The sequence below is a fragment of the Hakea prostrata genome, chromosome 8 (assembly GCF_041222555.1).
Source record: "Hakea prostrata isolate BN-2017 chromosome 8, UWA_Hpros_2, whole genome shotgun sequence".
Lineage (NCBI taxonomy): Eukaryota > Viridiplantae > Streptophyta > Magnoliopsida > Proteales > Proteaceae > Hakea > Hakea prostrata.
The window spans coordinates 22,135,773-22,207,861 of record NC_142607.1 but is presented as its reverse complement, the minus strand read 5'-3'; the positions used below and the strand labels follow the sequence as shown (position 1 = coordinate 22,207,861).

General features: G+C 40.0%; 1 protein-coding gene across 1 annotated transcript; it reads left to right on the top strand.

Moving 5' to 3' along the window:
- The first annotated feature begins 31,474 nt into the window (after nucleotides 1-31,474).
- Nucleotides 31,475-41,904, top strand: LOC149007424 (aromatic aminotransferase ISS1-like). Its single transcript, XM_089165261.1, has 11 exons — nucleotides 31,475-31,846; nucleotides 32,065-32,156; nucleotides 32,242-32,496; nucleotides 32,649-32,696; nucleotides 35,660-35,788; nucleotides 36,225-36,284; nucleotides 38,066-38,222; nucleotides 39,316-39,422; nucleotides 39,569-39,627; nucleotides 40,789-40,897; nucleotides 41,367-41,904. Exons 3-11 carry the CDS (start codon nucleotides 32,434-32,436, stop codon nucleotides 41,814-41,816), a joined length of 1,182 nt encoding a protein of 393 aa, XP_089021387.1. The 5' UTR covers nucleotides 31,475-31,846; nucleotides 32,065-32,156; nucleotides 32,242-32,433; the 3' UTR covers nucleotides 41,817-41,904.
- The last annotated feature ends 30,185 nt before the right edge of the window (nucleotides 41,905-72,089 follow it).

Below are 72,089 nucleotides of genomic sequence, written 5' to 3'. Positions count from 1 at the left end.
CTCGGGTATGCCATATAGGGTACCGGCTGGGAGGACGTGACATGTAGACTTGTGGGCTTGTAGCATTGTAGGTATTGGTACTTTGGTAGTTGGTACTAATTTTAAGCTTTTTTAATTATGCAACATATTTTCTAAACCCTAAGTATCAATATAGTCAACATTTAGGGTTGGACACAAACTTATTGGATGCCCTGATACAGGTGATAACGAAGTTGGAGCCAGATGAGATGGTCCAATCATTTTGCCACAATGAGGTGAGACATTGGGAATTTCAAACGATTAGTGAGTTGTATTAATTGTTTAAATAATTTAGATAACCAATCAATACTAATGATTGTATTATTGCAGATCAAATTGTTTAGAGATGCATTTGGGTCTTTTAGTGGAGCTCAGTGTCTGGCTCACGGGCGAGAGAAACCATGAATCCAGGTTAGATACTTATATAGTTAGATCTTTAGGGCTTAGATGCATAAATGTTTTGAGTCTTTTGACTTTTGAGTTTCTAACTTAATGTTTTTGTGATAATGCAGCTGAATGGTGGTATCTCTATGGCAATAGTTCATCAAACTTGCGAAGATTGGCAGTCAGGATCCTATCTCAGACTTGCTCGCGCCTCTCGGATGTGAGAGGAATTGGAGTACATTCAGCATGATCCACTCCCGGAGGAGGAACCGGTTGGGAAGCCAGCGTCTAAATGACCTCGTATTTATTCACTATAATATGAGGTTGAAGCTGCAATATGCCAGGGAGCAGGCTCAGAATGAAAGGCAATACATCAATCTCGATGATATATTTGATGTTGCCGAAGATGACCAAGATCCCTCACTCAGTGGATGTTGGACAGGGGTGAGCCGGTATTGGACCAACCTGGAGGGAGGCCTGACCCAGAACTAGCTCAAGCTGCAGGGGTTAATGTGGGTGAGTATATGGCCACTGAAGAGGGTCGGGCACATGCGAGAGGCAGCTGCCACTGCTGATGAGGATTGGATGATGGCACCAGGCACGGAGGAGCCGCAGGACAACAATCCCGATGACACACTCTCGCCTAGTCAGACTGGTGGAGATGATGGTGGTGGTGGTGGTGGGGGTGGTGGAGGAATTGGAGAGCGTATACATGTTCCACTACCAGAGACACAGGAGCCCCCACCCAGATACACTGGGGAGATTCATTTTGATCATGCCACTCAGGATTATGATCATGGTGGTGATTATCAGCGTGGTCGTCAATATCCTGATACGAGGCCGAGCCACCATCAGAGGGGAGCTGGCCATGACTATGTTAATCCTTGGGATGCGGCGATTGTGTCAATGGGGTCCATGAGCTTGGATGAGTCTGTAGGCTCCACACCAGGTTATTGGCCTACGGGTAATTGTGGTGTCCCTCTCCCTCCTTCAAATGGACAAGATGATATGGGATTAAACCCCTCTAGTTCTCGGACATGGGAGCTAAGGTGCCCCTCTAGTTCTTCGTATCATGGGAGCTATGGTGTCCCTCTCTCCCTCTTTCACAATCGAGTCATTCGTACCAACAAGGGCATCTGATGGCATGCAGTACGTTCCTTGGCCCTATTCTCACTTCCCTCAAATTGGAGTTCTCACGGCAGAGGAAGATGACCGCTATAGAACTGCAGTGAATGATTACTTAGACAATTTTCAATATCGTATGAGATGGGATGAGTATGTGAATTTGTTGGGGGGGCATCAATGGAGACAGTCTGAGTCAGAGGAATTTGATCCACTTAGGCACAGTACTTGGTACTGAGACTGAGAGTTTCAGATTTTATATGGTTGGATGACTTTATGTATTACAGTATTTGTACAATGAATTGTAGACTTTATATGATTTGGTTTTATGAGTTTTTAGGTTTTTAGTTTCGGGGCTTTCGTCCGCGTATAGTAGGACATGGGTCGATTAAGAACATTAGTTTAGGTAATGTTTTAGATCAAAATAACACTACCAATGTGTTTATTAGCCTCAAATTAGGCTACACATCAAATTTCAGGTCAAAATGACCAAAAAAACCCATCGAAACAGGGGTTTGATTTTTCATCGAACCCCTACCAAAAGTCGCCCGACTTTTGGCGAAATTTCGGCCGTGTCGCCGTGTCGCCGTGTCACCAAGGAGCGACACGGCGACACGGTTCGAAATTTCGAACTATGAGTATTGGAACCCTAGACAACATAGGTGCAATATCAGAAGAAAAATCAAGCAAATTGGAGGTCGAACGGATCAAAACAGACAAAGCGTCAAAAATCATATTCTGCTGGTTGACTAACTGGTCGACTGATTCAGTCGACCAAATAAATAATAACAGGGCTGAATAGTGATTTTTGGCCCGAAACCGATCTTCCGGGGCTCGAATCGATCCGAAACTTGGAGGGATTAGTGTAACAGTATAAGAACACTATACAACAAGTATCATCATGATCCAATGGTCCAATTAGGAATACCCAAATTGAAACCCTAGGTTCTATATACAAGAATCATAGCATTCATGAGAAATCAAGTCTAATTGAAAGGGAAGCTAGGGAATTAGTTAGGGAATGGGTTAGGAACAATATTACAATCATTTGCAAGCCATCAATTAGACTAATCATGCTTCGCATTTAAGTTTAGGACAAGTAATCAAGTTCTAAGCAAGGAATCATGGTAATGCATATGCAAGGATCAAAATGAGAGTATGGCATAGCAAGAATGAAGGGAAACTAATGCAAATGGAAGGGGAAACACATGACTAGGTGTTTGCAAGGTTGCAGCACCTTAGCCATGGTCTCAACAACAACAAGAAGAAGAGGAATGAGTAGGATAGAGAGCAAGAGAGAGAATCATACCTTAGAAGATGATAATGGAGACAAGAGGCAATGATTGCAATGATTGCAATGATTAGGGGCAAGAATCCTTCACAAACACCAAGAGAGTGCTTTGGGAAGCTCCACTCTCATTCTCAGTAGCCTAAATGAGTATAATAGGGTTCAAAACACGAGACTAGCATAAATAGAGGAGAGAATATTTCAAAAACATCAAATTCTCGAATCTGGGCTTCCTTTGGTCGACTGGCTTGGTTGACTGGCCCAGTCGACCAAGCTAGTTCAACAACTTCGGACAGGGATTTGGAAGGGTATACGGGGTCAAATTGAGTTGGGTTTTCTCTACAAGTCAATCAACAAGTCTAGTTTCAAGAACTACCTTCGGAACATGTCTAGGAGTGCATTAGGTCCACCAACTAAGCTCATCTTCTTCAGGATGCAGATTCTTAACTAACACTGACAATGCATCCAAGTATGTAGCACCATCAATCATATCCAAGGGTTTCGGGTCAAACACCATGTCTTCTACAGAGAGGGCCCATAGAAGACCTCTTCCTTCACTTCGGGACATGGATCTACCCTAAGGGAAAGGTTTGACATGACTTCCTAAGGTTTTCAAAGGTAATAACATCGACGTCAAGGTCCAACATCAAGGTCTAGCATCAAACAAGTCTTTCTTCACCCAAAACAAATAGGGTGTCCTAGCTAGGTTTGGGCCGGATTTCACAACAACAGTGGGAGGTGAGCATGGATCTGTCCCATCAATAATCCCATATTTATTATATGTACGCAATAGTGGAATAAGTTGAGACTTCCACATGAGGTAGTTACTTTCGTTCAACTTGATGGAGAGAAAGTTATTGAGGGAGGGAAATGTATGGGGTGGGAGACCAACCTGGGCTTCTAATGCCATGTTAAATTGTTATTGTATGTGAGGAAGAAGAAGAAGAAATAGAGAAGAAGACATAAGGTTTTAACGTGGTTTGGTTGCTTGATTCAACCTACATCCACGATTGGAAAGCTGCTATGATTTTATATATTGATATTGAATGGTGTGCACATGACTTATAAAAGAATTCATAAAAAGAGTTTCCAACTAAGTTACAGCTCTTGAATTTTGAATCTTGTTTGAGAGAGTACAACGGCTGAGATTTGAATTCGAATCTTTATTGGATAAAGAGTGAGAATCGTTTGAGAGAGTCCAATTGCTGAGATTTTAATTTTGAATCTTTAAGAGAATCCAACTGCTGAGGTATTTGAGTTGTCTTGTAACTCTAATTTTGAGTTTCAAATTTGAATTTATTTGAAAGGAGATCTCCACCTTTGATTGAAACAACTTGAGGTAATTCACTTGACATTAAACTCTTCAAACTTGGCCTCTGCGATTTGTTGTGGTAGAGTCCTCGTGGAACTCGTGGAGGTTCTCCAACATACTACAGTAATTTCATAGACTACAGGATTCGATTTATAATTGAACTATAGAACAGGGCAACAATAGTTATCCCTTTTCTTCTTGGTAGTGGTGCAAACAGATTCAAATTCGGATTGGATAGTGGTAACATCATATCCACATCTTATTATATTTAGACGGAATTGGATAATATCCTATCAGTTTTCAAACTGATTTAGTCGTATTCAAATGATAGTCGAATAGTTATTTTCTCAAGTAGATTTCTTCTAAAAATGTACGAATACAAATTGAATACAAGCTTTCAACTGCCTATTGACACCTTTACCATTTTATTTGTGAGAGCTAGGTTTGAAATTTAAGAATTTATCTACTTTAGTAGTTATTTTGGTAGAAAATCTACAAATGGTCAAATATCTCTAGTAAAAAATTTACAAAAATAAGAAAAACAAATCCAAACAAGTAATGTAATCGGATAATTTTATTGGACGGATAATAATTGGTAGGAAAGGGGTATACCATATGCGCATCCTATTAGTAATCGGCTAAATTAGGATAGCCCTAAATAGAAGCCGATGCAAATTCGGGAGTGGATTTCGGTTATCCATTTACACCTTTTGTCACACCCCACCCTCCAATCTCGGTTATGCCCGACAACCCGTGGGTGCGATCCGTCACAGGATCCACGGTCTTACCATCAATAATAATAAATGCAAGAAATAGATAATCAAGAGCAAGAGCAAGTTCAAATAATTGATAAAAAAGGATTACATGAGTCCAAATACTCCAAAGAATAAATCAAAGGAAAGAATCAAATCAAATAAATCAAGTTTCAAAACTTATCGAATTTAGCGGAAGCAATAAGATAAACTAAATTAGTTTCTTTCCAGTAGCTTTCTCTAAAGTTAAGATCTTCATTTCTAAATTAGCAAGAAAGGGGGTTCTTCAGTTCTTCTCCAAGGACTTCTCAAAATGCCTAGCAATCTGCCTCATTTTGCCATCAATGGGTGCTATAAGCACACTCCAAGCATCCATAGGAGGCTTCGTGGAAGACATCTCCATCTCTCACTGACGGTACCACATCTTCATAGATGAAGTTTCACTCACGTGGAACTTCTCCTGATTCCGTTGCATCACCATTTGTACGATTACAATATAACATACAAAGAAAGGAATGAGTTCTGATGAACTCAGTAAGGATAACATGTTTCTCATACATGTAACAACATATCCAGCAATGCATATATGAAATGAATGATATGCAAGTATATGAATGTTCTTAGGATCTAACTATGCAAGTCTCTAGATGGTTGACATGCTTTAAGATATAACACCATCCCTCCTTTGGGTACGTAGGTCTAATCACTCGATCCCTCACCAGATTGGTTACCTCTGTTGGGATCCTAGATAAAGGGGTTCAGTCCTCATCAGTCAACCATTGCTGGGGTTTAAGTCAACACTCTCTTACCACGACCATTGGCATGAGTATTGGCGCATGTCGAGGTTTCTAATCCAATGCAAGGTCATACGGTAACATACTACATGAAGTCCAGATACTTCCCTTATGGCACCAACAAACTCAGTTCTATATCCCTTTCCACCTAGGAATGAGAACCTTCATGGACTGGCTACGCTGTTGGACTATATTCCCTAACCTTATGGTCATTCACATATTGTTGGGGCGGATGCTCTCATGACCCTTCACGACTTCTTAGCCACTCCTTGGATGTCCATGAGCCCAAACCTAACATATGTAACCCTACCATTGTATGATCAACAGTGAACTACTGAGTTTCCGCATCGACTTGTTATTGTTGTAGGATGAAACCGAGTCACATCACTATTATCACGGGTCATTCGGCTTCAATTCCCCTACTGAAAGGGTAGTAGCATGTAAGGGTTCCTAGCCATGCAATCTATACTCCCTAGGCATGTCATCCAATAGTCATGATAGTGCTGGAGGCATCAGTGAGCATGTGTCCCATACCACAACCTTCTAATATCCCAAGCAATGGATACCCAAGAATAGAGAAAGAACGATTTAATTACCTCCCCTTTAAACTGATTGTTGTTTTATATAGGGTTTATCTTCCATTCTCGACTGTCGGATTAATCCATGAGTCTTTTCTGTGACCATATGATCTTAGGGTTTAATTTCCCTAATCCATGTTATTCCAAATCCCTTCCCCAGTCGATCGTGTATCCTGATTTGGTGGGATCGTATCACTTGTCGTAGTGGTTGGGTCTTCCATAACGATTAAGTTTCTTCATGCTCAAGTAACCCTTGGGTTTACTATTCGCTTTGGTCCTGACCAGGATGAACCGACTGACCATGGTTTGACCCAATTAGCTCATTATTATTATTTTTACTCATCAAGGACAAAGCATACATGCTTAAGGCTCACATGAGTTTGTAGATTTCAGTAGGGTCTTCATCATATTAGTGAAGGGTATTGGCAAGAAGTCGATCGTCTTGCTGTTTTCTTTTCCATCAGATTGTATTAAGGGCATTGATAAAATTTCATATAATTAAAATGGTAAATATTATAATTAAAAAAGGGAGTAAAATAGTGGTTTAATGGCATTTAGTACAACGAATTGGATTAATGTGTCAAAATGTGTCAAAGTGAATTGGTAAGTGACTTGTCAAGTTCCCTGCTTTAGGGTTTGTTCGCAATTCCTTGCTTTAGGCTGCGTTTGTTTGTTGGAATAAAGGTGGGGTGGGAAAATTCTTGAAATGAGTGCAGATTTCTTACTTTTCCCTCAAAATCCCAAAGTAGTAGATTGTTTGGTTGCTTGGGGTGGGAAAGTGAGAGACAAGCTTCCTTGAATCAAGGAAACTTGTCTGCTGATGTGGCAGTTCAACTTTCCCACCCCATGCCATTTTAAAACCCCACATATTTGGTGGGACTTTGTGGGAAAGTTGGGAAAAGTAAAAAGTGGGACCCACTACTATCACTTTTCCACAAAACCCTTTCCTTTCCTTTTCTTCTCCCTCACCCCACTACACATGGGATCCACATGTTTTTTTTTTCCCACTCCACCTTTGCAAACAAACGCAGCCTTAGGGTTTTTTCATAGTTCCCTACTTAGGGTTTGTTCCTGCTGTTTAGTTTCTTTTTGATTCCTTGCATTTACTACTGCCAGATGCTAATGTTACCTTACATAGTGTACTTAGACATGCATTTCGTCATGAGCTTTGGGCCAGCCTGAGTGTGGCTCCCTGTGAGCCTTCATTTTTCTTCTGGGCCTTGAGTGGGAGGTTGATTTTGTCTTTTTACATCTTGCAAAGACTTATTTTCTCTCCCCTTTCTACGATTCTGATCTATTACTGGAGTGGTCTGACGCATCTCTTCTCTGTTCTGTGATGGTTAACAGGGTTTTGGCCCCTATTTTCTGACCGTTTTGTGATGGTTGCTGAACTGTTAACTTGAGAATGGCTCTCTTTGGTCTAGTTTCTTTTACTAGACGTTATTATCCCTCTGTTTTTCAGGAGCTATCTTTAGACCATTTAGGGTTTTTTTTATCCTTTTTTTTTCTTGGTGCTTTGTTCCCTTCCTTTCACTTCTAGGGTATGTTTGCTCTTCTGTACTTTTCTTTAATTTCTTCCTCCTATTTTTCATTTCTAGGGTATCTTTGGTTTTAGTTAGAATTTGTCTTGGCTTTGCTCTGGCTTTTCCTGGCCTCTTTTAGAATTTTCAGTGGGGTTTATTTTCAACTTCTTCTCTCTATTTTGTTTGAACGATTGGGAGTTGTCACTCCTTTTGTTGAGTAGGAGGGTTTGGAAAGCTCTTTGTCTAACAGGGCGAGGTTGGCTGCCCTTGATCAGCCACTATGTGAACAATGAAGTTCTCTCTGTGGAACTGTCAAGGATGTGGTCAATCTTTGATATTGAATTATCTTCGCCAATTATGTAGACGATTAGGGGTGTCAATGGTGCGGTTCGGAGCGGTTTCAGGCTAGGCTTAACGGTTTTGGCCTGAGAAACACTGAGCCCAAACACAGCCCGTTAGGAAAATAACGGTTTTGATTTGGTGCGGTTTGGGTTCGGGTTGACTAATGATTTGGGCTAACGGTTTGGACTAAATTAAAGACTTTGGAAACAATCAAACTATAAAACAAAAAGGTTTTGGCAAAAACAAGAAAAACTATAAGACAACAAGCTTATATAACAAAGTAAAAAAAAAAAAAATCATATATCTAACTAAGAAGCAGAAAAGGACAACACATGTACGACTGGATAATTCTGTTGGCAAGGTCCTTGGAAGAGTAATAACCACAAACACTTTAAATTGCATTCATAGGGCAATAGTAATCAAACATTTTTTGTCATAATACTTGAACAAGAAGAATGTGCTCAGCAATTTCAGATTCTAGCACCACCTTAAAATTAGCATATATGATTCTTTTTTAAAGGTCTTGGAAATTCACAATACAAGAGAAACATAAACAACATAACACCTAACGAAAACATAAATAAACAGCTCCCAAACAAGGATATCCAAAAAAGTTCTTCATGAAAGATGCACCCAACCAACAATCCCCCCCCCCCTCCTAAAAAAAAAGGCCAAAAAGAAAAAGGAAATTTAGTACATTAGCTTAACCATCATACATGGAGCTCACACATAACAGTAGTAAACTTTGTGGCCAGCTCTTCTTTTTTTCTAATTTGTCATTCATAGGAAGAGCAATAAAACTATAAAATGGGTTCTAACGATTGCGGTTTGGTTTCGAGCTGGTGTGGACTTTGCTCCCCCTCAACCCAAACACAACCCATTAAGGTATGGGCCAGTGAGGTTGGTTTTAATGGTTCGAGCTGCAAATTGACACCCTATAGGCGATCTAGACCAAGTATCTTATTATTACTAGAAATGAAACAACCTATTAACAACAACAACAACAATAAGCCTTGTCCCAACTAAATGGGGTCGGCTACATGGATTCTTGCCCTCCAATCAGTTTTGTTTGAGGCCATGCTAGATACAAGGCCTAAGCTATAGATATCATTTCCCACCACTTCTCCTAAGGTTATCTTAGGTCTACCCCTAGCTCTTCTAGTTCCTTCAATTTGGATTATATCACTTCTCCGTACAGGGGCATTTATAGGTCTCCGTTGAACGTGGCCGTGCCACCTCAAACGACTTTCTCGAAACTTATCACTTATGGGAGCAACTCCCAGACCAACTCTAATATGATCATTTCTTATCTTATCCATCCTAGTTTTGCCACTCATCCATCTTAGCATCCTCATTTCTATTACACTGAGTTTATTTATATGATTCTTTTTAATAGCCCAACACTCTGCACCGTACATCATAGCTGGTCGAACAACGGTCCTATAAAATTTTCCTTTAAGCTTTAATGGAATACGCCGATCACATAAGACCCCGGACGCACCTCTCCACTTCATCCACCCTATTTTAATTCTTTGGGAAACTTCATCCTCTAAATCATCTCTTTTACTTATGATTGAACCTAAGTAAAACAGATCTAAGAAGATCAGAATTTGAATCAAAAGATGAACGAAGACAAGATCATGATTTAGATCATGATTCCTTCAAAAGCTTGCAACAATCATGATTAAGATCATTGCATTAGCCATTAATCCTTAGGAAGATCATGAGGGATGAGTAGAGAGATGTTTGCAACAGAGAATGCAGCATCTTCTCTACTGTCTCATCCCAAAAAGGAAAGAAAAACAGAGATGGAGAAGAAGAAGAGAGTGTAGACATACCTTTGATGCAAGAGGAAGAAGATTACTTGAGTTCTTGCGAGAAATCAACCAAGGATGCAAGGAAATTGATTAGAATGGAGTTCTAACTCGTTCCAGAGGTTTAGGAGGCAGAGGAGACGAAGTAATCCCGAGATTGGACTTAAATAGAGCAAGAAAGACCTAAATCTGCAAAACAGATCTCATTGGTCGATTGGATTGGTCTACTGGCTCCAATCGACCAATAAGTCGTCGAATGGAGACAGCAAGGTACATATTGCACTGTTTTGGTCATAACTTCTTCATTTGAGGTCCGATTGATCCAAAATTCGAAAGGGAACTTCACACAAACATACTAAGACTATATAGCATGAATTTGACATCATCCATGGTCCAAAAATCAATACTTTATATGTTGGGAACATGAGTTTCTAAATTGGAAACAACATGGTTCTCATAGTAAACTCACCATGGATTCAAGGGAAGAATTAGAGAGAACAAGGCTTCGCTCTAATGGAATATCAAGAACATATCATAGGCAAGAATAACTAAATAGAAAATCAAAAGAATACTAATCCTAGAATGAGAGGGATCAAAAATAGAAACTTACTAGAATGCTTATATCAATGGTCAACATAGAAGGCTATAATGGCTAGAAAGAAAGGGGAATTGATTCAAGGAGATGAAATACATTGGAATAGTAGTAAAGGCTAAGATCAAACATGGTAAACATTAATTAGAAAAGAAGCTACAGTAGAATTGTCACATCCACCCAGCCGGTACCCCATTTGGAATACCCGGGATGTGATCCACAGTCCAAGGATCAATGATCTGAGGTCCATGCCTCCCACATACACGGTAACACAATCATGAACAGTAATAATCAATGGTAAAAACAGCTAATACCAAGTATCTTGAATAAGACAAGATTAACTAAATCAAAGTGCGGAACATAGATAATAATAAAGTATGATAAAAATCATAAAGGGTGAGAAGGTGTGGTAGCCACCCTCTCAGAGCAGCGGAAAAGTATTAAATCAAGTTAGTTACATATCCAAGTGTCACCGGAATAATTCAAGACAAGTTAATTACAAAATCCAAGGTTCCACAAATACACCAAGGGAATGGGGCACTATGCTAGGGTTTCTTCTATACTAATGGTAGTCTCCTCAACAGTATGGAGGAAGTAAACCCAGCGCTGCCGCTCCCGCACAACTGTGGGGCTAACCCTGGTGCGGATAATAATCCTCCTCGGCTCCAATATACGAAGCCTCACCGACGCCACTACCCGGAGGGTAGTATGTGGAATCATAGTCCGCCTCATAGGAGGTGCCATTGTAATCTTCAGTACCTGGAATGTAATCTAAAACATTTGCACAAAAGGAATGAGTTCGAAGAACTCAGCAAGGAAGTTATTCCATAATTAGAAATCATACACATTCAGAACATATAATAATGCAATGTGATATGGAACATATGATGCATATATGAGCCTAACTTTATGAATGTTGGTCTCTAAGGTAGACATGCTTTAAGTCATAGCACCGTACTTCTCTGGGTCGTCAGTCACTCTCCCATTTCCATATCTTGGGAATGCCCGGGGAAGATTGGTAAAGTCATCAAAAACCATGGTAAGGGGATCGATCACCGCTCTCTCACATCACCATTTGGTCAAGTACTGGCGCATGTCACAGTAAAGCCTAGCCCAATGCAAGTCATCTACTCAGTCGGTCAAGTCGATTCAGATACGTCCATTCCTCGCCCCGGCGATCCTTTCCGGTATCCTTCACACTAGAGTCAGCGAAATCCCGGATTTCGGACTCATCAACCCTATTGGTCATCCACATATAGTAAACGGGAAGCTCTCACGTCTTCTCACGGATTGGTTACCGGTCTTGAGCGCCCGTGAGCCCAAGTCTATCCATATGCAACTCTACCAATAAATGGCCCCTTTCAGGTATCCGTAGCATGGTTTATGTCCCCTACCGGATTGGCTACCGGCCTAGAGCGCCCATCCAACCATACACTACCACGGGTTGTTTGGTCTCAATGCCCTTCCGATTCGGGTCTGACACGACAAGGATGAACCTAGCCACACAACTAGACAATCCTATGTATGTCATCCAATAACTCGGGAGAGTGTCGATAGGCACCATCGGAGAACATCCCATACTATTCCCTCCGATGCCCAAGGACAGAAGTGTCAGTAGGACACCCTCCAATCCCAAGTCATACGTAAGCAATCACACATCAAATCTCATCATTTTTCATGCATCCAATGCATATTCATAATAGTAATCAAATCATGATATTGAAACGAATCATTATAAACATAAGCAAATCAAAATGATAAAGTAACACAACAAATGTATAAAGATTTAAATGTTACTGTTCTAACACATATGTAACAGTATCATAATGATTGAAAGAAATTTAGGGATTTCATTCTTTGAATAAAGCACAGTTCAATATTTGATGACTTATATGTTTATGGATATAACCATCCTTACCTTAGGTTGAGTTGATGATGAATTGAGAATACCAAGAATTAGTCCAAAAGATCGAATTGTTAAGACCCTAAACAAACATCAATAATAAGTTAGAGAAGAAGTCGGGAAGATCGGATGTCAAACGGATAAAAACGGAGCAAGGTTGCTGTCAGCAACAAGTTTGGTCGATGGTCTTGGTCGATGGTATCGACCAAAAGGATCGACCAAAATTGTCTTCGGGACAGAATAGTGGATTTTGGGGATTTTGGTCCGAAATGGGTCTTTCGGGGTTCGGATCGATCTGGAACTTGGAGGGATGATTAATAACAATGTAAGAACACTACCTAGCAAGTATTATCACAATCCAATGGTCCAAATGAAAACCCCCAAATTGAGGTCCTATGTTCTAAAGACAAGAATCCTAGCATTCATGAGAAATTGATGTAATTGAAAGGGAAGCTAGAGAATTAGTTGGGGAATAGGTTAGGAACATGATTACAATCATTTGCAAGCCAAAGATTAGACTAATCATACTCCACATCTCAGTTTAGTATAAGAAATCAAGTTGCTAAGCAAGGAATCATGGTAATGAATATGTAAGGATCAAGATGCAAGTGAAGCATAGCAAGAATGAAGGAAAAGCAAGTATAAATGGGAAGAGACGTTCATGGCAAGGTGTTTGCAAGGTTGCAGCACCTTGGCCATGGTCTCATCAGTAAAAGAAGAAGGGAAGTGAGTAGAATAGAAAGCAAGAGAGAGAATCATACCTTAGAAGATGGTAGTTGGAGAAGAGAGACAAGGATTCTTGTAGAAGGTCATCACCCAAGCTAAGGAGGAGCCTAAGAGGAGCCTTCTCAGGTTCTCAGGTGTTGAAATGAGTGAAATATCGTTCTAGGTTCGAGGTTTCACTTAAATAGATGAAGGAATATCCAAAAAGCATCTTTTTCTTGATTCTGGGCAACTTTGGTCGATGGTCCTTGGTCGATGGTATCGACCAAAATGATCGACCAAAATATTTTCAGCAGAAAACTCAGGTTTAGAACAGCAACTTCAAGTAGGGATTTGAAAGGCTATACAAGGTCAAATTGAGTGAGGTTTTCTTCCACAATTCAATCAAGAAGTCTAGTTTCGGGGAATACCTTCGGATTGTGCACAGGAGGTCATTTGGTACATCAACCATATTAATCTTCTCCGATGCGCAGACTTTCCTTAAACACTGACAATGCATTTAAGCAAGGGGTATCATTGTCAATGTCCATGGGCTCGGTCTCCGAATCATGATCATCAATCAGAATGGTCCATAAATCTCTTCTTCCACCGCTTCGGGTCCTCGGACCTGAATACCACAGTGGATCCGGGTCAGGGTCAAGGTTAGAATAGGGCAGGATATTACAAGAATGGTCATGCTGTCCAAAATTCAATCAAAATCAGTGAAGAATTGAGGAGATTCACCATGTGGTTTCAAGGAATGCATAGAGTGATTGGGGTTCACTCTAAGACATAAGGAGATTAGAGAATAGTTAGTTATAGTAGTGTAACACCTTCTCCATAATCAAAACATCAAGATAGAACAGTAAGAAGAAGAAAAGAGAAAAGAAGGAGATCGAACATTGAAATCAAGGTCCAACTTCAAGGTGTAACATTAAACTAACCTAGTGTAACATTAAACTAACCTTTCTTTACCCAAAACAGATATGGTGTCCTAGCTAGGTTTGGGCTGGATTTCACAACAACACCATTCGAAGGTAAAGTTTTCATCTTCGGGGGAGACTTTAGACAAGTATTACCTGTTGTACCTCGGGGAACAAGAACCCAAACAGTGGAATCTAGTTTGGTTAGATCATATTTATGGCCAACCATGCAAAAAATACAACTCACAACAAATATGAGGGCCATCAATGATCCAACATTTTGTGCATACTTATTAAAAGTTGGAAATGGAGAAGAACCCACAGAAGATGATGATATGATAAAACTACCAGAGGAAATGTTGATCAGAATTGAAGACGAAAAGAACAATTAATCAAGGAAATATTTTCAGAACAACAACAACATGTCCATTCAGCAGAGGATATTACATATAGAGCAATTTTAGCAACTAAGAATGAAATTGTCACATCCACCCAGCCGGTACCCTACTTGGCATACCCAAGTGTGTGATCCACAGCCCTGAAGATCAAGTATCGAGGTAATCAACCTCCCACATATACAATAACATAATCCTGAACAATAATAATCAATGTGCAAAAGATAAGCAAAAGATAAACAAAAGATCAAAATAAGGAAAGAATAAATCATATATCATCAGAGTACGAAAGACAACAAGAATGTCTAAATCAATAAGTAAAGTGAGGCGGAATCCCACTCTACAACCAGCGGAAAAGTAGTACTAAAAGAAAAGGAAAAGGAATGAAAACTAATCCCACTAGGAGGTACAACAAGTAACTAAATTGTTCTCAATCTTATAGACGACATCTCTATAAGTATAAATCTCAAAAATGGTGCAAGAGCGCTTCCACTCAATGGTCGGACTAAGCATCGTACGCAGCATAACCACCAGTGGAATCTTCAGTGTAATTGTCGTAACCGCAATCACCTTCCTGGAGATATGCCTCTTCTCCTTGCGCTTCTTCATACGAGCAGTCATGATACTCAAAACCTGTAGAGAAATCTAACAATACATTGCACAAAATGAATGAGTTTCAAAGAAACTCAGTAAGGCAGTTAATCCATAACAACACAAATGGCAGGATTTCAAAGCAAAGTAAAATGCTATATGATATGAAACACGTGAAGAAATATGATTCTAACTCTATATATGCTAGTCTCTATTGGCAGACATGCTTTAAGTAATAGCACCGTACTTCTTTAGGAATGTCTCATCACACAACGCCTTTTGGTAGTGGGTCCGGCATCCCTCGGGACATTCCATGGCTGGGGGTTAAGTCGCCACTCTCTCACATCACCATTGGTCTAAGTACTGGTGCATGTCAGGGTCAAAGCCTAGCCAAATGCAAGTCTCCTACTTAGTTACATCAAGTCAGATCTAGATACGTCCATTCCTCGCCCCTAGCGATCATTTCTGGTATCCTTCACACTAGAGTCCTCATAGTCCCTAACTACGGACTCATCAACCCTATAGGTCATCCACATATGGTAAACGGGAAGCTCTCACGTCCCCTCATGTGTGAAATCCAGCCCAAACCTAGCCAGGACACCCTATCTATTTTGGGTGAAGAAAGGTTAGTTTAATGTTACATCTTGAAGTTGGACCTTGATTTCAGTGTTCTGTCTCCTTCTTCTCTCTTTTCTTCTTCTTACTGTTCTATCTTGATGCTTTGATTGTGGAGAAGGTGTTAAACTACTGTAACTACCTATTCTCTAATCTCCTTATGTCTTAGAGTGAACCTCCTTATGTCTTAGAGTGAACCCCCAATCACTTTATGCATTCCTTGAAACCACATGGTGAATCTCCTCAATTCTTCACTGATTTTGATTGAATTTTGGACAGCATGATCATTCTACTGTAGCTTATTTTCTAATTAATGTTTAACATGTTTGGTGTTAGCCTTTACTATTGTTCCAATGTATTTCATCTCCTTGAATCAATTCCCCTTTCTTCCTAGCCATTATAGCCTTCTATGTTGACCATTGATATAAGCATTCTAGTAAGTTTCTATTTTTGATTCCTCTCATTCTAGGATTAGTATTCTTTTGATTTTCTATTTAGTTATTCTTGCCTCTGATATGTTCTTGATATTCCATTTGAGTGAAGCCTTGTTCTCGCTAATTCTTCCCTTGAATCCATGGTGAGTTTGCTATGAAAACCATGTTGTTTCCAATTTAGAAACTCATGTTCCAAATTATAAAGTACTGATTCTTGGACCATGGATGATGCCCAATTCATGCTAGATAGTCTTATTATGTTTGTGTGAAGTTCCCTTTCGAATTTCGGATCAATCGGACTTCAAACGAAGAAGTTATGACCAAAACAGTGCATTATGTACCTTGCTGTCTCCATTGGTCGACTGATTGGTCGACTGGAGCCAGTAGACCAATCCAATCGACCAATGAGATCTGTTTTCCAGATTTAGGTCTTTCTTGCTCTATTTAAGTCCAACCTCGGGATTACTTCGTCTCCTCTGCCTCCTAAGCCTCTGGAACGAGTTAGAACTCCATTCTAATCAATTTCCTTGCATCCTTGGTTGATCTCTCGCAAGAACTCAAGTAATCTTCTTCCTCTTGCATCAAAGGTATGTCTACACTCTCTTCTTCTTCTCCATCTCTGTTTTTCTTTCCTTTTTGGGCTGACATAGTAGAGAAGATGCTGCATTCTCTGTTGCAAACATCTCTCTACTCATCCCTCATGATCTTCCTAAGGATTAATGGCTAATGCGATGATCTTAACCATGATCATTGCAAGCTTTGAAGGAATCATGATCTAAATCATGATCTTGTCTTCGTTCATCTTTTGATTCAAATTCTGATCTTCTTAGATCTGTTTTATTGATCATATTAGTAGTCAATCACTGTGTTTTCTTTACAAGAGTTGTAACCTGTCAATCTCTAGTTCTTTCTTCTTGATCATACCATGCTTTCTTCGAAAACCATGACTGATACATTTATGGTAAGTTTTGTTTCCTTATTTAAATTCATGTTCTTTAGTCTTAGATCTATTTTTCTTGAAGATCTATGCATGCTTTTCATGATTTCTTTATCACAATCAATGATCCATCATCCTATCATTCTTGTCCATGATTTTTACTATGAATTCTTCAAGAACCATGATTGATCTAATTATGGTAACTTTTGTTTCCTAATTTGTAACTAGAAGACTTGATTTGATTAGTGTTTTGAAGTCCTCTATATACTAGGATACTTTCATAGTAGTTTCCCCCTTGTTTAGTACCCTTTTGAACCACCAAATTCGGTTCTTTATTCTTAAAACTCTGATTTTGTAGGCCACTGTCTCTGTTGGTCGACTGAGACAGTAGACCAATCCAATCGACCAATGAGTACAGTAACTCCAGATTTGGTCTGTTTTGGATGTTTTGATATCTTTCCTTCTAGGTTTCTTTCCTAATATGATATATATACTTGTTTAGGACCTTCTTGCCAAGTTTGGGAAGATTCTCCTTGATCCTTGGAGATTCTCTTCAAGTTATATAAGGTAAGGATGGTTACTTCTATAATAGCATAGATTGTGTGATTTTAGTTTCTATATTAGAATCTTTCGGATTTGTTACCATAGTTAGATTCTTTTATGAATATATTATTGTTGTATTTACTTCAATTACAGTAGCATTATTTACTTACTTTCTTTAGTTTATGAAAGTCTTTATTTGTCAACTGTTTATGAGATGAATCTTATTATGGTATATTTTCTATATACTATAAATGTGTATGATATGATTGATTTGTGATTGTGATTGATTAAGTATGGTTTGGAAAGGAGAGGTGTCCTTTTGACACTTCTGTCCTTGGACAACTACGGGAATATTATGGGATGTTTCCGGAGATGCCCTCTGGACACCTTCCTAAACTGTTGGATGTCATATTTAGGAATGTCTAGTAGTGTTTGGCTAGGATGTCCTGTTATGTCAGACCCTAATCGGAGGGGTATTGAGACCGAACGACCCGTGGTAGCAATGGGGATTCATGGGCGCTCAAGACCGGTAACCAACCCGTGAGAGGACAGGAATCACATTGTGGGGGCCATTTATTGGTAGGGTTGCATATGGATAGACTTGGGCTCACGGGCGCTCAAGACCGGTAACCAACCCGTGAGAGGACGTGAGAGCTTCCCGTTTACCATATGTGGATAACCAGTAGGGTTGATGAGTCCGTAGTCAGGGACTATGAGGACTCTAGTGTGAAGGATACCGGAAAGGATCGTCAGGGACGAGGAATGGACGTATCTGGATCTGACTTGATGTAACTAAGTAGAAGACTTGCATTTGGCTAGGCTTAACCCTGACATGCGCCAGTACTTAGACTAATGGTTATGTGAGAGAGTGGTGACCTATACCCCCAGCCATGGAATGTCCCGAGGGATGCCGGACCCATTACCAACTGATGATGAGTGATTGAGACTTTCCTAAAGAAGTACGGTGCTATGACTTAAAGCATGTCTGCCAATAGAGACCAGCATACATAGAGTTAGATTCATACATTCATTGTTTGTCTCATACCATATTGCATTTATGTTTGTTTTGAAATCCTGTTATTTATGTTATTATGGATTTAACTGCCTTACTGGGTTTCTTTCGAAACTCACTCCTTTTGTACCATATCTGTTGTTAGACTTCTCTGCAGGTTTGGAATACGATGACGGTCCATATAAGGAGGAGCAAGGTGAAGAAGATGAAGACTAAAGATGAAGAAGAGCCGACTGAAGATGTGGATTAGATTTCTCTTGTTTCTTCTAGACTTATCTTTTACTTTACTTGTATTAGCTTAGAGCTTTACTTAGATTCGATCTACCTTCCGCATATGTTGTGGAGTATATTTCCGCTATACTCTACAGTTGTCTTTTGATTCGGTATCATGTTTTCGCACTCTGATATTCTTAGTGATCCTTCTGAGATCTTTTCTTGAATTTTATTATTAACTTATTAGAATACAATGATTTGTTCTTGCTTTTGATTATGTTATTGTGCTAAATGGATATGATCGTTCCTAAACTTGATCTTTAGGGCTGTGGATCACACTCTCGGGTATGCCAATTAGGGTACCGGCTGGGAGGATGTGACATCATGGGTTGGTTATTGGTCTTGAGCGCCCATGAGCCCAAGTCTATCCATATGCAACCCTATCGATAAATGGCCCTCACAATGTGATTCCTGTCCTCTCACGGGTTGGTTACCGGTCTTGAGCGCCCATGAATCCCCATTGCTACCACGGGTCGTTCGGTCTCAATACCCCTCCTATTAGGGTCTGACATAACGTGACATCCTAGCCAAACACTACTAGACAGTCCTAAATATGTCATCCAACAGTTTAGGAAGGTGACCAAAGGGCATCTCCGGAAACATCCCATAATATTCCCATAGTTGTCCAAGGACAGAAGTGTCAAAAGGACACCTCCCCTTTCCAAACCATACTTAATCATACACAAGCATAAATCCATAACATCACATATATGGTAAATTCTTATATGGAAAGAAATCAATAATAACATACAACTTGCATATAATTGGTAAGTAAATCATACATGAGTCAAATTAACATAAACGAGTAATGCTACTGTAATCAAGACTATGCAACAGTAGTATATCATTGTAAGAATCTAATTAAGGAAATAAACTAACAAGATTTAAATATAGAAACTAGGATATGCAATATATGTAGTTAAGGAAATAACCATCCTTACCTTATATAACTCGCAAAGGATCTTAGGAAATCAAGTAAGACTATGACTAAACTTGGGAAGAAAGTCCTAAACAAATATATACAACATATTAGGAAAGATACCTAGAAGGAAAGATATCAAAACATCCAAAACAGACCAAATATGAGATTGTTGTACTCATTGGTCGATTGACTTGGTCTACTGCCTCAATCGACCAATGAGTCGACCAACAGAGACAATGGCCTTCAAAAATCAGAGATTTAAGAATATGAAACCGAATTTGGTGGTTCAAAAGGGTACTAAACAAGGGGTAAACTACAATGGCAGTATACTAGTATATAGAGGGCTTCAAAACACTCATCATATCAAGTCTTCAAGTTATAAATTAGGAAACAAAAGTTACCATAATTAGATCAATCATGGTTCTTGAAGAATTCATAGTAAAAATCATGGACAAGAACAATAGGATGATGGATAACTGATTGTGAATAAGAAATCATGAAAAGCATGCATAGATCTTCAAGAAAAATAGATCTAAGACTGAAGAACATGATCTAAATAAGGAAAGTGAATGAATACAAGCTTTCCTTCAAAAGCGAGTGATGATCTTGATGAAGATCATCCACCAAGCTTTAGATCCTTAGGAAAAGAGAGGGAATGAGTATAATGATAGTTGCAACAGAGATACAACATCACTACTACTGTCCTCAATTAGAAAAGGAAAGAAAAGTAACAAAGAATCAAAGATGAAATATAGAAGAGGATGATCACATACCTTTTTGTGTAAAAGCAAGAGTTTTGACGAAGATCCGTCAAGATGTTCACCAAGGATGCAAGGGAGATGACTTGCAGAGGGCTCTGCTACGTTCCAAAGAGTTTGGAGGCAGAAAATACGAAGTAGACTCGAGATTGGACTTAAATAGAGCAAGCAAAGACCTAATTAGCAAAATCAAATCCCATTGGTCGATTGGATTGGTCGACTAGTCCAGTTGACTAATGAGTCAACCAATCAGGACAGCAAGTCCAAAACAGGGAAATGAAGGCTCAGATCAAATCCAAACATAAAGGGGTTTTGCACACACACTAAGTGACTTACCTAGTAGGTAGAAATGCCTTCGAACCATGACAGAGAGTACTCCAAGTCTATCAACTAGTTCCATTTTCATTAGGGTGCAGTTTCCATAAATGGAACACTGACATCAACACTCATGGATTCTAAGCCAGCCACCAAGTCTTCTACTGAAATGGCCTAAAGCTGACTTCTTGCCTTACTTCGGGTTGTTGGACCTACAATCAACAGGGTTTCCGGGTCAAGGTTAGGGCTGGGTTTCACAGAAGTAGTTGACAACAAAATGAGATAATGATTGATCGATTCCCAAGAGAACGTCTCACATACTATAGCTATGATTTAACAACAGATGATGTAGACACACAATACCCTGAGGAATTTCTCAACTCATTGGCATCAAATGTATTACCACCTCATCAATTGATATTAAAAAAAAATTGCCCTGTGATACTCCTAAGAAACTTAAATCCTACACAAGGGGAATGCAATGGAACAAGATTGGTTTGTCGACAATTTCAAAAGAATGTCATTCTAGCTGAGATTGCAGTTGGTCAGTTCAAAGGACATTTGGTTCCAATACCAAGAATACCATTATGCTCAGCAGAGAATGAATGATATCCCTTTCGTCTAAAAAGAGGGTAGTTTCCAATTCGGCTAAGTTTTGCAATGACGATTAACAAGTCACAAGGTCAAACAATACCAAAAGTTGGTATCTACCTTCCAGAACCGGTATTCTCACACGAACAATTATACGTTGAATTATCAAGAGGAATCTCAATGTCAACCACAAAAGTATGGATAAAAAATACCAAGAAACCATCCGAAATTCAGAAGTACACAAAGAACGTGGTTACAAAGAAGTTTTCATTCAAAGGTAATACAAACACTTCAATTTACATATAGTACTACAAATATAGTTAAATATTACTCATGCCATTAATCAAAATATTCAGGATAACAAACCAATCAACATCGGGTGATTGAAAAGAAGAAACATAATACTATAAAGAAGGTAACTACCTTAACTACATCGATTTCACTACCTTCAAATAAACATGTATCTCTCATCGTTTACATACATACTCACTTACATCAAAACTTCATTACAGAAAATGGAGGACACACAACGTGAACCCTGTGAATGAACAAAGAAAATATACAATCTTTTGTAAATATATTTTCCTTTTATTTCTCATCGCTTACATACATACTGACTTACATAAAAACTTCATTGCAGAACATAAAAAACGTGAAACTTCTGAATCAAGAAAGAAAAAAAAAAATTATGTACATAACATTTTTAATATTTTATACAAAAACTACATTATTTCAAACAACATTTCATCATTGTCCCTATTTTTCAAATTTAAACAAATTCACTACAAATCACTTATTCTCAGTATAAATCCAAGCTTAAACAAACAAACAAACAAAATCAGGAGTATGACTTTAAAAAAAATACCTTACTAAATTATTCCTCAAATACATAAATTCATTAGCAAACAAATGAACAATACCGACCTACCAAAAATATAATAAAACCAAAATAAAAAATACCACTACGTTTATGAACGAATGCTAAATCAACGTGAACAAACTACACGTGCATATGCACGTGCGTCCTAATCAGGTTGCTATATATATGATATAATTTATTAATCAGGTTGAATCCACTCACAGAATGAAGGTAACCAAACAGTTTTTTAGACAGATTCACTTTCACAATCACAGTAACCAAATGGTTTTTCAGACAGATCTACTTATCAAAATTAGGGTAACCAAACAGGTTTTTTTTTACGAATGATTCTACAGAACCTAATTCCATAAACTCATGATTCCCTAGAAACATGATTCTGAAGCCAATTCCAGAGAACTGCGGAACCAAATGCTACCTTAACTAACCTTTCCAACACTTTCAGTCCTCCACACCCCTCCCCCATCTTTTTTTCTATTTTCTTTTTTCTTTTGAATTTGTAGTCCATTTCAAACACAGTTTCCCTAGACCATCGATAAGTGCATGCAACATTACAAAGCATATGCCTAAATTACATATACCATCCAATGGAATCGAATCTATGACTTCTTCACAAACATGTATTGATTATTACTAACCAACCAATGCTGTAATAGTACATGGCCAACGTTTCTCACACTACATTTCTAGAATTTTGTCAGGTCATAAAGAAATGGACTATCAATTTCTTTGGATGAATGTCACATGTACATTAGTTACATCATTTTTAGGTCTCGGCTTGTCACATCCTCCCAGCCGGTACCCTATCTGGCATACCCGAGAGTGTGATCCACAGCCCGAAGATCAGGTATCGAGTAATCAACCTCCCACATAAACAATAACATGATCATGAACAATAATAATAAAAGTGCGGAAGATAAACCATAGATCCAAATAAGGAAAGAATGAATCATATATAAATCAGAGTACTAGATATAATCAGAGTGTCTAAATCAGATAAGTAAAGTGAGGCGAAATCCCACTCTACAACCAGCGGAAAAGTAGTTCTAAAAGAGAATAAGCAAGATAGAATCTAATCCCAATAGCAGGTACAATAGGTAACTAAATTGTTCTCAATCTTATAGACAATATCCCTATAAGTATAAATCTCATAAACGGCACAAGGACGCTTCCATTCTATGGTCGGACTAAGCATCGTACGGAGCATAACCACTCGCGGGATCTTCAGTGTAATTGTTGTAACCGCAATCACCTTCCTGGAGATATGCCTCTTCTCCTTGCGCTTCTTCATACGGGCCGTCATGATATTCAGTACCTGTAGAATAGTCTAACAAACATTGTACAATAAAGGAATGAGTTTCAAAGAAACTCAGTAAGGCAGTTAAATCCATAATAACATAAATGGCAGAATTTCAGAGCAATCATAAATGCAATATGGTATGAAACAAACCATGAATGTATGAATCTAACTCTACATATGTTGGTCTCTATTGGCAGATATGCTTTAAGTCATAGCACCGTACTTCTTTAGGAAGGTCTCAATCACTCATCATCAGTTGGTAATGGGTCCGGCATCCCTCGGGACATTCCATGGCTAGGGGTATAGGTCACCACTCTCTCACATCACCATTGGTCTAAGTACCGGCACATGTCAGGGTAAAGCCTAGCCAAATGCAAGTCTTCTACTTAGTTACATCAAGTCAGATCCAGATACGTCCATTCCTCGTCCCTGGCGATCCTTTCCGGTATCCTTCACACTAGAGTCCTCATAGTCCCTGACTACGGACTCATCAACCCTACTGGTCATCCACATATGGTAAACGGGAAGCTCTCATGTCCTCTCACGGGTTGGTTACCGGTCTTGAGCGCCCGTGAGCCCAAGTCTATCCATATGCAACCCTCCAATAAATGGCCCCCACAATGTGATTCCTGTCCTCTCACGGGTTGGTTACCGGTCTTGAGCGCCCATGAATCCCCATTGCTACCACGGGTCTCAATACCCTTCCAAATCGGGTCTCAATACCCTTCCAAATCGGGTCTGATATAACGGGACATCCTAGCCCAACACTACTAGACAGTCCTAGATATGTCATCCAACAGTTTAGGAAGGTGTCCAGAGGGCATCTCCGGAAACATCCCATAATATTCCCGTAGTTGTCCAAGGACAAAAGTGTCAAAAGGACACCTCTCCTTTCCAAACCATACTTAAGCATACACATGCATCAATTCATATCATCACATATATGGTAACTTCATATATGGAAAGAAATCAATAATTACAATCACTTCGTATATAACTGGTAAGTAAATCATACATGAGTCAATTCAATATAAATAAGTAATGCTACTAATATCAAGACAGTACTACAGTAGTATAACATTATAAGAATCTAATTAAAGAAATAACTTAACCAGATTCAAATATAGAAACTAAGATATGCAATTTATGTTGTTAAAGAAGTAACCATCCTTACCTTTTATAACTCGTAAAGGAATCCTAAGAAATCAAGTAAGATCTTGGCAAACTTGAGAAGGAGTTCCTAAACAACTGTATACAACATATTAGGAAAGATCCCTAACAGCAAAGATACCATAACATCCAAAACAGACCAATTCTGGAGTTGCTGTACTCATTGGTCGAGTGGACCAGTCGACCAATCAATCGACCAATGCAGACAGTAGCCTATAAAATCAGAGTTTTGAGATATAAAATCCGAATTTGGTGGTTCAAAAGGGTACTAATCAAGGGGTAAACTACATTAGTAGTATCCTAACATATAGGGGATCTCAAAACACTAATCAAATCAAGTCATCAAGATCCAAATTAGGAAACAAAAAGTTACCATAATTAGATCAATCATGGATCTTGAAGAATTCAAGATAGAAATCAAAGACAAGAACAATAGGAGAATGGATCATTGATTCAGGTAAAGGTATCATGAAAAGCATACTTAGATCTTCAAGAAAATAGACCTAAGAGCATAAATCTAAATAAGGAAACAAAACCTACCATATATGTAACTATCATGATTCATGAAGAAAACATGGTATGGTAGAAGAGAAACAACTAGAGATTGATAGATCATGGATCATGAAAAGAAAACACAACAATTGACTACTAACATGATCAATCTAGTAGATCCAAGGAGATCAGAATTCAAATCAAAAGATAAACAAAGACTAGATCATGGTTTGATCATGATTCCTTCAAAAGCTTGCAATGATCATGGTTAAGATCATTGTTTTAGCCATTAATCCTTAGGAAGATCATGAGAGACAAGTCCAGAGATGTTTGCAATAGATAATGCAGCATCTCCTCTACTGTCTCAACTCAAAAAGGAAAGAAAAACAGAGATGGAGGAGAAGAAGAGAGTGTAGACATACCTTTGATGCAAAAGGAAGAGTTTTGACGAAGATCCGTCAAGAAAATCACCAAGGATGCAAGGGAGATGACTTGCAGAGGTCTTTGGTTCGTTCCAAAGAGTTTGCAGGCAGCAAATACGAAGTAGACTCGAGATTGGACTTAAATAGAGCAAGCAAGACCTAATTGCCAAAGACAGCACTCATTGGTCGAGTGGATTGGTGACTGGTCCAGTCGACCAATCAGTCGACCAATGCAGACAGCAATTCCAAAACAGGGAATTGAAGACCCAGATCAAATCCAATCCTAAAGGGGTTTTGCACACATATCAAGTGACTTACCTAATAGGTAGAAATGCCTTCAAACCATGATAGAGAGCACTCCAAGTCCATCAACTAATCCGATCTTCATCAAGATTCAGTTTCCATAAATAGAACTTCATCATCAACTCTCATGGATTCAAAGCCAGACACCAAGTCCTCCACTGGGATGGCCCAAAGCTGACTTCTTACTTTACTTCAGGTCACTGGACCTACAAATAACAAGGTTTCCGGGTCAAGGTTAGGGCTGGGTTTTACACGGCTTCTCTGCTATGATCTTTCCAGTAGTAGCTATTGCTGTGAAATCCAGCCCTATCCTTACCCTGACCCGAAACCCTTGATGATTGTAGGTCCGAAGACCCGAAGCGGTGGTAGAAGAGACTTGTGGACCCTACTAGTTGATGATCTAGTGTCAGAGTCCGAGCCCATGGACATTGACGATGATGCCCCTTACTTCAGTACATTGTCAATGTTTAGTGAAAATCTGCGCATCGAAGAGGGGTGAACTAGTTGAAGTACCTAATGAACTACCGTGCACAATCCGAAGGTATTCCCCGAAACTAGACTTCTTGATTGACTTGTAGAAGAAAACCCCACTCAATTTGACTCTGTATAGCCCTCCGAATCCCTGTCCGAAGTTGCTGAACTAGTACTAATTTTTCTGCTGAAACTTGTTTGGTTGATCCTTCTTGGTCGATCCCATCGACCAAGGCAGCCCAGATTCGAGAATTTGATGCCTTTTGGAATATTCCCTACCCTATTTATGCTAGCCTCATCTTTTGAGCCCTATTCTAATCATTGCAACAGCTGAGAACGTGGAGAAGGTTCCCCAAAGCTTGTCCTTGATATTGGTGAAGGAGATTCCACTATAATCATTGTCAATCATTGTTCTTTGTCTCCATCATCATCTACAAGGTATGATTCATCACTCTCACTCTCTATTCTATTCTTTTCTATTCCTTTTCTTGCTATTGTAACCTTGGAGTTGATGCTGCAACCTTGCAACCATCACTCCAAGTGTACACTCTTGCTTAACCTATGATCCTCTCCCATTTCCATTGATGTTATGCTCTCATTTCAAGCCTTGCATATGCAATCCTTTGATTCTCTTCTTAACTTCATGCATTCTTGTCCTAAACTAAAGTATATAGTGTGCTATGTCTATGTTTATGACTAGCATATGATTCTAACCCAATTCCTATTAGTTCCCCTAGCTAATTCATGCCTTTCCAATGCAAATGCATTTGATTTCAAGCCATGCTTTGATTCTTAGCTATAGGACTTAGTAGTCCAATTTGGGGCTTTCTATTTAGACCTTTAGATTGTGTTAATTTCTTGATTAGTAGTGTTCTTATACTGTTATTAATCATCCCTCTAAGTTCCAGATCGATCCAAGCCCCAGAAGACCGATTTCGAACCAAAATCCCAAAATCCACTATGCAGCCCGAGACTGTCTTGGTCGATCCCATCGATCAAGAGCATCGACCAAGCATACTGCTGAATTGTGTCCTTCGCCGTTTTGACCAATTCGACCTTTGATTTTCCCGATTTTTTCTCTAATCTTTCATTTATGTTTGTCTAGGGTCTTATTTCCATCATTGGATCCTTCTTGTGTGACCTTTGGATCATCATCATCACAACGTAAGGTAAGGACGGTTATCGCCATAAATACATAGGCTATGAGATTATGTCTTGATGTTCATAACTTAGTGAACATAGTCTCTTTATTACCTTTGAATACCGTAGGACTGCTATACATGCTTAAGGACAGTAGTATTGTGTTCTTATACACTCTTGTCATAATGATTAGTCATTCTTATTACTTATATATATGATGAATCATTGCGATGTTATGATTTAACTTCTATTATGATGATGTATCAATTGTGTATGGTATAATGGACTTGAGCATGTGATTGCTTAGGTATAATCTGGGATTGGGGAGTGTCTAATTGAAGCTTCTGTCCTTGGGTGTCGGAGGGAATAGTATGGGATGTTCTCCGAAGGTGCCCATCGACACTTTCCTGGGTTATTGGATGACATACATAGGATTGTCTAGTTGTGTGGCTAGGATGTCCTTGTCGTGTCAGACCCGAATCGGAAGGGCATTGAGACCGAACGACCCGTGGTAGTGTATGGTTTGATGGGTGCTCAAGACCGGTAACCAACCCGTGAGAGGACATAAACCATGCTATGGATACCCGAAAGGGGCCATTTATTGGTAGGGTTGCAAATAGTTAGACTTGGGCTCACGGGCGCTTGAGACCGGTGAGTCATATCCGTGAGAGGACGTGAGAGCTTCCCATCTACTATTTGTGGATGACCAATAGGGTTGGTTAGTCCAGTGGGTAATATCTGTGACTTTAGTGTGAAGGATATTGGAAAGGATCTTGGGATAGGAGGAACGAAAGTATCCGGATCTGACTTGATACAACTGAGTAGATGACTTGCATTGGGCTAGGCCTTACCTTGACATGCGCCAATACTTATACCAAATGGTGATGTGAGAGAGTGGTGACCGAAACCCCAACCATGGATTGTCCGAGAGGGATGCAGGACCCAATTCCCCTTGGTGCTGAGTGACTGAGACTTACCTAAAGAAGTATGGTGCTATGACTTAAAGCATATCTACCTTAGAGACTAGCATTCATAGAGTTAGATTCATATCCGCATCATGTGTTTCATATCATATTGCATCATGTTATGACTTGTACTCATATGGTTTATGAATTATGGAATAACTGCCTTGCTGAGTTCTTTTGAACTCATTACTTTTGTACAAATGTTTGTTAGATTATCCTATAGGTGTTGAAGACCCCGATGGTGCGACCTACGAGACGGACCATGATTCCACATACTACCCTCCGGGTGGTAGCTACTATGAAGATCAGGGTTATGGTGCCGAGGAGGATTACACTGCGTACCAGGGTTAGCTCCACAATGGTGAGGGAGTGGCCGTGTTGGGCTTTCTTCTTCTACACATACGAGGATGTACTTATTAAGATAGAGGAAACCCTTGTTTAGTTCCCCCCACCCCTTGGATTTTATTAAACACTGGGATATGTAATTAACTTTCACTGATTTACTCTTTAGATGTTGAATTGTAATTTAACTTGATTTCTTACTACTTTTCCGCTGCTACTGAGGGAGTGACTTCCGCTCACTCTCTCTTTCTTTTGATCACACTTATACATTTGGTATCATCTTATTCTGGCACTCGATTATCTGTTCGTATCTTATTCATGATATCTTTTATTTATTGCTTTTACCTTGATTATTATTGTTCATGGTTATGTTATCACGTATGTGGGAGGCATGGTCCCTCGATGCTTGATCCTTGGACTGTGGATCACATACCCGGGTATGCCAGGTAGGGTACCGGCTGGGTGGATGTGACAATTGCATCGTTTGTCCCAATGAAGTCTTTTTGGATCTTTTTCGTTCGTATTCTTTGAAGCATTAATTTCACTTCAGGTGCTTCTTTTTCCCATTGAGGCCGAACCTAAATCTGTGCTCGAGAGATAGTTGTCTATACATTGATAAGGGATGTATAGATTCTTGAGAAGAGAGACAATTTCATTGCCTCATCACTTATGAAGAGTTTGTCTCCTGGGGTCTCACGATCCCGTAAGTCTTGTCCCCCCCCTTCTAATCCAAACATTTGTGTAGCAATGATGAGAACCGGGAAACCTGATACAACTCAAATATTGCCATTAGACCAAAAGAGTGCGTATGGCAAGGCAAGGATTGAACTACCGCACTTCTAAGGGGTGAACCTATTTCCGGATTCCTTCTAGTGCTTAAGGTGCGTTCAGCAATATGAAACCTCTCAATAGCTCTCGTTCCTTTATGGAGCCCTATCGGGATAGGTTAAAGGTTAAGAGTAATTTTTTTATTTTTATTTATTTATTTATTTTTATGTTCTAAATTTTACCTCTATATGTGCAACTCTTAGGGTCGCCTTTGGCGCTATATACCTGATTTGCTTCCCTTATGTGTCCATGAACATTAGAAAGAGTTTACGCCCATCTTTCGTAGTTCAAACGAGGGTTGAAGAGGCGAGTCCAAAACGGGAGGTTTAGTGTGAGTCCCCAAAAGGGAGTCATGCTTCTCAGTACTGATTCATATGGAATTAGCACGACCTGACGATCAAGGGCGGACCCAATATTCAATATGGGGGGCAAAGAATGAAAGTCTAGATTGGGGAAGCACCAATGCATTCTCGCCACACATATTGTGTGGGTTCTTATAAGAACCATTGGGGGTCCCACCTATGAATTATTTTATTATATTAAGGAATATGCCACATATTTAACAAAAAATAGTTAAATTATTGATAATGATATTTTTTCAACAAGATATAAGTAAATTAAGCATTAGTTAAAAAAAATATACATGACTTCAACCCTAAAAAATCAAACTATAATATTTTTTAAGGTAAAAGCTGCAAACCAATGGTAGTTAGTTACCTTATTAACTCTAGACATTTTATTTACAATATAAAATCAAATAAAGAATAATAAAAAAAATAAAAAAAAGATAAACAGTAAATAAATTGAGAAAGAGAAAGAGTACCTATTTGTGGGGAACATTTTTTCCTAAATTTTCCTTAATCCACGCTTATAAAAAGGGAAAAAGAAAAAATAAGAAAAAAAGAAACCAAAGAGAATAAATAGGAAGAAAAGAGAGAGATGAGAGATATGAGAGAATAAAAAGAAATTGAGGAGTTAGTTTCTAATTAGGAATGACATTTTGATATCTATTTCTAATTAGGAATGACATTTTGAATATCTAATAAGATTTTTTTTTCAAAAATTTCCTATAACCCACGTTTACGAAAAAAAAAAAAAGAATAAATAGAAAGAAAACATGTAAAAGAGAAAAAAGGGGAGAATAAATAGGAATTGAAGAATTAGTTTTTAACTAGGGATGACATTTATACTTATTATTTTATCTTTAAAAATTATTTTCAATATTGAGGGGGGCTAAATAGTGACATTTTACCTGTGAGAAGAGAAAAAACTAAAAAAATGAAGAAAATTATTATAAAAAATGAAAAACAAAAAAAATTAATAAAAAAATTCAAAAATCCGGGGGCATGGCCCCGACCCTTTAGTGGGTCCGCCCCTACTAGCGATCAAATTCTTATTGAGAATCATCAACTGTATAATGTTTTAATAACATTTAACATTTGGATCTGACTGATAAACATATATCCATTATCCAAAGAAAAATGAATGGTCTTACCTGACAAAATTCCCTATATTTCTGGTTTTATGTGTTTTACCGTTGCCCGTATAGCCAATTTTAATAATGTGCTGATCCCATGGTGAATTAGTGCATGGAGTAACAGCTTGCTTATTCTTTGGCGAAAAAAATAACTTGCTTATTCATGCAACAAAATCAAGGACTTTCTTTTGCTTTTTTGGTAGTATAAAATCCAGGACTACCGCTTGGAAGGGTTGTCATTCGAGTGGACCAAAACAAACGAAGAATCTCCGAGTGTTTTCAGAATTTACGGAATTCCTGCCACATTCAAACTATGGCAGTTTCCAATCGCAAATTTGCAAAGGCAACCCTTCCCTTCAGATCCATGACGCAGCTGTTCCACCATTACCTTTCAAATTTATTCTCAAACTTCTATTATTGCTTCCATCTTCTTATTTATTCTCAATAAATTCTTCAATCCTATTCTTGCTTACCGTTACTTACTGCAAATGTTGACCTAGGCTGTAGATGCTTTCTCTGCAACAGATCATTTTGAGTCTTTCTCGGAGTTCTTCAATTATTTTCTATGATTTTTCTGGTCCAGCTGACATAGAGATGAGAACTCAAGTGGGACAAGCAAGTCTGAGGTGCTAATAAATTAATTTTTTTTTACCCTTTTTCCTTTTTATAATTTTTAACGATGGGTACACTCTGACTCTTTCTAATTAAGAATGAACAAAGTTCTCTATCTTTTTCTTTTATTAATCTTTATCCCTTTCTGTCTGTTTCTGGTGAAGATTTTATGTGGTTCTTCTTTATTTCTTTATGTTGTTTATTTTTGGATTTGGTTTATCTGTTCCGGCAGATTAGTGAAGGAGATACAGGAGAGGGCTTAGAAAGATACTTCGCTTTATTTCGCTTTTTGGAGTTCTTTGATGACTGGGTGGTGACTCACTGGTGAGAGCTGACTAGCTGGGAACTTTACATATTTTCTATTTTTTCTTATGGTAATCGCCAACTGACGTTTAAGCTGAAAAGCTAGTTTTCTTTTAGGTTGGTGATTTGATCCCTGCCATATCTTTACCTACCGGTTTTGGCAGATGACATTTCGTTTGAGGTTTGGCATCCTTCTATAGATTGGAGCTTGTCGACACAGCTTCCCCCTTCTACAAAAAAAAAAAAAAAAGAGATATAGCTTCCCTTTGTAGGAACAGAGAGAGTAGGTGGAATTGAGATGGGAACGTTTGCCAAGCTTGCGAAAAGGGCTTTGGAGACTGATGAGCCGGTCATGGTTCAGGTATTAAAAATCGATTGTTGTTTGTTGGGACTTCGTCTTGGTTTTTAAATGGTATCTGTTAGTTCAAATTCTATTTTTATTTTTAATTTTTTTTGGGTCCAATGGATAAATGATAACTTCTGATGGTGAATGATGATATATTGAATCTGCAGATACAGAAATTGATTCGAGGTACCAAAGATGTTAAATCCCTGGCGCAGGTCTCTTTCCCTTTGTTTCATTTCTTCTTTTTGTTTATGAAATAGTCTGGTTATCCGGCTTATACCAATGCATTAGTCACAAAGAAAATAGGAAGAAATTTTGGTCTATGCTGGTTCAGAAAATTTGGTCAATGCTGGGATACCATTTGGTGAATTGATGTCTTAATATTAAGGTTTTCACCTAAAAAAGGTCCCAATTTTGAGTAGGAGAATTGGCAACTTGAAGCTCCGGACTCTTTTGGGACTTTTATGTAATTGTTTGTTTATAGTAATTTTGTCTTTTCTAAGGTGGGACGGGAGGGAGGGGAATTTGCTTTTTTTCTTCATCATTGCATGTGCAGCACTGTTAGTTCATTGAATTCATGTTTCTCTTCTCAGGGATTATTTCTTGTAGACACATTTAGTTCTTGGGGTGGTGGGAAGAAAGAAAGATGCATATCCAAATTGTTGTTCTGGGACCCTTATTATAGCTTTCACAAATTTCTTCTTCAGCCAAATCCTTATTTTTGCTGCTTGAAGCTGGATACTTTGGCTTGTTTGTTTTCATGTATTATTAGTCTTTTCTGATTCTAGATTCCAAAGTTTTGTTCTTATAATGGGAAATTCGAGTGGTGGGGAAAAGGGCCTTTATATTGGAAAATAATTTTATTTTCATTAGGATTTTGTAAATTTTATATCATTACTTAAAACTGTATTTGGTTCAAGGAAGTAGTGAAGTAACTATAGAAAGGCTAAGGTTAAATTCTTGGAACTTCCCTTTGTTCTTTTAATTCAGTTTCGTCTTGCTTGTTGCTGAATTTCTGCCTAGTTATGTAGCTTATGGTTTCAAATAACAATATACTTGACTTCTAGATATGATATTTAGCTGCAAGTATGGGTTTTCGGGCTTTGCAGCATCACTGAACAGATTTTAGCTGGAAGGGGATACCAGAAGAGGGAGGTGCCCCAGGTCCCCTGCCCCCTTTGCTTAGTGGAATGATGCAGATTCTCATTGAAGTAGGCTTGTTTTATTAGGAATATTCTAGGTTTGGGCTCTATAAATGTTGTGCTTCTGATTCCGTGAATTTTCTATGTAATAGGTCATTCACCTAAAGTAAGCATATTAAGGTTAGCGTACAGGATTAGTTAGTTTATTTCTTTCTTAAGTGGTTCTTTCTTAAGTGGTTTATTTTAGGTTGTTTATGGGTTAGTTCAGTCCCAGTTCTGTGGTGTTAAAATTCAGGTTACAATTAATTGTTAGTTAGTGTTCCAGTGCAGCTGGATTAGCATTCTATAAGTCTAGTCGTACTTCAGGTTTGTTTCCTTTGTTATATAAGGCTTTTAGGGGTGCAAGTATTTGAACATGAACTTTTATGATATAAGGGCTTTTTGTTGCTTGCTTCTAGATTTGTCTTGTGTCTGATCAAGGCCGGTGGGGTCAATGTTTTATCCATTTGACACATTGTTGGGTGTTTTGTTTGGTTACTGTATTGCATCTTTTACAAATGTTCTTCAAATATGAAGGTTCTTATCAGCTTGCACTGTTAACTTGTAAGTACAAACTTTTCAACCTCCAACTAGGATCATTTCTCTTACAAGATCAAATGCAAGGTGGTTTTTTGGATCCACCAGCCATCTGATTGATATTAGTTTTTTCACCAACCTCAATTAATCCTAATTTAGGAAGTGATCCAAATTTGATCTAATTCCTATGGTCTGATCTTTAACAGCTGGCCTAGCTAAAGGTAATTGGTCTTGCCTGATAGATTACTACAGGCCCTATGACTTTACTAAAGTTTGTCTGGCTTGCTTTCGTTGTTTGTTTACAGTGGCTATGCCAAAAAAGAATTATAGTATTGTAATATTACTTATGAAAGACTCAAGCAGGGAGGTAGGCCTCATGAAATCATTGTATAATTTAGTGTGAGGATTAATAAAATGCGGAAAAAAGAATTATAGTATTGTAATATTACTTATGAAAGACTCAAGCAGGGAGGTAGGCCTCATGAAATCATTGTATAATTTAGTGTGAGGATAAATAAAATGCGGATCCAGGCACCCACTAAATGAAACCTTAATTGACTAGATGTTACTAGGCCTCCTCAAGATCAAATGAAGATCAAATACTAGGTGATTTTTTTCGAGATCTACCAGCCATCTTATTGATCTTAGATTTTTTTACCAACCTCCATTATATCGAATTTGGGAAGTGGTTCAAATTTGACCTAATTCCTATGGCCTGATTTTCCACAGTTAGCCTTGTTAAAGGTATGGTAGATTACTACAGGCCCTATGACTTTATTAGAATCTGGCTGGCTGGCTTTCCTTGTTTGTTTACAATGGGTATGCTAAAAAGAATAATAATATTATAATATTACTCAAGGAATACTCAAGGAGAGAGGTATCAGGGCTCATGAATGTCACCCTATAGCTTAGTGAGGACAAATAAAATGCGGATGTAGGCACCCATCGTTGGTAACCCATTATTAACAAATATATTCTAGGGCCCCCCAAGGTGCTAGGTTGTTTCATGTAAGTACATCCAATCACTTGATTTACTGGCATCATAAAAAATTTTAAAACCTCCATGCACGGTGACATTATATTTAATGGTTTAATGACTTTCTGTTACCGTTAATATTGGTATCATGTAGAACTTTGAAAACTACTCAGTAAAATCTTACACCAAACTGAGAAGATGTAGTTTAAAATACTTCTCTAGGATTTGTCACCTGAATTGTGTTACAGTTTTATTTTTGTCATAATAAATTGTAGACCTTCTTGGACACCTATGCATCTAAATTGTGTTACAGGTTAATTTTTTATTATAATCAGTTATAGAGATTCTCAGACATTTATACTCTTGAAATGTGTTACAGGTTAGTTTTGGTTATTATAGTTTGTAGAGTTTCTTGGGCAAGCATGCACTATGGAAATTATTGGGCTCTAACTTTATTTCATTTTTTCATGGCATTGTGTTGTAGGGGGTAGTTTATTGGCAACCACCAAAGCAGGCTCTGGAAAAGGCCCAACAAATTATTTGGGAGCCTTCAACTAGTCGTTATGGTGCTGATGAGGGCCTTCCAGAGCCTCGGGGAGGCTCGACAAAGAAGGTATTTGTTATAAGAGTCAATATTATTAGTAATGTATATCTCAGTTTCTCAGATGCAAGTGTTACATATGGGAATCTAAAAATGCTTTGGAGTGTGTGACTTAGAAAGCTGCCAAAAGAAGTAGTCATTTGTTTGCTAGGGGAAGTGATTTGGTGGAGAATAATAGTTGTTCAGATTAAACTTCTTTCTGTTGTATTTTTCTCCCATATTAGAATCTCTTGAGCACCAAATTGTTCAACTTAGGTTCTATATTTCATTCTTTTGTAAATGATCTCCTGGCTTTCCTAGTCTAGTCTCCAACCCAACCTTTCCCTTCATTCCATCAAAAAACTTGCATTGTGATATCATCAAAATTTATGACCTTCATTTGACAGTTTATTGCTTATAAAACCTCTAAACTAGTCATTTTCATGTTCTTCTTCCTCCCCTTTTGCAGATACGTGAAGAGAATAAGTTGTATAAATCCTCAGTCATGGTTACTGCTGGAGCAAACCAGGTATGCAACACTTCTTTCTTTCTTTAATTCTTTTTTCACCTCGTCTGGCTTTGGTTCTTCTGCATAATCTATTAACTACTCTTTGCCATTTATCCAACTTCTCTTGGTTCTATTTGTGAAGTTCTGTTCCTGAAACTATAACGAGAATCATAAGTCAAGGTGAGTAGATAAGCAATCTCTTAGGCTGCGTTTGTTTGCTGGAATAAAGGTGGGGTGGGAAAATTCTTGAAAAGAGTGCAGATTTCTTACTTTTCCCTTAAATCCCAAAATGGTAGATTGTTTGGTTGCTTGGGGTGGGAAAGTGAGAGACAAGTTTCCTTGAATCAAGGAAATTTGTCTGCTGATGTGGCAGCTCAACTTTCCCACCCCAAGCTATTTTAAAACCCCACATATTTGGTGGGACTTTGTGGGAAAGTTGGGAAAAGTAAAAAGTGGGACCCACCACTATCACTTTTCCACAAAACCCTTTCCTTTCCTTTTCTTCTCCCTCACCCCACTACACATGGGACCCACATGTTTTTTTTTCCCACCCCACCTTTGCAAACAAACGCAGCCTTAGGAAACTAGGCTTATGGACGTTCAAGAGAGGAAATAGTTTTGACAACAGCCATTAAGAAATAGGGTTGGTGAAGTAAAGTACTTAAAGTAAGGGATTTTAGAAACATGGCATTTTATGAAATCTGAAATGCAATATCTGAGGGGGATGTTCCTAGGTGTATTTAGGAGATGATGTATTCTGATTTTATGTGGTGCAGCTCATATAGCAGTGTAACTCTGTAGAGAAAGCTGGTTTTCTAATCAAGAAGCTATCGGTGGTTGTATAGGGTCTGTTGAACTGTTTGGTACAGAACGGCTAGTTTCATATGACTCAGTAATTTTGAAAGGTTAATGGTGCTTTAGTGAAGAAAGAAAAGATTCTCTAGAATGGTGAATGGTTTGAGTTAGTGTTGGAAAGAGGACGAAGGAACAAAATATTGCTACTGAATGTTGTTCTTGATTGTGAAATTTGCTTCATCTTACTAGCTTATGAGTTTCTTGAAGTTTTAGAAACTTTGCTTAAAATTCCTGTTCTGCTTGCAGGTATTGTTCTAGGACAACCATGCAGATCTGCATCTTCAGGATAATTTCTTTACTTAGTGATAAGCCCTTTGATTGACGAAATGACCGTCTCAGTTCTTATACTATTACTTAAGCTAATTCCACCGACATCCCATCTTATTGTGAATTTGGTTGGAAGATCAATTTTCACTCACTGCATATTATTCTCTGAATCTCTTTGCTTCAGTCCTGGAAAATTTTATGGGTCAATAAATTTTGTTCATCACAAGTTAAAGCTGATATCAGAGAATCGGTCCTAGTTCAGCTGATATCTTGTTTAATATTTTTGAAAATGTATTTTTGGATCTCTGGTCGTTCAACTTTTAACTATACTGTGTGCTTCTTAATTTTACTAGACCCTCCATTAATAATTTAAAGCTGATATCTTGTTATATATTTTTGAAAATGTATTTTTGGATCTCTGGTTGTTCAACTTTTAACAATACTGGGTGCTTCTTAATTTTACTAGACCCTCCATTCACAAGTTAAAGCTGATATCTTGTTATATATTTTTGAAAATGTATTTTTGGATCTCTGGTCGTTCAACTTTTAACAATACTGGGTACTTCTTAATTTTACTAGACCCTCCATTCATAAGAAAGAACAGTCGTTTTTGTTTTCTGTGGCAAAGAAACGTCCTAGTTCAGTTTTCTCAGAATTTGATTGAAGTGTGTTATTCACAGGGATTCGTGGATCTTGTTCTTACACTTTGTGATGCTGGAGATTCCGTAGTAATGTTTGCACCATACTACTTCAACGCTTATATGGCCTTCCAGATGACTGGCATCACCAACATTCTAGTGGGCCCTGGTGATCCGAAGACACTTTATCCAGATGCAGGTGAGATGCTTGATATGCTGTTCCTTCCACAGTGTGGGGGTTATATTAGCAGAATATTTTTTGATGTCCTATGTCTTGCTGTCCATTATTGTCCTTAGTGAAGTTGAATGCTTTTCTCTGGAGTTCTTTATACCACATGCAATTTTCCCCTTTTTCTCTTTTTGTCATAGTATTGGGGATTCTTTAGAGGCTTGTCCTTTTTAAATTTAGTAGTATGTTATTGAAAATTGTGTACGTGGGTTGGGGTTGTAAATTCATAGATGCTACAGAAAAATGTGGATCCATCTCTCATTTACAGTTGGCAGGGCCTGTCACTGAAATGGGTCTTCTTGTGAAATCTCCATCCCAAACACTGCAGGATCTTGTTTATTTTGATCATCTGATTCTGATCTGTAGGTTTTATCTGGGTCCTCTACAAGACTATTTCACCCTCTAGTGGATAAGGTGTTTGTGGATGATTGAGATCTTTCAATTATCTTGTTTTCTTCTCGTGTTGCATAACCTATTGGTTAGGACTTGGGACCAATTAAATGCCAGGTTCTTCTCTCCGCCATGTGGGGAGGGATGATGTGGTCATTATGAATTATCTGATAAGCATTAGCGTGCCTCAGCTTGTGTTTGGCTTTCAGGTCTACGTCCTGTTAGGTTCTTATCAACTGCAGCCGCATTATTGTTTAAAAAAGAACTTTTCTTGGGTTGGGGGGCCACTGAAAGTGGGGTTGGTGGGCTGGAACTTGGTTGTCATGATTGTTTCTGGGTCCTGACACAAAGAAGCCTTCTATAAGATTCCTTACCAGTAGTAATATTCTTTAATTGCACATATTTGCACATTTGAGCACATGTGTGTGTGTGTGTGTGTGTTGTGTTTTGCACCTAACAGGACATATACCTGACCCAAGAAAAGTTCTCTTTTAAACTGACAGGTTTGATAAGTTCTCTTGGGGTGTTTGGGGGGGGGGGGGTTGTGAGGTAAACTGTTACAAAACTGACAGGTTTGATAATTGATGTCCTACTTGATTTCCCTTCACTCTCTTCCTCTTGTCATGTGGTTTTAGTGTCTTTACAGATGTGAAATATGTGTGAGATTTTGCAGACTGGTTGAAGAAGATTCTGTCAGAAACCAAACCAGTGCCAAAGGTCGTCACTGTTGTAAATCCAGGCAATCCATCTGGGACCTATATTCCAGAGCCTCTTCTCAAGGTCAGTTTCTCTCCGTATAAATATATAAAATCTTTAAGGGAAGTTAGATAACGATGTTGGATTAGGTTCTGATGGACCCTGACAGGAAATTTACTCATTCTGTAGTTCTTTTTTTAACTCCCCCCCCCCCCTCTTCTTTTTATTAGAGAATTTCAGATATCTGCGAGAGTGCTGGGTCTTGGCTCATTGTAGACAATACGTACGAGTAAGTAAATACTTGTCTAGCACATTGTCAGATAGAACTTCAATTATTGTTTAATAATAATTAGGGAGAGACAGATACTTCACAACTGTCAGGAGAAAAAAATTCTCTTTCTTTCCTTTGACGTTAACTATTGAGTTGATGTTCTAAGTCTCTATACTCTCTTCCATTCTTAATTCTTGCCTAGACAGAATTTTGATGAGCACAGCACCGGGAGCAGACCTCCATTTCATGGATCTGCTTTAAAAAGCATGATTGGCTACAGTTGAGTTGACACAAGGCTATTGATGTTGTTGTCCTAGAAAGTATCTTCTATTTTAATTATTATAGACAATTGAAAAAATTCTGTAACTGCTCGTGTGGCACAGAACTAAAGCTGCTTTCTCATTCAGTGTGTGATATTCTAGGGAAAAAGTTATACTTGAAAAGTTCATGAACAGAAAATTGTAGTTTTCTAGGCTGCGTTTGTTTGCTGGAATAAAGGTGGGGTGGGAAAATTCTTGAAAAAACAAACTTTTCCTTTAAATCCTAGGAGTGTTGTTTGTTTGGTTGCTCGGGGTGGGAAAGTTAGAGACAAGTTTCCTTAAATTAAGGAAACTTGTCTGATGAGGTGGTAAGCTAATTTTCCCACCCCAAGCCTTTTCAAAACCATATAAAAGTGAGACCCACAATTAACACTTTTCCATCAAATCCTTTCCTTTCCTTTCCTTCTCCCTCACCCCACTACACATGAGGCCACATGTTTTTTATTCCCACCCCACCTTTGCAAACAAATGCAGCCCAAGAGTAATTATTCTGTTCCAAGTACTCAACTTCAATTTTTTTCTTTCATTTTGATGCGACACTTATGGCTGTTAATGGTGATATGTATGTATGTGTGTGTGTGTATATATATATACAATATTTATTTCAGAAAATGAGTTTTTGTGTGGAGCAAAAAGTATTAATTTGTTCAAGGATTAAGGCTATGGGGGAAGAACCAAGAAAGGATATTCCTGGTATTTCTGAAATGTTGGAACTGTGCAACTGATTTGGTTTGCTTGAATAAATTTAGTCAGCCTTTTGAAATTCATCCACATGAATAAAGAAATCTGCATTGTTATCTATTCCCCCCCCCCTTCTAGAAAAGAGAGAAAACATTGTGATTCTAATGACTGTCAGCAGGTACTTTATGTATGATGGGTTGAAGCATTCATGTCTGGAGGGTAATCACATAGTCAATGTTTTCTCCTTTTCAAAAGCCTATGGCATGATGGGATGGCGAGTTGGATACGTAAGTAGAGATTTAGCTTCGTAATTTGATTATTTATATTGAGAAATGTATTAATAATATCTAAGTATAGATTTTTAGGCTTTCAGTTTTTTTTGATGGAAAAGGAATTTAGAGATCTACTCCTAGGCCTTGTATCTTGGTTTTAAGAATTATTGGACTGATCTATTTTGTTCAGTGGATTTGCTGTTCCACTACCAATAGGGTATTTGTTCATTATATTAGTTGATCTTTGGTTTGAACTAGTCAGATACAAACTGATCTGCTTAATTGATGTTAAGGAACCAACCAGATTTCAATACAATCTTATGTTATAGGTATAGGAGTATTGCTGATGGACTCTTCTTATGACTGACGATCTCTTTTACATTGTAATCTGGTCATTGTCACTGAAAATGATAGATTAGGAAGAAGACGATCATTTATATACTAGGATGTTTACTTATTATATCATTTGGATGCATGTGTTCAGATAGCATACCCATCCGAGGTGGAAGGTCTTGAAGCGCAGCTCCTCAAGGTTCAAGACAACATACCCATATGTGCATCCATAATCTCTCAACGGCTGGCTCTGTACTCCCTTGAAGTCGGGTCCCAGTGGGTCAGAGACCAGGTGAAAGACCTTGTGAAAAACAGAGCCCTCATCTTGGAAGCACTCTCACCGCTCGGAAAGGATGCAGTAAAAGGCGGGGAAGGTGCAATCTACCTATGGGCCAGACTTCCAGAAAAATATTCTGATGAGGAAGTTGTACAGTGGCTCGTGCAGAAGCATGGGGTGGCTGTAATCCCTGGAAAAGCAAGTGGAGGGCCAGGTTATATCCGGATCTCCTTCGGAGGGCTTTTAGAGGCTGACTGTAAAGAGGCTGCAGGGAGACTAAGGAAAGGGTTAGAAGAGCTGGTGGGAGCTGGAATGGTGGAGTAGCTACCTTGAACAATCATGAAACATTGATTTTCTTGGCCAATTTTATGCCTCTTCTCGATTGGTGCATTCTTAACCTAAATAATGGCTAGTCCTAGCTTTTGATGCAATATTCTGGAGATCCAGTTCTGCTTGATAAGGAAAACTCGAGATGAGAGGGCTTGCCTCTCAATTGCTTATATTGCAGGGAAATTTGATTTACGAGGGCAAAAATTTCAGTTCAAAATGCGTCTCTTGCACACAAATTCGCAGGTGTTTATGTGCTCGCGTTCTATCTAAATCTAATTGCGTTGTTGTTTGATTTCTCTTTTCAAATGATTTCTCTCTGAAATTTATTATATTGCAAAGATTTTTCTATGTTTAACACCGATAATTTTAAACAATAAAAAGACATTTATCCTAGCTAAACATATTCTTTAAGTGAGAAAAAAGAAAACCCTTCAGTAATGTTGTTCTTCACATTCCTTTCTTTCTTTGGCTTTTTCTCTTTTCCCCCCTTTTCTTGTAAGTTGAATTGAGTTTGAGGTAGTGGAGGTCAATTTAGGAACTTTGAAAGTACAATAAATAATGAGTCATCATTTAATTTTATTATTCTAACTAATAGAAGAGTTTTGTTGGATACTAATGTCCACGAAATGATCCCTTCCCGCCTTCCTCTTCTTTTATGGACATTTATTTACTATTAAAGAGTGGGGTCTAGTTAATAAATGTCCACGAAATGATCCCTTCCCGCCTTCCTCTTCTTCTTCTCCTCCTCTTTGAAACTCCTAGAAATTAAAAATTGTAGATGGATGTTCAGATTTCAAAATCAGAACAGAACTTGCATGAATTCAAGAATCTACTTCATTTTCTTATTCTTTGAATGAAAAACCAGAGTTTATCATTTTGAATCTTACATTCTGAATGAAAAACTAGAGTTTATCATGCCTGGGTTCCCTGTTTGTCGTAGCTCTCCATAGGTTGAAGGTAGTGCATCTCCAATGGTTCGTTTGGTCCATTAGCATAGGTTTGAGTTGCCTGAACAGTTTGGATTAGGTGAGAAAATTGGTTTAGTCTCACATAAATTGGTGTTTAATGCACATGTTCATAATGGACAGTGGAGATTTAATCTAAACATCAAAATTAAAATCCAACCGTTGGTTGCTTGGAGCAGTGCCACGTAGGCACTCCTTCCAAGCAAAATCCATTTTCAACAGTCTTGTCGTTGAAGTTTAAAGTAACTAGAGTGGATGATGTGGCAACTTCTAAATGACTCTTCTTTTGTTTTTCTTCAAGTTCTGATCTTAATCTTTCAATTTATTCCTCAAGTTCACACTCTTTACACTTGAGAGAGAGTCATATCCCATTGGTATCCAGATGGAGATGATCCAAGTACAGTTTGCTTTAATGTTCAGTAGGATGTTTTACTTTGTGGTCTAGTTTTATAATTGGGTCATAAGTCGTGTGATTTATAATTTCTTTTATTGTTGTTAATAGAGTCATGTTAGAGCTAGAATTTTATTTCTGAAAGTCGAAGGTGGTCAAGTTCTACTGTAGTTTTGGAGTTAGAATTGAAATGTTTGGTTCCTTCCTCCAAGACATACCATGTAATCATGTTATTAGAATTTACATTTAATAGAATGAAATAGTTGATTGCTGTCAAACCGATCGTCCCGCCTAGGTAGATCATCGACTCTCCAAGGCACTCTCCAAGGCACTCGGTCACCTTCACGAAAGTTCTGATCGATATTCCGATCTTTAGTCAATCTTTGATCTCGTGGTAATACACGCCTCCCTGCATCGCGATGATCAGGTTCTTGTGGTAATACCACTCGTCTGGTTAGCACGCGGAGTGCTTGACTTACTTCCAAAAGTTGGATCTTCACTTGATTTAATTGATCTTGGAGTGTCTCTAGAGGATCGTGTCCCCCTTGACCGCCATCTACTTCGAGAGGTGGTAAACTTCCTTGAGGAATATCTGGATTATTTTCTCCAGGAATTTGGACACCAGTATCGCGTTGTGCAGCAGCTGCTGCTGCTGATCTAGTCACCATAGCTTTCTGAATCAATTTCCCACAGACGGCGCCAAATGATGCGTCCAAAATCTGCTCAGCCCTTAGATCTCCTTGGAATGACCTGCAAAACGAAAGCGTCAGATGTGGCCCGACCGCTGGGGTCAGGAGTCCACCTCCGAAGGCTAAGTCAGTTGATGAACTTAATCACAAACGGCTCTGCTAGACACACAGAGCTAAGGAATGAATAACTGGAATATGATCTAGATCGTAAGCATATGAGTGTTTATGTCCAAAGGTGTGTGTAAGGATTTGGTGTCCTCCTTACCTTGTAGGTAAGTAAGGTTTATATAGAGTGTATGTCACATCCACCCAGCCGGTATCCTATCTGGCATACCCGAGTGTGTGATCCACAGTTCACAAGATCCAGTAGTTAGTAAAATCAACCTCCCACATTCACAACAATATAATCAAGAACAAGACTAAATCAATGTTAACAATATTATTCAAATGAATCATAGTTAAGTAACGAAATAATCATCAAAGTGCATAAATGATACCAATAGATATTTAAATCAAAAGTAGAGTGAGGCGGAATCTCACTCCACGAGTACATCGGAATGTAGTTCAAAAATCAAAGGGATTACAACTGATTCTAAAGACAAGAAAGAAAGATATAATCTAACTAAGCTAGAGTCTTTTCTACTTTATAGAGGATGTCTTCATAAACATAGACTTCATCAATTACGCTCAGATGCTCCCACTCCACAGTAGGGCTAATCTTGGTAACAAGAGAGACCACTCAAGGAATCCTCAATGTAATCTTTGTAGTCACCAACACTTTGCGTATGGTACGCTTCTTCATCTTGCGCATGGTACGCTTCTTCATCTTGCGCTTCATAGCCATCAATACCTGTAGAATAATCTCACAAAAGATATTGTTCAAAAAGGAGTGAGTTTAAAAAAAAACTCAGCAAGACAAGTTATTCCATAATAGCATAAATAACATAGTAACATAAACAAAACATAAAAGGGATAATCACTGTTGCTCCCCTGTAGTTTGATTTTATTACTAATAAAACCCTGTTCTTTATGAAATTACTGTTGCCCCCTTCTTTATAACGGTGTTAAGTTGCCGTTAAGTTTGAATATGTAATGTCTAATTTGCCCTTCATTAAAATTAAGAAATCAAAAGACGATGCTACCCCATTTATAAAACTAGATTAAATGTCAATTTTACCCTAAACTTCATTTATTTGAATTAATGAAATGGGCAAAATCCAAATCCGATTTGGTTTCCCACCTTCACAAAACTTCATCTATTTTGAATTAAAGAAATGAGCAAAATCCAAATCCGATTTGGTTTCCCACTTTCACTAAACTTAATTTATTTTGAATTAAAGAAATGAACAAAATCCAAATCCAATTTGGTTTCCCACCCTCACTAAACTTCATTTATTTTGAAAAAAATTTAGGTGATATTCAGTTTCCAATTTGAGTTGAATTAAATTTTCCTTCCTCTTCCGTTTCTATTTGAGTTTTATTCAATCATTCTTTTTTTTTTTTTTTTTTTTTTTTTTTTTTTTAGAATAAAACGGATTATAGTTTTTTTTTTTTTTTTTTGTCCACAATTAAGGGTTCTGCTGTAACTTGACAAAAGGGTAAATAAGTAAAGAGATAAGTATAAGGGTATTTTGGGGTTTTTGAGAAAATATAAAGATGCCACATCATCAGTTAACTAACGGAACTTAACAGTAGGGGGCAATAGTAATTATAGACACAGTTGAAGGTTGGATTAGCAATTTTGAAAAGTACAGGGGATACAGTAGTAATAAAATCAAAGTACAGGGGGCCAATAGTAATTATCCCAACATAAAATGATATGATATGAGACAAACAATGTATGTATGAGTCTAACTCTATGTATGTTGGTCTCTATAGGCAGATATGCTTTAAGTCATAGCACCATACTTCTTTGGGTAGGTCTCAATTCACTCATCCTCGGTTGGCAAAGGGTCCTTCATCCATCTTGGACAATCCATGGCTGGGGGTTAAGTCACCTCTCTCTCACATCACCGTTTGGTCTAAGTATTGGCGTATATCAAGGTAAAACCTAGCCCAATGCAAGTCTTCTACTTAGTTACATCAACTCAGCTCCAGATACGTCCATTCCTCGCCCCGGGCGATCCTTTCCAGTATCCTTCACACTAGAGTCAGCGTATCTGACTCTCTCAAATACGGACTCATCAACCCTATAGGTCATCCACATATAGTAAACGGGAAGCTCTCATGTCTTCTCACGGGTTGGTTACCAGTCTTGAATGCCCATGAGCCCAAGTCTATCCATATGCAACTCTACCCATAAATGGCCCCCACAATGTGATTCATGTCCCCTCACGGATATAACTCACCGGTCTTGAGCACTCATGAATCCCCATTGTTACCATGGGTCGTTCGGTCTCAATACCCTTCTGAATCGGGTCTGATATAACAACGGTATAACCTAGCCAAACACTGCTAGACAAGTCCTAGGTATGAAAGCCAATAATCCGGAAAAGTGTCAAAGGGCAACATTGGAAATATCCCATACTACTCCCAATGAGGTCCAAGGACAGAAATGTCAAAAGGACATTCCCCAATCCCAAATCATACCTAAACAATCACAATCATAATTCAATCATATCATCCACGACAGATATCTCATCATATGAAAGAGTATAATAAGACAATATCGAAATAATGAGCAACATACATGAATAAGTATTCATACATAATCCAAGTACATAAAGTAAATAAGGAAATAAGATCCTAATGTACTTGCAGCATTCATATCATAATAGAAACTAACATAACAGTAGCAAATCTAAGTAGTTCCCAAATTAGAACTAAATCTATGCAATCTATGTTAATATGGTAACAACTTTCCTTACCTTAAATAGATTCGAGTATATTCCGGACGGACAAGAGGATGAATCCAAAGTTAGCAAACAAACCCTAGAATAGCATCACACAATCATTAGGAAGTAGTCCTAAAAGAATAAGCATCAATTGAATCGAATCAGACAAAGAAATCAGATTTTGTTCTTGCGGGTTGATTGGCTGGGTTGAGTGTTCCAGTCGACCCAGGCAATCTGCCCAAGAGCAAATCCGAAAATAAAAAGAGAATCTTGATCCGAAACCTATGCTACACAAACCGGAATGCGACGAAACTTGGAGAGAATGTCTAACACAGTAGTCTAAGACTAAAAAGCATAATTTAGACATCAAACCACCATTAAAACCATTACTTACTAATTTAGAATCATAGTTTCTATTTTGGTAAAAATCATAGTTTTCATTGGAAACATACTATGAATGAAAGAGATGAACTAGAGATGATTAGATCTCATTCTAGTACAAGAACACAGTAGATCAGAGGTATGAATAATTATAGAGAAGCATCTATAATGCTAGAATGAATCAAAATAGGAATATTATCATAGTTTAAGAATAAATCATAAGAATCATGTCAAGAATGAATGATATGATCATAGTACAAGAGAATGAAAAGAGATTGTAAAGATATGACTACAAGGTTGCAGCATCTTCATCATAATTTCAGTTCAGAGATGAGAGTGATCATGGAAAGAATAAATCATTAACATAAAAGATAGATTACTAACCTTTAATTGAAGAACAAGAGAGAGAGTTTGCAAGATTGCAAGATTAGGTCTTCTTCTTCACTCTTGGAGGCTTGGAGATGGTTTCCCTTTGTTCTCTAAGTGTTATGGAGGCTAGGGATACTAAAATCACGAAGTCATGGGGTATATATAGCAAGATACTCAAAACAGAAGATTCTGTTCGAGTTCAGCAACTCTGGGTCGATTGGCTGGGTAGCATGGCCCAGTCGACCCAAGCACTCGACCTAGGCTGATAGCAAAGCCAAAGATAGGGATTTGAGGGTCTTCCACTCATCGGAATCAAACGAAACTTTAAACACATATTCTATAACATACCTAGCATGGGAAAAATGGCTTTAAATCATATCCCACCAAGCTCTAAGGTCATCAACTAATCTTCTCTTCATCAAGGTGCAATCTCTTTTCTATATCTAACATTGTCTTCAAGTATGGGGCATCATCTTCAATCTCCATAGGTTCGGAGTCGAACACTATATCTTCTACCAATATGGCCCATAGTTGACTTTCACTTCTACTTCGGGTCTTTGGACCTACAATCAAAGAGTATCCGGGTTAAGGTTAGGGCTGGGTTTCAAAGTGTACCTTCGAATCATCTTCATTGGATGCATTTGAGCCTTCTTCGGATAGTCGTTGGATTCTAATAGTTAGATCCGTTGAGCGATAGACTTCTACTAGTTTGAACTAGTAGAGGACTCCTGAGATAACCCCACGGTTATTTGATGATTATCCCTTTAATAGTGGCGTGTGACAGCCGCCAAATTGTGTCTGCCATCATTAGGGTAATTAACCTAATTCATAAGTTGGATTAGGGCGTGCTTGTGGCTGATTTAGTTTTCTTCCTCAGCAAGCTATCTCCTGGACCCTGCTTGCTCTGAAGCAAGTCGATTCCCTTCGTTTTGGTTCGATCATATTTCCTCCATATCAGTTCCAAATCTTTTAGCGCTGTCTTTTAGGCTTTTAAGATGTCATGCATATGGATAATCTGTTCTAACTGTGGTATATAAATGTTGTTTATGCTTTGTTATGGGTTCTTACAAAAAATCTATGTTTTATGTGCAGGATCCTACAGGTGCTCCAGTTGTGAAAGAGAAAGAAGGAACAATTCAAGCAAGCAAACTCGGTTTGCTACAATCAATTGCACGGCCACTTGGCTTGCTTGCGTCCAGTCAAGGCAACCTCAGAGACTAACCTTCTTCCCTTTAGCTCGCTGGAGAATAAACTTCCACATGTACTTCCAAATGTGCTTCCTGTATAAGAATGTGTTGTATAAGCGCCCTTTCCGCTACATCATTTGTTATGTGTTTTGAAAAGCCAGTATGCTCTCTCCAAGGGGTTTGTTGGATGATCCAGATTTTGTTTCCAATTTTGACCATCAATGTATGTTGTTTCTCGTTTATTCAATTTTATTGTAAAATTCATCCAGAAAAAGTTCATGTACAAAAGTTGATTTGGGTAAGTCTTGGGTCTTATACTACAAGACCTGGTCATGAATGAGAGATAATTGTTGTAAATATGTTTAGAACTTTATATAAATATTTTATTTATTTTAATTGTGTCTTTTATCCATGGTTTTATTTAGTCCCACATCGGGTTGAGAGGATCTGATTATATGGTTTTTATATAGTAAGAGCCCATGTATTATTAATTTGCTTGAACTCTATAGTGACCTTGCCATGATTATATAGATAGATATTGATGCGTCCAAAATCTGCTCAGCCCTTAGATCTCCTCGTGATGTCCTGCAAAACGAAAGCGTCAGATGTGGCCCGACCGCTGGGGTCGGGAGTCCACCTCCGAAGGTTAAGTCAGTTGATGAACTTAATCACAAACGGCTCTTCTAGAAGTGCAGAGCTAAGGAATGAAGAACTGGGAAAGGTGATCTAGATAGCAGATCGCTGATAGTTTAGGTCTATCAGTATGTATCTGAACCTGAGTCTCAGATAGTATTCTTTTCGATCCCCTCACCTTGTATGGTAGTGAGGTTTATATAGAGTGTACCTTCGAATCTCCTTCGTTGGATGCACTTGAGCCTTCTTCGGGTAGTCGTTGGATCTTAACAGTTAGATCCGTTGAGCAATAGACTTCTACTAGTTTGGACTAGTAGAGGACTCCTGAGATTACCTTTAGGTTATGTGATGATTATCCCTTCGATAATGATTATCCGCAGCCGTCAATTCGAGTATGCCATTATTAGGGTGATTACCCTAATCCATAAGTAGGATTAGGGCGCGCTTGCAGCCGAATAAGCTTTCTTCTTCAGCAAGCCATCTTCCGGATCCGGTTCGCTCGGGAGCGAGTCGGATCTCTCCGTCTCAACCGGGGTCGAGGGTCGGACCAGGTATGAACCCGGTCTGATCATAATCTCTCCGTATCACGAGCCCCCAAGACCAAGCGTTCGGTCGATCCCGAGGGCTTGGTTTTTAACTGGGTTCGTCGTCAGGTGATAATCTCTGCGTGCTTCATTAAATGTCATATCACATTTAATGCGGTGGTCACTTTTCCTCGAGCGTTGTGAGTGTAAGGCCACATATCTCCTTCCAGTTGATCTGTTGTGGCTCACGTCATCCAAGCGACGGTTTCCGAACGCCTATTTCGGATTCGTGAGTTCAAACTTTCAAAACGTCTTTCAATCTTGATCGCTGATTTTGAATCAATCTCGATCGTTCAGATTTCCGAACACTCGTGCGGGAGTTTTAAAAGCGGTTCGTTGTCTTCGTAGGTTTCATTTTTCCTGTCTGAAATTTGAACCTTTGTTGTCTGCTTCACGCCTTCTTGCTCTCAAGCTTCCGCCTCATTGAATCTGTAAAACCCAGCCCTAACCTTGACCCGGAAACCTTGTTATTTGTAGGTCCGATGACCCGAAGTAAAGTAAGAAGTCAGCTTTGGGCCATCCCAGTGGAGGACTTGGTGTCTGGCTTTGAATCCATGAGAGTTGATGATGAAGTTCTATTTATGGAAACTGAATCTTGATGAAGATCGGATTAGTTGATGGACTTGGAGTGCTCTCTATCTTGGTTTGAAGGCATTTCTACCTATTAGGTAAGTCACTTGACATGTGTGCAAAACCCCTTTAGGATTGGATTTGATCTGGGTCTTCAATTCCCTGTTTTGGAATTGCTGTCAGCATTGGTCGACTGATTGGTCGACTGGACCAGTCGACCAATCCACTTGACCAATGAGTGCTGTCTTTGGCAATTAGGTTTTTCTTGCTCTATTTAAGTCCAATCTCGAGTCTACTTCGTATTTGCTGCCTCCAAACTCTTTGGAACGAACCAAAGACCTCTGCAAGTCATCTCTCTTGCATCCTTGGTGATTTTCTTGACGGATCTTCGTCAAAACTCTTCCTTTTCATCAAAAGGTATGTCTACACTCTCTTCTTCTCCTCTATCTCTTATTTTCTTTCCTTTTTGAGTTGAGACAGTAGAGGAGATGCTGCATTCTCTATTGCAAACATCTCTGGACTTGTCTCTCATGATCATCCTAAGGATTAAAGATTAGAACAATGATCTTAACCATGATCATTGCAAGCTTTTGAAGGAATCATGATCAAACCATGATCTAATCTTTGTTAAACTTCTGATTTGAATTCTGATCTCCTTGGATCTTCTATATTGATCATGTTAGTAGTTAATTGCTGTGTTTTCTTTTCATGATCCATGATCTATCAATCTCTAGTTGTTCTCTTCTACCATACTATGTGTTCTTCATGAATCATGATAGTTACATATATGGTAGGTTTTGTTTCCTTATTTAGATTTATGCTTTTAAGCCTATTTCCTTGAAGATCTAAGTATGCTTTTCATGATACCTTTACCTGAAGCAATGATCCATCCTCCTATTGTTCTTGTCTTTTATTTCTATTTTGAATTCATCAAGATCCATGGTTGATCTAATTATGGTAACTTTTTGTTTCCTAATTTGGATCTTGATGTCTTGTTTGGATTAACGTTTTGAGGTCCCCTATATGTTAGAATACTACTGATGTAGTTTACCCCTTGATTAGTACCCTTTTGAACCACCAAATTCGGATTTCATATCTTAAAACTCTGTTTTTTTTAGGCTCTTGGTCGATCGCATTGGTCGATCGGACCAGTCGACCAATCCACTCGACCAATGAGTACAAAGCAACTCCAGAATTGGTCCGTGTTGGATGTTTTGGTATCTTTTCTGTTAGGGATCTTTCCTAATATGTTGTATACACTTGTTTAGGACCTTCTTCTCAAGTTTGCCAAGATCTTACTTGATTTCTTAGGATTCCTTTGCGAGTTATAAAAGGTAAGAATGGTTATTTCCTTAATTACATAGATACCATGAATCTAGTTTCTATATTTGAATATCATTGATATGTTTTCCTTAATTAGATTCTTACAATGATATACTACTGTTGCATAACCTTGATTACAGTAGCATTGCTTAAATTGATTCATGTATGATTTACTTACCAATTATATACAAAGTGATTGTAATTATTGATTTCTTTCCATATATGAAGTTACCATATATGTGGTGATATGAATTGATGCATGTGTATGCTTAAGTATGGTTTGGAAAGGAGAGGTGTCCTTTTGACACTTCTGTCCTTGGACTACTACGGGAATATTATGGGATGTTTCCGGAGATGCCCTCTGGACACCTTCCTAAACTGTTGGATGACATATCTAGGATTGTCTAGTAGTGTTTGGCTAGGATGTCCTGTTATGTCGACCCTAATCGGAGGGGGTATTGAGACCGAACGACCCGTGGTAGCAATGGGGATTCATGGGCGCTCAAGACCGGTAACCAACCCGTGAGAGGACAGGAATCACATTGTGGGGGCCATTTATTGGTAGGGTTGCATATGGTTAGACTTGGGCTCACGGGCGCTTAAGACCGGTAACCAACCCGTGAGAGGACGTGAGAGCTTCCCGTTTACCATATGTGGATGATCAATAGGGTTGATGAGTCCGTAGTCGTGGACTATGAGGACTCTAGTGTGAAGGATACCGGAAAGGATCGTCGGGGACGAGGAATGGACGTATCTGGATCCGACTTGATGTAACTAAGTAGAAGACTTGCATTTGGCTAGGTTTTACCCCGACATGCGCCGGTACTTAGACCAATGGTGATGTGAGAGAGTGGTGACTTAACCCCCAGCCATGGAATGTCCCGAGGGATGCCTGACCCATTACCAACTGATGATGAGTGATTGAGACCTTCCTAAAGAAGTACGGTGCTATGACTTAAAGCATGTCTGCCAATAGAGACCAGCATACATAGAGTTAAATTCATTCATTCATTGCTTGTCTCATATCATATTGCATTTATGTTTGTTCTGAAATCCTGCCATTTATGTTATTATGGATTTAATTGCCTTACTGAGTTTCTTTGAAACTCATTCCTTTATTGTACAATGTTTGTTAGACTATTCTGCAGTACTTGAGTATTATGACGGTCCCTATGAAGAAGCGCAAGGCGAAGAGGCATATCTCCAGGAAGGTGATTGCGGTTACAACAATTACACTGAAGATCCCGCGAGTGGTTATGCTCCGTATGATGCTTAGTCCGACCATTGAGTGGAAGCGTCCTTGTGCCATTTATAAGATTTATACTTATAAGGATGTTGTCTATAAAGTGGAGAACAATTTAGTTACCCATTGTACTTGCTACTGGGATTAGATTTTGTCTAGTTTATTCTCGTTTAGAGCTACTTTTCCGCTGGTTGTAGAGTGGGATTTTTGCCTCACTTTACTTATCTGTTTTGACACTTTGATTATATCTAGTATTCTGATTTATTTATGATTCATTCTTTCCTTATTGGATCCATGGTTTATCTTCCGCACTTTTATTATGATTGTTCATGATTATGTTATTGTTTATGTGGGAGGTTGATTACTCGATACCTGATCTTCGGGCTGTGGATCACACTCTCGGGTATGCTAGATAGGGTACCGGCTGGGAGGATGTGACAGAATCAGTAAGTTTACTGGTCTTTTTCTTTTTGTAGTTTACTGAAACAAGTAATGGCGGACGATAGGGCTTCTCTGGTACCCAGTGTTGGTAATAGCAGTGAGGCTTTTGCTTCTCCTGCTCCCGAATAGTCGGATAGTGATAACAAAACCCTAACTGTCCTCTGGCGCGACTTCGCTGAAGTTTCTCAAAAAGGTTTAGAAAGAAAAACCGAAACTTCTCCTGTCCTTCTCGAGTCTGGATCTTCCAAGATTGTCGAGTCTTCTAGGCAGCCTCAAACTTTCGGGTTCGATGGTGGACCTGGCTCTGTTCCCTCCATTTACAATGAGGAAACCCTTCTTTCAGCTGTCCAAGATTTTGATTTTCCTTCCTCATATCAGGTTAGGGCTCCCCACCCTGATGAGAGGGTTGATTCATCCCTTTCGGGTGAATTTTCTCTGTATATAGATGCACCGGAAAGCGGGGTTCGCTTTCCCTTTTTACTCCTTTGTTCTCCGCAGTTCTGAATCATTGGAACATTTGTCCCGGAATGCTCCTCCCCAATAGCTGGCGTCTTATCGTCGGCTTCTTGGGTTTGTGTTTTGAACTTGGCATTACGCCATCTCTTTTCTCTCTTTGTACATTTTCATGTTCTTTCTATCTCCCATCCTCCCGGATGGGTTTTTCTGTCCAAACGCAATAAGGCTGAACTTGATTGGAGGGGCAGCATCCTTGTCAAAGGAACTTGCCCTTCTAACCACAAAAGATGGCACGAACAATACTTTTTCTGTCGAGCGCCTCCATCAGATCTTAACTTCCCAACCACCTGGAGGAGGTGTACTTCTTCTTCCGAGAATAACCGAGGCCTTCCCTTATCCAGAGAAGACGAGGCGGCCGTCAGGAAGATCAAATCCATTCCATGGTATCAAGAGATACATGGACTTGAAGTGGAGTATAACTCCATCCTTCAGTACTGGGGCTTGGCTTATTGTGAGCTTCTAACCACCATCCTTTATTTGACTGAAGTGATATGTTTTTAATTTTGACTCTTGTCCTTCTTCTTTGCAGTGCCTCCAAGAATGAACCCTGAAAGCTTGCGGGTGAAGGCCGCTAGGGCCGTTGTGACAGCCGAGCAACGATCGCCCAGAGCCTTGACCGTAGATCAAGAGGCTTCTATTCCCTCTCCCGACCCTCTTATAGGGGTATCAGGAATATCAGGCCCGTGGCTGATGCTTCGGGTAAAGGGAAGAAACCGATGGTGGAGAGGTCTAATGTCTCTTCCTCCGCCCGAACCAAGAGGAGGCATGACACAATTGATTCTCCCTCCAATAAAAAATCCAAAGCGTCAACGGATGGTGAGGAGGTCTTCACCCCCGAGTGGACCCTGAAGCTGACCGACAGGGTGACTCGGGATCCCGAGAAAGCCGCGGAATGGAGCTCCCTCGCCTTGCTCCTTCGATTGCCGGAATTTGAAGCCCTGGATGACACCTCCCTTGTTAGTCAATCTACAAGGTACCGGTCTTCTTGCTTAGTTATTTTTTCATAATTTCTTATGACTTCTTCTGATATTTTCCGCCTTCCCATGAATGCTGTGTTGAGCTTTTATCAACACATGGAAGCATTGAGCCGGGTTGGTCGCACCAGCTCCTTTGCCGCAAACTCCGTGAAGAGAATTTGGCGAAAGCCAATTCCGAAATAGACCAGCTGATCGCAGCTGCCGTGGAGCTGCAGAAAAGCATGAGGAAGAAGTGATCTCCCTAAAGGAGGCCCTCGAAGCGTCGAAGATTCGTGCCGCTATTGCCGAGCGCGAGGCCGGGGAAGCAAAAGCAGCTGCCACGTTGTTTGGTGACAGGCTTGAATTCAAAAGTAGGGAGCTCGAAGAACATCTGAAGTTGGCGATCCCTAGCAAGCCCGAGCATATAAAGCCAGAGCTTCGGAAGGAGTGTGTTCGGAAATACCTGAACAGCGTTTCTCCGAGCTGCTAGGTATCTACAACCTTCAAGCTTATCGCTTGGGGCAGAACGACGTTTGGGAGCGAATCCTCGGATCAATCCCTGCCTTCGACACTGCTCCCTTTCGTGAGGTGTGCCACAAAGAGGTCTTCGGGAAAGTTGGTATGGATCTCCCGGACTGGGCTCAGGAAGAAGATGATCCTTTTCCAGCTGACCCTCAATATGAGGCATATCTGGCTGATGAGCCGGCACTTCCAGAGGAGAAATCACAAGCCGAGTCTCAAGTTGCTGCCGTAGAGGACTCAGCCGATGCCATTCTTGAGGAAGGCTCTTCTCATGATCCTGAGAAAAGTCCTCCCGACCAGGGTCCCTCGGGCAACAATGAAGAAAAGGCTTAGGGAGTTATCTTTTTGTACAGATTTACCCTCTATTTAATGAATAGACATTTCTTTCTCATGTTGGCCTTTATATTTCCCCGTCTCCTGCCGAAATCTTGCCTTGAATATCAAAGTATTAATGATAAAAATCATCACTTAACTTTACATTCCTCGCCGAATAATAATCTTGTAGAAATATTGTGAAGATGCGTTTCGGGAAGATGCATTAATCTTCTCCACTACTTCATTTATAGCAAAGTCCGCACGTTTCCCTTCTGCGAAGTTCAAACGTTTTCTTGCCTTTGTATACCATTCACTGTTTTCAATGAATCGGAAATACATCCATTATTTTAATGGCGGTGCGACGATTGGAGGTATCTCTACATCAGGTGCTCGCTTCCACATGTTTCCATGTGGCATCCCTCCGACCGTTGATCTTGCTTTCTGCGGATTTCGAAGCGTCATTTCGATCTAGGTCGTCGGTTGTCCTTAGCCTTCAACCTTCGTCTTAATACCTGAGGCTATTTAAAGCCTTCGTGGGTACTCTCCATCTATCCCGCCTTCGCAAGTTAGATTTGCTAAAGTGTTAAAGCGACCTTTCGTCCTTCGGCCTCGCTTCCGTATTCCTCGTACTCCAACAATAGCTCTATCAACTTCTGAACAAGTGAGTTTCTTGATTACTCATCTCTTTCCCCACTTCCCCGCTGAGTAAACTGCACAGTAGTTATACTTGGGGTTTAGTTATTTGGTTTTGTTGGAAGTGATAAAAAACTAGGGTTTTCCCTCTTGTTGTTGTCGTTTATTTCTGTATTGATACGGCTTGTTTGTTTGCATAGTGGCTCCCAAGATCAACCTGAACTTTATCAGAGCAAAATCTTGTAAGAAAATCGTTTCGTCGGTGGTGGTTGGGGCCAGTGCGGTGGTTTCAGCTAGTGAATCCTCCAAGCGTAAGGCGACTGCTGCCGGTGAATCTTCAAGTCGATTCCCACAGTTTCTATTGATGTCGTCCTCGCGCCTCCTTTGCCCGAAGTGATCGCTCGTCTTTCCCAGGAAGATCTTGATCACTCCGTTGCCGATGGTGCCGCCGACGCCCTGCTGGTGAGATCATTGGTGCACCCCCCGAAAGATACTCTTCGGGCATCCGAGGCAACTATGTTGGCGTCCCGATGAAGGTGTGGTCCCAGCAGGTGCTGCTCCTATTTCCAACTCCGGTGCTTGTTTGGCATCCTCCTCCTCTCCTTCCGAGTTGGAGGATTTTGCCACTAGGAAGCGCCGTCGGGTGACAAGTGATGCAGCTCATCCTTCTCTTGGTGTAGCTCATCCTTCTCATCCTTCGCCTGAATTAGTGTCAAACGAGTTTGACAGAGCGTTGGAATGGTGTACTGCTGCTCGAATGACTTCGAGAGCGCAGCTTCTTTCCAAACTTCCGGATGAAGTCTTTACGAAGTCACCGGTGATGTAAGTCTTTCTTCATTATCCTCCGATTCCGAAAAATTACTTTTCTCGCTCCTCGTTAACTCGGAAGTTGTTTGCAGGAGTCTTTGCTGGTAACTTCCACAACCAAGTGGAAGCAGCTACTAGGCTCGAGATTGAGCAATGAAGTTTCTAGGCTTCGGGAAATCTCCGAAGCTAAAGATGTTGAGATTGCTCGCCTTCGGAATCTAGCTTGGGAGGTGGCAGGAGAAAAAAATTCGATGATTGGTCGTCTTCGGTCGGACTTGGATGATGCCAGGGAAAAGATCCGGCGATCGGAGCGAACAGCTTGAAAAGTCGGAGCCAAAGGATCCGAAACGTTACCCGAAAGGCAAGCTGTCGTTCCTTTGCCCGAATCCCTTCCAACCGATGATCGCAGAGCTCGCGTCTTCAAGTATTTACACAAGAAGCCTTTTGTTGATATGTTGAATGCTTATAACTTGCAGGCGTATCGGGATGGTGAGAACGAAGTATGGGAATCAATATTAAGGAAGGATCCTCATTTTGATACGACTCCCTACAGGTCTTTTTGCCATCCTGAAGTATTTACTGACCTGGGTATTCCTCCTCCCGACTTGACCAAGGATAAGATTGATCCTCCACCTTCCGATCCAGATATTATGCATTATCCGGAAGATTCTCCTGTTTATTCTCCCCTGGAAGAAGTCAATTATGACGAGCTTGTCCTGAATGCGAGTTTGGTCGAGGACCATGCTTCTCCTGGACAAGCTGGACAAAGAGTATGAAATTGCGGAGGATTTTATGCATACCGAAATATTTTTGTAATCCTCATCTCTTCTCTTCTTTTCCTTGAATCCCCACCAATGGTTGACTCATATGTTTGTTCTAGCAAAGTCGCGTCGATCTTGTATAACTTCTCAACAGTCACCTATGATGACTTTCTTTTTTGACCGAAGATTGTATCCAGCTCTTGTAATTGTTTTGATACTGGCCTCTTTGGATCTTTTGAAGAAATAAGAAATTAACTTTATCTTGAACTTTGCTAGCCACTTGAATTGCTGTTGCATTAGGTCTTAGTTGTTTGAAATAATGCCTTTACTTAAGGATTTCCGGAGAAATACAATAAGTCTGAGAAGGAACTCACTCGGGTTTTAAACCGATGCCTTTACTTAAGGATTTCCGGAGAAATACAATAAGTCTGAGAAGGAACTCACTCGGGTTTTAAACCGATGCCTTTACTTAAGGATAATTCAAAAATTCAATAAGTCTTGAAGGAACTTACTCGGGTTTTTAACCGACGCCTTGCAAAAGGAACTCACTCGGATTTTCATCCGATGCCTCGACTTAAGAAAGTCCAAAAATTTCCATAAGTGTTGAAGAACCCACACGAATTTTCATCCGATGCCTTATAGTTGGATCTTGTTCTTGAATGTGGTGTATGATGCCCCCCAATCAAAAGATAGTTTGTTGAAAGCCAAAAATTGCATTGATTGAGTTGAAAATGATTACACCGCGAACAAAATTGAAATCATCCTCAAGGATAAAACTTTTTGAGATGCCTAGCATTCCACGAACGATCCAACTCTTTCTGGGTGTTGATGTTCTTCAGCCTGTAAGCTCCTGAACCGACCGGTTTCACAACCATATAAGGTCCTTCCCAGGAAGGGTCCAATTTTCTTTGGTGACGCGGGTCGGAAGCTAGGGTGTTTCTCAACACCAAATCTCCGGCTAAGTACCGACGATTCTTCACTCGAGTATTATAATGAGACGCTATCCTTCTTTGATAATGTTGAGTTCGTGCTATTGCCTTTGCCCGAACTTCGTCCAACAAATCAAGACTATCAAGCAGCCCTTGTTCATTTGCTTTTTCCTCGAACTTAAGATCCCGTAATGTCCCCGCCATTATCTCCACTGGTGCCAATGCTTCGGATCCATATGCATACCTGAATGGAGTTTCTCCTGTGGGTGTTCGAACCGTAGTTCTATAAGCCCACAAACATTATGAAGTTCTTCGACCCAAGAAGCTTTGTCAGCTTCGAGTCTTCTCTTTATTCCTTCCAGTAGCGTTCTGTGAAACCCAACCCTAACCTTTACCCGGAAACTTTGTTATTTGTAGGTCTAGTGACACGAAGTAAAGTAAGAAGTCAGCTTTGGGCCATCCCAGTGGAGGACTTGGTGTCTGGCTTTGAATCCATGAGTGTTGATGATGAGGTTCTATTTATGGAAACTGAATCTTGATGAAGATCGGATTAGTTGATGGACTTGGAGTGCTCTCTATCATGGTTTGAAGGCATTTCTACCTATTAGGTAAGTCACTTGTTATGTGTGCAAAACCCCTTTAGGATTGGATTTGATCTGGGCCTTCAATTCCCTGTTTAGGAGTTGCTGAACTGATTGGTCGACTCATTGGTCGACTGGACCAGTCGACCAATCCACTCGACCAATGGGTTCTGTCTTTGGTAATTAGGTCTTGCTTGCTCTATTTAAGTCCAATCTCGAGTCTACTTCGTATTTTCTACCTCCAAACTCTTTGGAACGAACCAAAGACCTCTGCAAGTCATCTCCCTTGCGTCCTTGGTGTTTATCTTGACGGATCTTCGTCAAAACTCTTCCTCTTGCATCAAAGGTATGTCTACACTCTCTTCTTCTTCTCCATCTCTGTTTTTCTTTCCTTTTTGAGTTGAGACAGCAGAGGAGATGCTGCATTCTCTGTTGCAAACATCTCTGGACTTGTCTCTCATGATCTTCCTAAGGATTAATGGCTAATGCAATGATCTTAACCATGATCATTGCAAGCTTTTGAAGGAATCATGATCAAATCATGATCTTGTCTTTGTTCATCTTTTGATTTAAATTCTGATCTTCTTAGATCTACTATATTGATCATGTTAGTAGTCAATCGCTATGTTTTCTTTACATGATCAATGATCTATCAATCTCTAGTTGTTTCTCTTCTACCATACCATGCTTTCTTCATGAATCATGACAGTTACATCTATGGTAGGTTTTGTTTCCTTATTTAGATTTATGCTCTTAGGTCTATTTTCTTGAAGATCTAAGTATGCCTTCCATGATATCTTTATCTAAATCAATGATTCATTCTCCTATTGTTCTTGTCTATGATTTCTATCTTGAATTCTTCAAGAACCATGATTGATCTAATTATGGTAACTTTTTGTTTCCTAATTTGTAACTTGAAAACTTGATTCGATTAGTGTTTTGAGGTCCTCTATATGTTAGGATACTACCAATGTAGTTTACCCCTTGTTTAGTACCCTTTTGAACCACCAAATTCGGTTCTTTATTCTTAAAACTCTGATTTTGTTGGCCATCGTCTCCATTGGTCGATTGGTCGATCGGGACAGAGACCAATCCAATCGACCAATGAGTACAAAGAACTCCGATTTGGTCTGCTTTTGGATGTTTTGATATCTTTTCTGTTAGGGATCTTTCCTAATATGTTGTATACACTTGTTTAGGACCTTCTTCTCAAGTTTGTCAAGATCTTACTTGATTTCTTAGGATTCCTTTGCAAGTTATAAAAGGTAAGGATGGTTACTTCTTTAACAACATAAATTGCATATCTTAGTTTCTATATTTGAATCTTGTTAATTTATTTCTTTAATTAGATTCTTATAATGTTATACTAATGTGGTACTGTCTTGATATCAGTAGCATTACTCGTTTATATTGAATTGACTCATGTATGATTTACTTATGGGATGTTTGTTGGAATTATTGATTTCTTTCCATAGGACGTTACCATATATGGGAGTTATATTGATGCTTGTGGATGCTTAAGTATGGTTTGGAAAGGAGAGGTGCCCTCTTTGACACCTGTCCTAAGGACTACTACGGGAATATTAATGGCATGTTTCCGGAGGCCCCCGGCAGCCTTCCTAACCGTTGGATGACATATTAGGTGTCTAGTAGTGTTTGGCTAGGATGTCCCGTTATGTCAGACCCTAATCGGAGGGGTATTGAGACCGAACCCATGGTAGCAATGGGGATTCATGGGCGCTCAAGACCGGTAACCAACCCGTGAGAGGACAGGAATCACATTGTGGGGGCCATTTATTGGTAGGGTTGCATATGGATAGACTTGGGCTCACGGGTGCTCAAGACCGGTAACCAACCCGTGAGGGGACGTGAGAGCTTCCCGTTTACCATATGTGGATAACCAATAGGGTTGATGAGTCCGTAGTCAGGGACTATGAGGACTCTAGTGTGAACGATACCGGAAAGGATCGTCAGGGACGAGGAATGGACGTATCTGGATCTGACTTGATGTAACTAAGTAGAAGACTTGCATTTGGCTAGGCTTTACCCTGACATGCGCCGGTACTTAGACCAATGGTGATGTGAGAGAGTGGTGACCTATACCCCAGCCATGGAATGTCCTGAGGGATGAAGGACCCATTACCAACTGATGATGAGTGAATGAGACTTTCCTAAAGAAGTACGGTGCTATGACTTAAAGCATGTCTGCCATTAGAGACCAGCATACATAGAGTTAGATTCATACATTCATTGTTTGTCTCATACCATATTGCATTTATGTTTGTTTTGTAATCTGCCATTTATGTTATTATGGATTTAATGCTTTCCGAGTTTCTTTGAAACTCATTCCTTTTTGTTAATGTTTGTTAGACTATTCTCAGTTCTCGAGTATCATGACTGTCGTATGAAGAGGCAAGGAGAAGAGGCATATCTCCAGGAAAGTGATTGCGCTTACGACAATTACATTGAAGATTCCGCGAGTGGTTATGCTCCGTACGATGCTTAGTCCGACCTAGAGTGGAAGCGCCTTGTGCCATTTATGAGATTTATACTTATAGGGATATTGTCTATAAGTTGAGAACAATTTAGTTACCTATTGTACCTGCTATTGGGATTAGATTCTATCCTGTTTCTTCTCTTTTAGAACTACTTTTCCGCTGGTTGTAGAGTGGGATTTCGCCTCACTTTACTTATCTGATTTAGACACTCTGATTATATTTAGTACTCTGATTTATATATGATTCATTCTTTCCTTATTTGGATCTATGGTTTATCTTTCGCACATCGATTATTATTGTTCATGATTATGTTATTGTTTATGTGGGAGGTTGATTACTCGATACCTGATCTTCGGGCTGTGGATCACACTTTCGTGTATGCCGGTTAGGGTACGGCCGGGAGGATGTGATGATTGGTATCGTAGCCCAAGGTTCGAGGAAATCCTAACCACAAAAGACAATAACTGAACATTCTCGAGTCATAGATCCGAAATGACTCCTCTACTCTTAGAAGTGAATAATAGAACACTTGGATTAGAAACTTAACCTATGAAGCATAACAGAACATTTCCGAATAACATACCATAATTATACTTAATCAAATGTCACTAATGCAAATAAAAGGAAGGTGCATAATATACAATAATTAAGTGAAACAAAATGAACTTCATTAATTTCAAAAGCTTTTACAACGATTACATCCGAAATGCATAAATGGAAACCCTAGGGTACAGCTATCTAGGTGATCTCCTCCGATCTCTCGTATGCTCGAACTCCTCCGCTAGCCGAGTCACCCGATGCTCTATCCTATCCCGTCGTGACTCCATCCTCTTATACATCTGCTCCTGTCCGACCTCCATCCTCTCTAGCATGGAAGTCATTGATCTCATCTCGTGCCCCAAGATCCGAAGTCTCCGGAACCGCATGAGAGGGGCCACCCGCCTCGAAGTGCGATGAAGGAAACTCGTGATGCACCGGCCCGCCTCGTGCATCTCTCAGATCGTCTCCGGCCCGATCATCACTATCGGACCGATATCCTCTCCTCCATCCTCCGACTCTTGATCCTCATCCTCCTGTCTCCTCATCATCCTCACCCTCCGGGACCAGGAGATCTCTCGCCCCGCGCCTCATCTCGACGAATGGTCCGAGTCCCGATGACATATCCCCGTGAACCGGTGTCCACCGGTGTATCCTCGAAACTCACCCCGAAATGCTCGAAGATCAAGGTCGTAGCCTCCCATAGCAAAGGTTCCGCATGCTAGGCCGCAGAACCAAGTCCAACATGACCCGCTGAATGATGTAGGAGAGATCGATCTCGAAGCCCATGTAGATGCGGTAAATGACTAAGGCCTCCATCATTGTGACCCGATGGTGATGTCCGGCTTTCGGCATAATGTTTCGGCCGACTATGCGACCGATAATCCGTGCAGAATTTGTCATCCGTCCACCGTTCCACGGGTGAAGCATTGACGACTATCCCATAGTGTGGAGCATATCTCGCGTAGCTCATACGGCATCGGATAGCTGTCCAAATCGCTCCCGCGGTATCCACACACCCGCTGTGGATAGTAAGGAACCCGCAAGATCTCAGCCGGTGATCGGGTGGAAAAGTGAATCCGAGTCCGGAAGACCCCCGCTCCCGAGGACAAGTCTAAGTGGATGTCCTTGACCTCGAGCCTCCTCGTGTAAGTAGGTTGCTGAAGAACAACCTCACTAGCTCCGGTATACCGGCATCCTCGGTGAAAGATGAGTCCACCGCACGTGTCGAACCTCTGCCGAATCCTAAAGACTCCGGCTGGCGTAGGTGAGCGCGTCCCAGCTCGATGTTGCAGCAGTAGGCCTCGTACAAAACTCGGCCCGAGGTGTGTCGACATGTCCGGTCTCCGAACCTCCTGTCTAGGCTCAAGGAACCCGACCTCGCCCCTAAGTCCCCTACAATATGACCACGACCTCTACCTCGCCGCCTCCCCTCCGCAAGTGTGTCCGAGAGACAAGAGACATTTCCGCTAGTGCTCCTTAAGATTTAAGCCAAAAGGTATTTTCTAATTTTTCGAAAAATTTCAAATTTGGGGAAAATTTGATTTGAACACACTAGCAGTGCGCAATACTTGGAATTTCATGTCTATGAAGTTTGTTTGAAGAAAATCGATCGAAAACTTGGATTAAGCGAAAAATTCAGCAAGAAGGAAATTTGGGGATTTTGGAATTTAGGTCAAAATTATTTTTGAAAAGTTGAAATTTGTTAAATCAAAATTTATGGACCTATCTACAATATCATCTTGAGCATGTGCATTTGATTCGTCGAATTTCAGCGTTTGTGAGAAAACGAAAATTTTCTAAAGTTAACAATTTCGTGAACGTCGAGATGAACACCAATATGTTAGAACTTGTTGTCTATGCTGGCATTGTGTTTGAAACCTAGGGAATATGTTTTAAGTATTCCTAAGCATGATTTCTAGCATTGGATACAAGCAAAACATGGTTTTGTTGAAATGCAAGCAGAGAGATGAAAATGGAAGAAAGAATGAAAGATTTACCTTGTTTGTGATGGTTGTGTGTTGGTGTTGTTGTTGAAGCACCAAAACACCTCAAGAGCACTTGGGAGAACCTTTGGAGACTTTCCCTAGAGCTCTCCACCTTGAAAGAGGATAAAATGAAGTTGGAATGTGGAAATGAGGCTTATAATGCAATTTCGATTCGCTGATTGGTGACTCATTGGTCGCGGGTCCGACCAATCACTCGACCAATGGACACAGACCTCATTTCTGCGAATTTTGGAAAATGTGATTTTTGCCTTATGGATTATTGTTTGATGACTATATGGATATATTTAAGCATTATTTAAGTTTTCAAATCATTTGGCTTGTGGTTTATGTTGAAACTTCAAATTCGGTATTTTGATGTTCTCGCCATGGTTACTCCGGAAGTGGGCTGCTGATCCGTGGTTGGGGGTGGTGAATACCTCGGGTGGTGAAATACCTCTGGGGTGGTGAAATACCTCATGGAGGTGGTGAGATACCTAATGTTGATCAGGTACCCATGAGATCCCGGTGCCCCGAATATTGAAGCTTCGTGATATTGCCAATATTTGGGCTTGTGCGCCGCCTCGTCCCGATGTTGGTGGGTTTCATGACTCGCATAATGAGACTCGAACTGGTGCTAATGTGAATCCTCATGCCGCAGTCCCGAATGCGGAGGTTTAGCTGGAACTCCTCATACTTGCCTCGATGGAGAGTTTTCGAAGATGCAAGTACCCACTTTCACCGGAGTTACCAAGGATCCCTTGTTTCCTAACAAGTGGCTTCGTGAGTTGGAGAAGGCTTTCCGACATCCGCAATGCTCGGAAGCTCGAAAGATTCTGTTTGCTGAACGAAGTTGCAACAAGAAGCTGATGCATGGTGGACCTCCACTCGGCTTGTTTTGGAAGGTTTGCATGCAGGAGTTGTAACTTGGGAGTTGTTCAAAGAAGCTTTTTGCTTGAATTATTTCCCCGAGGTGGTGAAAGATGCGAAGGAAGCTGAGTTTATGGTTCTCACACAAGGATCTTTGTCTGTGTTGGAGTACCAACAGAAGTTTGAGGAGCTTCATTTCTTTGCTCCAGATTCTCTGAAGGTCGATCTCGCCAAAGCGAAGAAGTTCTTCAAAGGACTGCGCCCTGCCATTAAAGCTTACCTCACAGTCCAGCCTATAGTGAGCTATGCTCAAGTGGTGTAGAACTCGAAGAAGTTGGAAGAAACAGAGAAGGAGAATGCACGTATGCAAAGGCCCTGGCAGCCAAGGAACCCTGGGTTGGTGGATCGTAATGATCGGTGTTTTGTGAGACCTACACCCTACCCCACTCCTACTTTTCAGCCTAGGAGTGTAGGTCAGAATTAGGGTTTTCAGCAGCCCGGCCAGTTTAGACAGTATGGCGGAAACCGACCACCAGCAAGTGTGCAAGTGCTAGGCCTGTGAATGCGAATCCTAGGCCATTTGTTAAGAATCCCCTTGTTGCAGCTACCCCAGTTGGACCCAGCAATCCTGTTTGCTTTTACTGCAAGCAAGCTGGTCATTTCGCTTGTGCCTATCCGAAGCGGCCGGTCCAGCAGCCTGCTCCAGTGGTGAAGAGTGCTCCTACTCCTCCCTCGGGTAGAGTGTTCAGTATTTCCAGTGCTGAGCAGGATCCAAGCCATGAAGTGATTACAGGTACATTGTTAGTTGCTTCTATTTCTGCATTTGTCTTATTTGATACGGGTGCATCTCATTCGTTCATGTCATCTGCATTCATCAAGAAGACTGACCTAATCCCTGAGAAGTTGTCTAGTTGTTTATTTGTCACATCCACCCAGCCGGTACCCTATCTGGCATACCCGAGATGTGATCCACAGCCCCGAAGATCCATAGTTCAGGGACCACATAATCCACATCGACAATAATACAATCATGAACAGATAATAATCATAAACTAACAATGAATGATCATGGAATTCAGGAATAAGGTGTCAGACATAATCAGAGTGCGGAAATAAATATCAAATCAGATAAATTAAGAAGGCAGTGGTCGGAATCCACTCCTTCACCAAACGGAAGTGAGGTCAAAATTTAGCTAAGTACAAGTCTCAAGTTATAAAGGTAAGTTAAAGTTATTACAATTCTTCTAAGTATACTGTCACAAAAGAAGGGGTAACTACTCATAAGTCTCCTCCATAATAAATATATCTTCTTCAAAGTTGAGGACCATGGAGACCCAACATGACTGCTCCCATACAACTCCGGGGCTAACCCTTGTACGCCTGGTAATCTTCTTCGGTATGGTCACCGAAGTCTTCAACGTAGCCAGCCTCCGGATGGTAGTATGAGGTATCTAGGTCCGCCTCAGGGAGGGTGCCATCAGAGTAATCACCTGTAGAATAGCCTAACAAAATATTGCAACAGAAAAGGAATGAGTTCAAAAGAACTCAAAGAAAGAAGTTATCCCACCACACATAAACCACAAGATAATCATAAAATGATGCGAGATGATATGAGGCATATAATGCAATATGACTTTATTCTAAGTATGCTGGTCATCTATGGTAGACATGCTTTAAGTCATAGCACCATACTTCTTTAGGTAGTCCCGAGTCACTCATCACGGGGGGGGGAAATTGGGTCCCGCATCCCTCTCGGACAAATCCATGGTTGGGGTTTCGGTCACCGCTCTCTCACATCACCGTTTGGTCTAAGTATTGGCGCATGTCAGGGTATAGCCTAGCCCAATGCAAGTCATCTACTTAATCATATCATGCCAGTTCCAGATACTTCCATTCCTCCCCTCTCGGGATCCTTTCCGGTATCCTTCACACTAGAGTCACGGATATTACTCACCGGACTCATCAACCCTATTGGTCATCCACAAATGGTAAATGGGAAGCTCTCACGTCCCTCTCACGGATCATTTCACCGGTCTTGAGTGCCCATGAGCCCAAGTCTAGCCATTTGTAACCCTACCAATAAATGGCCCCTTTCGGGTAACCGTAATGCAATTTATGTCCTCTCACGGAGTGGATACCGGTCTTGAGCGCCCACAAATCCACACTACTACCACGGGTTGTTTGGTCTCAATGCCCTTCCGAATCGGGTCTGATATGATAGGGACATCCTAGCCATACATCTAGACAAATCCTATGCATGTCATTCAATAACCCGGAAAGCGTCAATGGACACCTTCGGAGAACATCCCATACTATTCCCTCCGATGTCCAAGGACAGAAGCACCAGTAGGGTACCCCTCAATCCCAAGTTATACTTAAGCAATCACATGCCCAAGTTCATCATATCAGTTCACAAGATACAACGTCATTATAAACATTCAATTCATGACATTGACATAAGTCATCATATATTGAAATTGATAAACATGATAAAACATTGAAGTAATATAATGTAAACACAAAGCTACTGTTAAAAGACATATGTAGCAAGTCTAACACGATAAGAATATGAAATAGAAACTATATTTACTAGGTTAGGAATACCAAGTCAAGATTTCCATATCCTAGGTAATTACATCGATAACTATCCTTACCTTGAATCGGAGAAGAGAATGGTCCAAGATCACAAGCAGTGGCCCAAATAGTCTTAAAGTCCTAAACAAGCATACATGAAAGGTTAGAGAAGAAATCAGAACAATCGGAGATCAAATGAATCAAAACTGGGCAAAAGTTGCTGACAGCAACTCTATTGGTCGATACATTTGGTCGATAGTATCGACCAATAGTATCGACCAAATCAATTCCAGGACAGCAAGTGGCTTTTCGGATTCTTGCCCGATTTGGTCTTCCGAGTCTCGGATTGACATGAAACTTGGAGGATAGTCTAAGCACAACATGGGGACACTAATTATCAAGAAACTTTCATAATCCAATGGTCCATTTGGAAATCCCCAAATTGACATATTAAGATTAAGAGTTGTAGATCATGGCATTGGCTATATCTCAATGCACATTAGGGGAAAACATGGGGGATTAGGTAGGGAATCGTTTAGAAGTAACATGGAGCACATATGCAAGGTATAGATTAGGTTAATCATGAGCTTCATCTCAGTTTTGGTAAATAAAGCAAGTTGGTAAGCAATAAATCATGGAGATGTGTAGTCAATGATCATGAGGTGAATCAATCATAGTCATATCGGTGAAAACATCATTGTATGGGGTTTAGAAGGTTCATGGCAAGGTGTATGCAAGGTTGCAGCACATTGGCCATGGTCCCAACAGTAAAATAGAGAAAAGATGAGTGAGAAAGTGATTAGGAGAGAGAGTCATACCTTTAAAGTGGAACAAGAAAGTAGGAATAAGTGGTTGGCAATGATTGATGAAGAAGATGCTTCACCACTACCAAGGAGGAGTTCTTGGGAGGCTCTCTCACGTTCCCAGATGTTAAAAACGCCAGAATAGGGCTCCAGTCTCGAGGAATAAATAAATAGGAAAGAATATTCCAAGAATCTTTAAATCTGGGCTCAGCAGACTTGTTGGTCGATACCTTTGGTCGATGGTATCGACCAATAGTATCGACCAAAACAATCTTTGCAGAAATTTTACAGAATAGTTCAGCAACTTTAGGTGCGGACTTGGAGGGCTATACAAGGTCAAATTGCATGGGGTTTTCTCCTACAGTTCACTCAAGAGGTCTAGTTTCAGGGAGTACCTTCGGATTATGCACAGGAGTCCGTTTGCTATTTCAACTGTCTCGCTCTTCATCAGTGCGCAGATTCTAACTTAGCACTGTTAATGTGCTCAAGGAAGGAGCAGCATCATCAATGTCCATAAACTGGAAGCCCGACATTACGTCATCAACCAGTAGGGCCCATAAGTCCCTCCTACCACCACTTCGGGTCTTTGGACCTACAAACATAACAATGACCGGATCGGGTCAAGGTTAGGTAAAAGCTAGATTTTACATTATTGATTAGTACACCTACTGGTCCTGTTGTGAAACTAGATAAAGGGTTATCTAAGTGTCCTGTGTTGATTGGTGAGAAGAACCTGGAAGCCAATTTTGTGCTTCTTGATATGAAGGACTTCGATGTTATTTTGGGAATTGATTGGTTAACAGCCCACAAAGCTGTGTTTCTTTGTTCCTCAAAGAAGATTCAGTTCCATATTTGTGGAAGTCCAGTCTTAGAATTTCATGGTGAGAAAAGAAGGGTTTGTAAGAAGGTGCTGTCTGCACTGATGCAAGTCTATGCCCTAGTGGATGATGCTTCATCTGAAGGCAAGGGTAAAGTGGAGAAAAGAGTCGATGAAGTCAGGGTTGTCTGTGACTTTGTTGATGTCTTCCCTGATGATCTATCGGGAGTGCCTCCAGACAGGGATGTCGAGTTTTCTATTGATCTCGTCCCTGGTGCCGCTCCGGTATCTAAAGCTCCGTATAGGATGGCTCCTATTGAGTTGAAAGAGTTGCAAAACCAGTTGAATGAGCTCATTGATAGAGGTTTCATACAACCTAGTGTATCACCTTGGGGAGCTCCGGTCTTGTTTGTCAAGAAGAAAGACGGTAGTATGAGCCTGTGCATCGACTACCGTGAGTTGAATAAGCTGACTATCAAGAATAGATACCCGCTGCCCAGAATTGATGATCTCTTCGATCAGTTAAAAGGTGAAAGTCCAAGCTGTGGCTGATTGGGAAAGACCGAAGTTGGTAAAGGAAATAAGAAGTTTCTTGGATTGGCGGGTTACTACAGAAGGTTTATTGAGAACTTTTCTCGGTTGGCTGCTCCTATGACTAAGTTGACTAGGAAAGAAGAGAAGTTTGTTTGGTCTGACGCCTGTGAGAAGAATTTCCAAGAGTTGAAAGATGGATTGACAAGTGCCCCGGTTTTGACTATACCTGATAGTTCCGGTGGTATGACAATTTTTACCGATGCGTCAAAGATTGGATTGGGTTGCGTACTGATGCAACATGGCAAGGTCGTAGCCTATGCTTCTCGGCAATTGAAAGATTATGAGTGGAATTACCCCACTCACGATCTAGAACTTGCTGCTGTTGTCTTTGCTTTGAAGATTTGGAGACATTACCTCTACGCTGAGAAGATTGCCATTTTCACGGATCATAAGAGTTTGAAATACTTCTTTACCCAAAAGGAGTTGAACATGAGACAAAGGAGATGATTGGAACTAGTCTCTGATTATGATTGTGATATTCAAGATCACCCCGGGAAGGCAAACGTTGTTGCTGATGCTCTTAGTAGGAAGAACCAGAAGAAGACTTTGGATTTGAATGCTTTGAGTTTACCATTGTGGTCTTCTATTGAGAGCTTTGATTTGGAAATTGTCCCTGAGAATTCTGATTTTATTCTTTCTGCCATGATGGCAAGATCTGGCCTTAGAGATAAGATTGTTGCTCACAGAGTTCGATCAAGAACTTTTGATCAAAGTTGAGAAGATTTCTTCGAATCCCGAGTCGGACCCCGACTTTGGTATATCCATGGATGGTGCTTTATTGTTTAGAGGAAGACTGTGCGTGCACAAAACGAAGAAATTAAAAAGGAAATATTGAAGGAAGCACACCAGTCAGTCTTTACTATACACCCAGGAAGCACCAAAATGTACAAGGACTTGAAGGAACATTTTTGGTGGATTGGTTTGAAGGCTGATGTCGATAATTTTGTTGCCAAGTGTGAGACTTGCCAACGTGTGAAAGCCGTTCGTCAACCCCCATCCTGGATTACTTCAACCCCTTCCTATTCCTAGTTGGAAGTGGGAGGATATCTCTATGGACTTTGTGACTAGCTTGCCTCGGACAAGTAAAGGCAATGACACCGTGTGGGTGATTGTTGATAGGTTGACCAAATCAGCCCACTTCATTCCTATGAAGATCACTCATACTCTGGATGAGCTTTACGTGGATAATGTGGTTCGCCTGCATGGCGTGCCATTGAGTATTGTTTCTGATCGTGATCCTAGGTTCACCTCAAGGTTTTGGAATAGTTTGCGAAGGCCTTGGGAACCCAATTGAACTTGAGTACAGCTCATCTTCCACGAGTCGATGGACAATCCGAGCGGACAATTCAGACATTGGAAGACATGCTCAGATCTTGTGTAGTGGATATGGGTGGTAATTGGGATGAACACCTAGCTTTGGTTGAGTTTGCCTATAACAACAGTTATCAAGCAACAATAGGCATGGCTCCATTCAAGGCTTTGTATGGCAGTACTTGTAGGACACCTTTGTACTAGACTGAGACAGGTGAAAGAAAAGTCTTAGGTCCTGAGATGATTGAAGCTACGAGTGCTATGGTAGATATGATAAGAGAAAGGATTAAGTCTGCCCACTCAAGACAGAAATCTTATGCCGATAAGAGGAGGACCGATTTGGAATTTCAAGTTGGAGAGAAAGTTTTCCTGCAGGTTTCACCAATGAAGGGCGTGATGAGATTCAATGTTAAGGGAAAGCTTAGCCCTCGTTTCATTGGACTTTCGAGATTTTGGAAAAGGTTGGACCTGTTGCGTATCGATTAGCATTACCTCCGCCTCTTGCTGGTGTTCACAATGTGTTTCATATTTCGATGCTCCGGAAATACATAGAGAATCCGGAACACATTTTGCAACAAGCACCTGAAGGACTTAGTGCTGATTTGACCTACGATGAAGAGCCGGCCGAAATCTTGGATAAGAAGGACA

Excerpts from the sequence above, each read along its gene's own strand:
- LOC149007424 (XM_089165261.1), top strand. The coding sequence starts at position 32,434 with ATGGGAACGTTTGCCAAGCTTGCGAAAAGGGCTTTGGAGACTGATGAG. Across the intron at positions 38,223-39,315 it reads GACACTTTATCCAGATGCAG|ACTGGTTGAAGAAGATTCTG; the intron begins GTGAGATGCTTG and ends GAGATTTTGCAG. Across the intron at positions 39,628-40,788 it reads ATTGTAGACAATACGTACGA|GTACTTTATGTATGATGGGT; the intron begins GTAAGTAAATAC and ends GACTGTCAGCAG.